This window comes from Eubalaena glacialis, chromosome 9 (genome assembly GCF_028564815.1).
Source record: "Eubalaena glacialis isolate mEubGla1 chromosome 9, mEubGla1.1.hap2.+ XY, whole genome shotgun sequence".
NCBI lineage: Eukaryota > Metazoa > Chordata > Mammalia > Artiodactyla > Balaenidae > Eubalaena > Eubalaena glacialis.
This window is the reverse complement of record NC_083724.1, coordinates 71,937,259-72,009,347: the sequence shown is the minus strand read 5'-3', so window position 1 is coordinate 72,009,347 and position 72,089 is coordinate 71,937,259. Positions and strand designations below refer to the sequence as shown.

At 41.0% G+C, this 72,089-nt stretch overlaps 1 protein-coding gene across 2 annotated transcripts; it reads right to left on the bottom strand.

Moving 5' to 3' along the window:
- Nucleotides 1-20,455: 20,455 nt before the first annotated feature.
- Nucleotides 20,456-58,940, bottom strand: MTAP (methylthioadenosine phosphorylase). 2 transcript variants are annotated; one of them, XM_061199121.1, is made up of 9 exons: nucleotides 58,790-58,940; nucleotides 50,703-50,789; nucleotides 49,124-49,182; nucleotides 44,898-45,065; nucleotides 32,157-32,259; nucleotides 27,647-27,886; nucleotides 23,846-23,968; nucleotides 21,603-21,667; nucleotides 20,456-21,515 (listed from the first exon to the last, which is right to left on the bottom strand). In XM_061199121.1, exons 1-8 carry the CDS (start codon nucleotides 58,820-58,822, stop codon nucleotides 21,629-21,631), a joined length of 852 nt encoding a protein of 283 aa, XP_061055104.1. In that variant the 5' UTR covers nucleotides 58,823-58,940; the 3' UTR covers nucleotides 20,456-21,515; nucleotides 21,603-21,628. The 2 variants fall into 2 exon arrangements, with proteins under 2 accessions (XP_061055104.1, XP_061055103.1); XM_061199120.1 differs by having other exon boundaries at nucleotides 20,456-21,667.
- Between the last annotated feature and the right edge of the window lie 13,149 nt (nucleotides 58,941-72,089).

The window sequence follows — 72,089 nt, the reverse complement described above, 5'->3', positions numbered from 1 at the left end:
GCAGTGCGTGGGCTCTGTAGTTGCGGCACACAGGCTCTCTAGTTGTGGCCCGTGTGCTCAGTAGTTGTGGCACACTGGTTTAGTTGCCCCGCAGCATTTGGGATCTTAGTTCCCCCATCAGGGATCGAGCCCACATCCCCTGCATTGGGAGGTGGATTTTTAACCCCTGGACCACCAGGGAAGTCCCAAACTATTATTATTGACTTACCTATTTCTCCCTTTATTTTTCAGTTTTGCTTCATATGTTTTTATGTTCTATTAGGTGCACATTTGCTTATAATTGTTATGTCTTTCTCATGGATTGACTCTTTAATCATTATAAAATGTCACTCTATGTCCAGCAACATTTTTTTAATGTGTATTTTTTCTGACATTAGTATAGCCACTCCAGGTTTCTTGTGGTTACTGTTTGCATAATATATCTTTTTCCATCCCTTTACTTAGAACCTATTTGTATTTTGAATCTAAAATGTCTCTTCTGTAGATAGCATGTAGTTGGATCTTGTTGTTTTTAATCCAGTCTGACAATGTCTGCCTTTGAATTGTTTAATGTAGTTACATTTAATGTGATTATTGATATAGGCATAATTGGTTTTATTGTGCTTCACTTTATTGCACTTTGCAGATATTGTGTTTTTTTTACAAAGGAAGGTTTGTGGCGTTGAGCAAATCTCTTGGCGCCATTTTTCCAACAGCATTTGCTCACTTCATGTCTCTGTGTCACATTTTGGTTATTTTTGTAATATTTCTAACTTTTTCATTATTATTATATTTCTTATGGTGAGCTATGGTGAGTGACCTTTGATGTTACTGCAACTTGCTGAAGGCTCAGATGATGGTTAGCATTTTTTAGCAACAAAGTATTTTTATTTTTATTTATTTATTTATTAAGAAAACACACATTCGCTTTATTATTTATTCATGTATTTACTTATTTGGTTGTGTGGGGTCTTAGTTGCGGCAGGCAGGCTCCTTAGTTGCAGCTTGCCAGCTCCTTAGTTGCAACTCACCAGCTCCTTAGTTGGCGGCATGTGAACTGTTAGTTGCAGCATGCATGTGGGATCTAGTTCCCTGACCAGGGATCGAACCCAGGCCCCTTGCATTGGGAGCACGGAGTCTTATCCACTGTGCCACCAGGGAAGTCCCTACTTATTTTTTAAAAATTTGTTGGAGTATAGTTGACTTACAATGTTGTATGCAATAAATTATTTTAAGATTAAGGTTGTGCATTGTTTTTTCAGACATAATGCTATTGCACACTTAATAGAGTACATTATAGTGTAAATATAACTTTTATATACAATGGGAAACCAAAAAATCCTTGTGACTTGCTTTGTTGTGATGTTTGTTTTATTATGGTGGTCTAGAACCAAACCTGCAATATCTTCTAGGTATGCCTGTACTTGGATTTATATTTGCCATTTTACTTTGTGTTTTCTATGTGTCTTGTGTCTTTTTTGTTCCTCTGTTCCTCCTTTACTGCTTTCTTTTACATTGAATTAATATTATCTAATCTAGCATTTTAATTTCAAAACCCATTGTTTTTGCACTATATGTTTTTAAAGTAACTTTATTAATGGTTGCTCTAGGGCTTACAATATACATCTTAACTTATCAGAATCCACTTCACATTTATATTAACTTAATTCCGGTGAGATTTAGAAAAATTACTCTTACCTAGCTCTATTCCCTTTCCTATGTTTTCTGTTAATATTGCTATACATATTACATCTATAAATGTTACAAACCCAATAATACATCATTATAATTACTTTCTATAATTTTATGTCTTTTAGACTAGCTGAGAGAAGGAGAGAGAGCAAGTATATATTTATAATTTTTGTTATATTAACCTTTTTATTTATCATTTCTGGTTCTTTTCATTTATTCTTGCAGATTCAAGGTATCATCTGGAGTTATTTCCTTATTTAGCCCAATACAGCTTTGCTACCATGTACTTCCTTTGTGCTGTTATCAGCAAATATATGACAATTTTATATGTTATAGACCCAAGAATACATTATATACATAATGTTTTATGCAATTGCTTTTTAAATTGGGTAGGAGAAGAAAGGAGTAAAATATGCATTTATGCTGTTTTTATAATTTCATAATTACCTTTACTGGTGCTCTTTGCTTTTTCATAAGAATTGAATTATGACCATTTGGGGTCACTTACTTTCAGTCTGATTAATTTCCTTTAAAATTTCTTGTAAGGAGGGTCTGCTGCTAGTAACAGGTTCTCTGTTTTTATTTATCTGGGAGTATCTTTAATTTGCTTTTATTTTTTAAAGATAGATTTGCTGAATACAGCATTCTTAGTTAATAGTTTCTTTGAACACTTTGAGTATATTATTCCACTGCCTTCTGGCCTCCATTGTTTCTGCTGAGAAGTCAGATTTTAATCCTATTGGGATTCCCTTGTAGTGATAAGTCATTTTTTTTTCTTCTGTAAAGATTTTCTGCTTATCTTTGGCTTTCACTATTTTTACTATGATGTTTCAGTTTGTGGATATCATTGTGTTTTCCTACCTGGAGTTTGTTGAGTTTCCTGGATGTGTAGATTATTGTTTTTCAATAGATTTGAGAAGTTGTCAGCCATTATTTCTTCAAATATTGAGGCACTTAATAGTGTCCCACATTTCTTTGAAGTTTTGTTCATTTTTCTTCATTCTTTTTTCTCTCTATTCTTCAGGTTGCATAATCTTTATTGCTCTTACTTTAGATCTGCTTATTATTACTTCTGCTAATTCAAATCTCCTATTGGCCCTTTTAGTGAATTTTTCACTTCAGTTATTGTAATTTTCAACTCTAGAATTTCCATTCTGTTCTTTTTTATAATTCCTGTCTCTTTATTGATGGTCTCTACTTGCTGCCACATTTCATAATGCCTTTTTTGCTCTTTAATCATGGTTTCCTTTAGTTCTTTGAACATATTTATAATGGCTGCTTTGAAGATTTTGTTAAATTTGACATCTAGTCGCTCTCACAGGCAGTTTCTGTTGCCTGATTTTTTCCCCAGTGTATGGGTTATACTCTCCTGTTTCCTTGCATGACTAATTTTTGTTGGAAATTAGATATTTTAGATAATATATTGTAGCAACTTTGGGTACTGGTGCCTCCCTCTGGTGCTTGTTATTGTTATTTGCTAGTTTATTGGTCAAGTAACTGGCTGTACTATTTTAGTAGAGTCTATTTCTCTCTTGCACTGGTAAGTTCTGATATTGCTCCTCAGGGAGCATATTCTTGGGTTATGTCTACAGTCACCCTGGGTTAACAGTGGTTCTTTTGGGGTTCTCTTTGGCTGACTCTGTCCCTGACCTTAACCAGATGTTGAACTCTACTAATTGCTAGGTGATTGTTTAATTACTTTCAACAATGCCCTGGTGCATAAATTGCTCACCAGCTGAACCAGTGAAATTCAGAATCCTTTGAAGGGATAGTTCTGGAAGTCTGTTGAGATTTTATTCTGACTTCAGGCAGTCTCCGCCCAGCTATGTCCTTCCCAGATTCTGTCACACAAACTAACCAGCTTACAGTTTAGCTTATATGTCCAATGATTCTACAAATACCCCAATTGCCCTTACCACAACCTCTACTAAATTTGAGAGCACCAGTAGGCTTGAACTTCTCCACACTCTGTTGCAAATGAAGTCAGTTCCTTTTGGAAGAGAAAAGCTCCCTGGTTTATGACCTGCTCTCCCTCAAGGCAAAATCTCTGAGTTACGGCTATGGAGCTGGAAGAGGGGACAATGGCAAGCTTCTCTGTCAGTGACACTCCCAATTTAGGAGCTGAGTGCTCAGTGGTGGTGGGGAGGGGACAATACCTTCAGCTCTTTTTGTTTGACTCTTGTAGCACAGAATCACTGCCTTACAAACCAGGAGAAAGATGACTGGGGCTCAATATTCTCATCAGCACCACACCCAGGGTACAGCCTTCTTGGGGGCTGGGCAGAAGAAGAGAGAGCCACCTCTCACCTACACTTGCCCGTAACTTAGCCTCAGTAACAGATAGGTGGGGGTAGGATAAGAAATACTAACATACTGCCTGTCCTGGGATTGTAGCCCTCAAACTGGGAGCTGGATCCCTGTGTTCTTGGCTGTACCCAGTCTGGAGTAAAGTTTCCATCTTGCTGAGTTAGGAGGGAGGAAGGAGGAAGCAGATCTCAGTTCAAATACCACAGACTCTCAATATTCTTAAATTGTAGAAAATTTTCTTGAATGTGTGTTTCTCTATTTGCTGTATATGTCCTTCAACCATGTCCAGAGCTTTAACTGGTTGTTTTAAAATAATTTTCACTAGTTTCACTGGTGAGTGAATCCACAGAGTTCCTCATGCTGTAAAGCTGGAGATCAGAGTCACACCACCCACTCTCTTTATTTCCTCTTTCTGGAAAACGCATTCTCTTTAATAAGATCTTTGTTAGAATTTCTGCTACACTTTATGTTTCACGCTGTCATATTTTCCATCTCTTTCTCCTTACATCCTGGGTTTCCCCTTTAGTTCATAATCCAGCTCACGAATTATCTCTAAAACTCTGTCTATATAACTCTCTTTTGAGTTTCTAATTTTATTGATTATATTTCAAATTTCCTTTAGTACTATTTAGTATTTTTTTTATTAAATCTGCCTAGTATGTTAAAGTAGAGTCATTTTTTTCTTGCTTTCTTTTCCTATGGCTTTGTTCTTAATCATTTATCCAATGCATATTTTATAGTGTATATCTGACCCATTCTTAAATTCTAAGGAATTTTGATTTCTTGCTTACTAAGCTTGTTTGGCATGAATGACTGTTTAATTTTATGAAATGCTCTTTCTGTGTAAATTAAGATGTTTTTAGTCTTAAAATAAGGAGGCTGTCATCTGACTTTTCATGTATCTAAATGGAGGTAACTTTGAATTAGAATATCATTTTTTTAGAAACTCATATTAAATTGATGGATAGAGGCATTAAAAGCTGAGGGTGCTAAATCCAAGACAGATGAGACATTATGTGGCCCTTGATGGAAGAGCACACCACCTCCTCTGAAATAGCTTTGAAAAAAAATCTGTCTAGATTCAACGTAGCAATTTAGAGGAAGTACAGAGGATTGAGAATTATATTAAATTATGCTATGGGGATGCAGTTACAAAAATCTGGATTATATAAATCTCTCAAGGACAAACAACTGGGTTTCTTCAAATAAACTGTAAGGAGAAAGAGTGCATATGAAAGATTGGGAGAGGGGAGAAAGGAAGAGTGAAAGGACCAGCAAGAGAGGGAGAGTGAACACAGAGATTAAAAGAAACATAAACTACATATCAACTGATTGCAATGTGTGGACTTTAACTGCCTCCTGATTCAAATAAACAATGTGTAAAAAAATGGCATTTATGAAACATTTGAACTTTTGAGTATTCTGTGCATAGTTGACATTAAGGAATTTTTATTCATTTTTATGTGTACTAGTGGTGTTGTGGCTATCTTCAAAATATTTATCCTTTAGAAGTAACAGTGAAATATTCAGGGATGAAATTATATATGTGAAATGCTTCAAAAGAACATGGGAGGAGAATAGTGGGTAGGAGTGTAGAAGAAACAAATTGTCTATGAGATGGTAATTCTTGAAGATGGGTGATAGATAAGGTTAATTACTGTTTTTTGTATTTTTGCATATATTTGGAATTGACTTTCCTATTACTTACTACTTTGGCTTTGTAATTTTGATTCTTACAAGGAGGGAATTTGTAAAGTGAGGCCAAAAAGAGTAGTTAACGAGTGCATCATCACTTTCTGATGTGTAGACTTTTTAAGTCTGGATCATCTGTGAAACTGAGGGCATGGTTTGAAAACACTGACAATTTCCTGTTCATTTTCCCTTAAATGAAAGCATTCAAATGCTTTTTTTTTATTGTGAAGAAATGTGCTCTGCAACAAAATACCTATGAAATCAAGCATATCTTTTTTTCAGTTATATGCTGAATTCTGAAACACTTATATGTTTCAGTGTTTGTTCTTTTTCAAAAACCATTTTTTCAGGATCTTATTGATATGATTAGTTGTTCAATTTCCATGTCTGTTCAGTTTAAACTACTGATTGAGGTAAAACCAATAACAATTTATCGGTTGCTCATTAAGTGTAAGGCATGTGCCAGGCTTTTGGGAGTGGCACCTAAATCACTCCACAATTTATAGAAACCTACAATATCCTTGGGAAGACAAATTACATGACAAGATGAACAACCCCTGAAAGATGTAAATAATTGTCAGGGCAACAGAATGTTATATAACTTTTTTGCCAACTCAAAATTCAATACCCAGAATTCCTAATTCCCTCCACCCTAATTGTTTTTCAACTATATTATACCCTGATTAATCCCCACCTCTGCTAAGATAACAAGGGGGCATTAGTTGGGAAAATAGGAGAGAATGGGAAAAAGGGCTCTATTAATACTAATTAAGGCACCAAAATAAGATACGCACATTCATTCATTCTCCTGGGAAATGTGGACTTTTGGCTTCTGTCATGCCAGAACACCATGATCGTTATCATGAATGGAACAATTACAGGGAGTGGGTCTCCAGGCTCATATCTACCCACAGGCAGGTCCCGCTTTGCCTGGGGGGTTCTTAATTAGGACTATGTTGATAAAACATGTGAGAGGCTGAGAAGCTCTGATTTATTTATGATAACTGAACCCACTCATCTTTCTTCTCTCCTCCAATCTGGTAGAGAAACAAGAGATTTTTAATGCTTGTAGTAAATCACATAGAACACATTTGGCAGCAGTTTTACAGTTTGGTTTGCTCTTTTCCCCTTTAGCCTGACGATTGAAGGATACCTTTTTGCAAAAGGGAGAAATAAGCTTTGTTCTTAATTATTTAGGATCTAGCTTATCACTGATAAATGAAATGAACAAGGTTGGTATATAACAACATTTTGATGAATGATTACTTTTATCTTCAGAGAGATGGACACATACCCTGTACTGATAGACTAGACAATGAGTCAGATCTGACCAATTCCAGATAAATGAAGAAGTTTGGGAGACAAGTGACATTTTCATGAATGATTTACTACATATACATGAAGATAGATGGAGTCATTCAGAAAGTAGTTTTGCTTTATGAAATATTGCTTTTAAAATCCAGTCAAAAGATTGAAAGAAAGTAGGTTTTTTTTTTTTAATTAATTAATTTATTTGGCTGCGTCAGGTCTTAGTTGTGGCTCTCGGGATCTGCGATCTTCATTGCGGCATGTGAGATCTTTTAGTTGCAGCATGCAAACTCTTAGTTGCAGCATGTGGGATCTAGTTACCTGACCAGAGGTTGAACCCAGGCCCCCTGCATTGGGAGCGCAGAGTCTTAGCCACTGGACCACCAGAGAAGTCACTGAAAGAAAGTAGGTTTTAACATCATAGTTAAAACAAGAAAAAAAAGTTACATTGGATTATCCAGGAAAATGCAATTACCAGACACAAGATTCAAACCAGGCAATACATTTAATAATTTTTTGAACACCTAATATGTAGGTAATTTTCTTTTCCAGGATTCCTGCTCTTCCAGTGTTCATTATCTAGTTGGGGGAGGAGAATTTGTACATAAGTAAAATCATTCTAATAACTGGTCTGTGAGTAATATGGACTTCAAGTAGTTTGGGAGTACAAAGGAGAGACTGTTTACTGTGGGCTGGTCTGCCTAGGGTTCCTAGGGAGAAGTGATTTGAACTAGAAATGAAAGGATGACTGAAATTTCAGTAGGCAGAAATGTCATGGGCTTATACATTTATTTAACAATTATACATAGTAACTCTCATGTGTAAGTCGCTATGCTAAATAGACAATGAATCAGACAGTTATATTGGGTTGGCCACAAAGTTCGTTTGGGCTTTTCCATCAGATGTTAAGGAAAAACCCGAATGAACTTTGTGGCCAATCCATAATAACAGTGTGACAACGTACTGTAATAGAACAGGGTGATTGTGGAACACAGAGGAGAGACAGCAAATGAGCCAAATGAAGAGGGGTGGTGATGGAGCAAAGAGGACCCTCTTCCAGGTGGAGAGACTGCAGTTAAAAAGGGCCAGAGGCAAGAGGGGGCCCAGACTGCTTGCAGCTGCAAGCCGAAGACTGCTCTGTCCACTATGGTAGCCCTTTGTCACATGCAGCTGTTGAACACTTGAAATATAGCAAATGCGACTGAGACACTGAATTTTAGTTTTATTTAATTTTAATTAACTTAAGCTTAAAAATTAACATCTGCTTCAGTATACTTGGAACAACTAACAACATGTGAACCTACTCTCTGAAAGTAAATTTTATTAAATTTAAATACAGATCAAATATTTCTGATGACAGTTTAGAATCCAAGTTGAGGTGTAAAATTGGTATAAAATACAACCAGATTCCAAGGTTTAGTATTTGTAAAAGAATGTGTAAAATATCATAACTTTTTAATATTAATTATATGTTGACAATATTTTGGATATATTAGGTTAAGTAAGTTAATTTCACCTGTTTCTTTTTACTTTTTTAAAAAAATTTTATTTTATACTGGAGTATAGTTGATTAACAATGTTGTGTTAGTTTGTGTACAGCAAAGTGATTGTTATACATATACGGGTATCTATTCTTTTTCAAATTCTCCCATTTAGGTTATTACAGAGTATTGAGCAGAGTTCCCTGTACTATACAGTAGGTCCTTGTTGGTTATCTATTTTAAATATAGCAGTGTGTACATGTCAATCCCAAACTCCCAATCTATCCCTCCCTCCACACCCTCCCCACCCCAGTAATCATAAGTTCTATCACGAAGCCTGTGAGTCTGTTTCAGTTTTGTAGTAAGTTCATTTGTGTCATTTTTATTTAGATTCTGCATATAAGCGATATCATATACTATTTGTCTTTCTCACTTAATATGATAGTCTCCAGGTGCATCCATGTTGCTGCAAATGGCATTATTTCCTTCTTTTTAATGGCCGAGTAATAATACATTGTATATATGTACCACTTCTTCTTTATCCATTCATCTGTCAATGGACATTTAGGTTGCTTCCATGTCTTGGCTGTTGTAAACAGTGCTGCAATGAACACTGGGGTGCATGTATCCTTTCAAACCGTATTTTTCTCTGGATATATGCCCAGGAGTGGGATTGCTCTATTGCTCTATTGTATCATATGGTAGCTCTATTTTTAGTTTCTTAAGGAGCCTCCATACTGTTCTTCATAGTGGCTGTACCAATTTACATTCCCACCAACAGTGTAGGAGGGGTTCCCTGTCTCCACACCCTCTCCAGCATTTGTTGTTTCTAGACTTTATGATGATGGCCATTCTGACTGGTGTGAGGTGACATCTCATTGTAGTTTTGATTTGCATTTCTCTAATAATTAGTGATGTTGAGCAGCTTTTCATGTGCCTCTTGGCCATCTGTATGTCTTCTTTGGAGAAATGTCTGTTTAGGTCTTCTGCCCATTTTTTGATTGCATGGTTTCTTTTTTTGATATTGGGCCCGATGAGCTGTTTGTAAATTTTGGAGATTAATCCCCTGTTGGTAGCACTGTTTGTAAATATTTTCTCCCATTCTGTGGGTTGTCTTTTCATTTTGTTTATGGTTTCCTTTGCTGTGCAAAAGCTTTTGAGTTTAATTAGGTCCCATTTGTTTATTTTTGTTTTTATTTCTATTACTCCAGTAGACGGATCAAAAAAGATCTTGCTGTGATTTATGTCAAAGAGTGTTCTGCCTACGTTTTCCTTGAAGGGTTTTAGAGTATCAGGTCTAACACTTAGGTCTTTAATCCATTTTGAGTTTATTTTTGGGTATGGTGTTAAAGAATGTTCAAATTTCATTTTTGTACATGTAGCTGTCCAGTTTTCCCAGCACCATTTATTGAAGAAACTGTCTTTTCTCCATTGTATAGACTTGCCTCCTTTGTTGTACATTAATTGACCATAGGTGCGTGGGTTTATTTCTGGGCTTTCTATCTGTTACATTGATCTATATTTCTGTTTTTGTGCCAGGACCATACTGTTTTGATGACTGTAGCTTTGTAGTATAGTTTGCAGTCAGCAAGCCTGATTCCTCCAGCTCAGTTTTTCTTTCTCAAGATTGCTTTGGCTCTTTGGGGTCTTGAGTGTCTCCGTACAAATTAAAAATTTTTTTGTTCTAGTTCTATGAAAAATGCCATTGCTAATTTGATAGGGATTGCATTGAATCTGTAGATTGCTTTGGGTAGTATAGTCATTTAGACAATATTGATTCTCCCAATCCAAGAACAAGGTATATTTTTCTATCTGTTTGTGTCATCTTTGATTTCTTTCATCAGAATCGTAATAGTTTTTGGAGTATAGGTCTTTTACCTCCTCAGGTAGGTTTATTCCTAGGTGTTTTATTCTTTTTGATGCAGTGGTAAATGGGATTGTTTCTTTAATTTCCCTTTCTGATATTTTGTTGTTAGTGTATAGAAATGCAACATTTCTGTGTATTAATTTTGAATCCTGCAGCTTTACCAAATTCATTGATGAGCTCTAGTAGTTTTCTGGTAGCATCTTTAGGATTTTCTATGTATAGTATCATGTCATCTGCAAACGGTGACAGTTTTACGTCTTCTTTTCCAATGTGGATTCCCTTTATTTCTTTTTCTTCTCTGATTGCCGTGGCTAGGACTTCCAAAACTATGTTGAATAAAAGTGGCAAGAGTGGACATCCTTGTCTTGTTCCTGATTTTAATCCTACTTGATCATGGTGTGTGATCCTTTTAATGTATTGTTGGATTCAGTTTGCTAGCGTTTTGTTGAGGATTTTTGTGTCTGTGTTTCATCAGTGATATTGGCCTGTAATTTTCTCTTTTTTTGTGATATCTTTGTCTGGTTTTGTTATCAGGGTGATGGTTTCCTCATAGAATGAGTTTGGGAGTGTTCCTTCCTCTGCAAATTTTTGGAAGAGTTTCAGAAAGATAGGTGTTAACTCTTCTCTAAATGTTTGATAGAATTTGCCTATGAAGCCATCTGGTCCTGGACTTCTGTTTATTGAGAATTTTAAAATCACAGTTTCAATGTCAGTACTTGTGATTGGTCTGTTCATATTTTCTATTTATTCCTGGTTCAGTCTTAGGAGATTGTACCTGTCTAAGAATTTGTCCATTTCTTCTAGGTTCATTTTATTGGTATTTAGTTGCTTGTAGTAGTCTCTTATGGTCCTTTGTATTCTGTGGTGACAGTTGTAACTTCTTTTTCAGTTCTAATTTTATTGATTTGAGCCCTCTCCCTCTTTTTCTTGATGAGTCTGGCTAAAGGTTTATCAATTTTGTTTATCTTTTCAAAGAACCAGCTTTTCGTTTTGTTCATCTTTTGTATTGTTTTCTTTGCCTCTATTTCATTTATTTCTGCTCTGATTTTTATGATTTTTTTCCCTCTGCTAACTTTGGGTTTTGTTTGTTCTTCTTTCTCTAGTTGATTTAGGTGTAAGTTTCGGTTGTTTTAGGTTTTTCTTGTTTCCTGAGGTAAGATTATATTGCTGTAAACTTTCCTCTTAGAACTGCTTTTGCTGCATCCCATAGGTTTTGGATCGTTGTGCTTTCATTTTCATTTGTCTCTAGGTATTTTTTGATTTCCTCTTTGATTTCTTCAGTGATCCATTGGTTGTTTAGTAGCGTATTGTTTAGCCTCCACGTGTTTTGTGTTTTTTACAGTTTTTTTCTTGTAGTTGATTTCTAATCTCATATCATTGTGGTTGGAAAAGATGCTTGATATGATTTCAGTTTTCTTAAATTGACCAAGGCTCACTTCGTGGCCCAGCATGTGATCAATCCTGGAGAATATTCCATGTGCACTTGAGAAGAATGTGTATTCTGCTGCTTTTGGATGGAAAGCTCTATAAATATCAATTAAGTCCATCTGGTCTAATATGTAATTTAAGGCCTGTGTTTCCTTATTGATTTTCTGTCTGGATATTTGTCCACTGATAATAGTGGTGTGTTAAAAGTCCCCCACTATTACTGTGTTACTGTCGATTTCTTCTTTTTTAGCTGTTAGTATTTGCCTTATATATTGAGGTGCTCCTATGTTGGGTACATATATGTTTACAATTGTTGTATCTTCTTCTTGGATTAATCCCTTGATCATTGTGTAGTGTCCTTCTTTGTCTCTTATAACAGTATTTTAAAGTCTATTTGTCTCATATGAGTATTGCTATTCCAGCTTTCTTTTGATTTCCATTTGCATGGAATAACTTTTTCCATCCCCTCACTTTCAGTCTGTATGTGTCCCTAGATCTGAAGCGGGTCTCTTTTAGACAGACTATATATGGGTCTTGTTTTTGTATCCATTCAGCAAACCTGTGTCCTTTGGTTGGAGCATTTAATTCATTTACATTTAATGTAATTATTGATATGTGTGTTCTTACTGTCATGTTGTTAATTGTTTTGGATTTGTTTTTATAGGTCTTTTTTCTTCCCATCCTCTTTTGTTCTCTTGTGATTTGACTATCTTTAGTGTTGTGTTTGGATTCCTTTTTCTTTTCTGTGTGTGTATCTACTGTAGATTTTCGGTTTGCAGTTACCATGAGGTTTTGATACAGCAGTCTGTATATGAACAAGATTGTCTTAAGTTGCTGGTGTTTTAATTTCAAATGCATTTCCAGTTTATTGCATTTGTGCTCCCCTCACAATTGCTGATTTTGATTTCATATTTGTCTGCAGATGATTTCCTGTCTGTACTGTAAGTTTGCCATTACTGGTGAGCTTTTCCATTCATAATTTTGTTTCTAGTTTTGGCCTTTTCTTTTCTGCCTAGAGAAGCCCCTTTAGCATTTATTGCAAAGCTGGTCTGGTATGCTGAATTCTCTTAGGTTTTGCTTGTCTGTAAAGCTTTTGATTTTTCTGTGGAATCTGAATGAGAGCCTTGCTGGGTATTCTTGGTTGTAGTTTCTTCGCTTTCTTCACTTTAAATATATTGTGCCATTCCCTTCTGGCCTGCAGCTTCTGCTGAGAAATCAGCCAATAACCTTACGGGAGTTCCCTTGTACGTTATTTGTTGATTTGAATATTTTTTTCGTCTTTAATCTTGGTCAATTTGATTACCACGTGTTTCGACATGTTCCTTCCTGGTTTCTCCTGCCTGGGACTCTCTGCACTTCCTAAACTGGGTGAGTGTTTCCTTTCCTGTGTTGGGGAAGTTTTCAGCTACTGTTTCTTCAAATATTTTCTCAGGTCCTTTCTCTCTCTGTTCTCCTTCTGGGACGCCTATAATGCAAACGTTGGTGCATTTATTGTTGTCCCAGAGGCCTCTTAGACTGTTTTCATTTCTTTTCATTCTTTTTTCTTTACTCTGTTCCGCAGCAGAATAAAGACACCATTTTGTCTCCCAGATCACTTATCCGTTCTTCTGTCTCAGTTATTCTATTGATTCCTTCTAGTGTAGTTTTCATTTCAGTTATTGTATTATTCATCTCTATTTGTTTCTTCTTTAGTTCTTCTGGGTCTTTGTTAAACATTTCTTGTATCTTCTCGATCTGTGCCTCCATTCTATTTCCGAGATCCTGGATCATCTTTACTATCATTACTCGGAATTCTTTTTCAGGTAGATTGCCTATCTCCATTTCACTTAGTTGTCCTTTTGGGGTTTTATCTTGTTCCTTTATCTGGGACATATTCCTCTGCCATCTCATTTTGTCTAACTTTCTGTGATTGCAGATTCTGTTCCACAGGCTGCAGGGTTGTAGTTCTTCTTTCTTTTGCTGGCTGTCCCCTTGTGGATGAGGCTGTCTGAGAGGCTTGTGCAGGCTTCCTAATGGGAGGCACAGGTTCCTGCTCACTGGTGGGTGGAGCAGGGTCTTGTCCCTCTGGTGGGCAGGGCTGTGTCAGGGAGTGTGTTTAGCAGGAAGCTGTGTGCTCAGGAAGACTTTAGCAGCCTGTCTGCTGATGGGTTGGGCTGTATTCCCATCCTGTTGGTTCTTTGGCCTGAGGCATCCCAGCACTAGAGCCTAGAGGCTGTTGGGTGGGGCCCAGTCTTGGTGAGAAAATGGCGGCCTCCAAGAGGGCTCACGCCAATGAGTACTCCCCAGAACTACTGCTGCCAGTGTCCTCGTCCCTGCAGCGAGCCACAGCTGCCCTCCACCTACACAGGAGACCCCCTAATACTAGCAGGTAAGTCTGGCCCATTCTCTTATGAGGTTACCGCTTTTTTCCCTTGGTCCTGGTGTGCACGTGACTGTGTGTGCACCCTACAAGAGTGGAGTTTCTGTTTCCCCCAGTCCTGTGGAATCCTGTGATTAAACCTCACTGGCCTTCAAAGCCAGATTCTCTGGGGGCTCCTCCTCCCATTGCTAGAGCCCCAGGCTGGGGAGGCTGATGTGGGGGCTCAGAACTCTCACTCCTGTGGAAGAACTTCTGTGGTATAATTATTTTCCAGTTTGTGGGTCACCCACCCAGTGTGTAGGGATTTGATTTTATCGCAGTTGCACCCTGTCTGCCATCTTGTTGTGGCTTCTTCTTTGTCTTTGGATGTAGAGTATTTTTTTGGGTGGGTTCCAGCATTTTTTTTGTCAGTGGTTGTTCAGCAGTTAGTTGTGATTTTGGTGTTTCCATAAGAAGAGGTGAGCTCACTTCCTTCTACTCCACCTTCTTGTCTCCTCTCAAAAGGGATTTTTCTTTCCAGTGAGGCATGGTTTTCAGAATCGTTGGGCTGGATGCAGTGAACTAGCTGCCGGGGCTGATGGCTGGCTGTCCACACTTACAGTGCCAGGGTCTGTCTCTTCCGCTATGATGTGGGGTGGCGGTGGCAAAGGAAGGCAGGAGGCAGCAGCTGCTGCCGAACAGCTCCTCAGTTATCTCTTTTTACTTTTTATATGTGACTCCTAGAAGATTTACAATTATATATCAGTGCACATTACATTTCTATAGGATAGCTCTGATCTAGAGTGCCATGAGATACGGGAAGTGAGAGAAGAGGCTGGAGTAAGCCATAACATGTTAGAACATGCCGGGCTTGTGATAAGGAAGGGGAAACTGTACATTCAAAAAGTATTGGCTGAAAGGCTACTAAGTGCCAGACACTGTTCCGGCCATGTGGGATGTGTATCAGTGAATGACAAAATTCCTGCAGAGTTTACATTTTAGAGAAAGCAGGAGGGTCAACAAAGAAGCAAACACAAATGACATACTAGAGTATGTTAGGAACGTTAAGAGCTATGGGGAAAAAAAAAAAAAGTTGAGCCAGGTAATTGTCCTCAGGAGTGCTGGGGGTGTAGAGTGAGGATTCTTGCTTTCCTTTAAAATAGGATGGTTGGGGTTGACCCACTGAGGCTTATTTTGAACAGAGATTTGAAGAAGGTGCTAGTGTGAGCCATGTGGTTATCTGGGGCAAGAGTTTTCCAGGAAGAAGGGACACCAAGCAAGTACTCAAGGAGGAGGCCTGGTGTGTTGTAGGAAAAGCAAGGTTGGTGGTATGGAGCAGAGTGAGTTAGAGGGTGTTAGTAAGAGAGGAAGTCAGAGAGAGAAAGGACAGGTGCTGCTCCCATGGAAAAGAGTAGAAGCTGGAAGACCAGTTAGAAGGTTATTTCAGTATTAAGGTGAGAAATGAGAGCAGCTCAGACCAGGGTAAAAGTAGTAGATATCGTGAGGAATAGTCAGTTTCTGGATATGTTTTGATGGTAGAGTGAATAAAGTTTTCCTGGTGTGAATGTGGGTTTTGAAGAGGCCAGGATGACTCCATGTTTTTGGTCTGAGGAACTGGATGAATGGAACTGCCAACAACTGTGCTGGGAGAGCAGATGTGGGGGGAAGATGAGAAATGGTCACCAAGGAATGAGTGAAGATAGAAAATCCAAAGATTGAGATCAGGGAGAAGAGGAGGAACCAGCAAAGGAGACTGAATAGCAGCTGTTGAGGTAGAAGAAAAATGGAGTGTGGTGTCTTTGGAAGCCACATGAAGAAAGTTTATTAAAGAGCAGGAAGGGATAAACTATCAAATGCTGCTGATAGGAAAAGGGTGAAGTCTGAGAATTGACCAATAGCTTTAATACAAGTGACCTTGAGAATAATTTTTGTGGTATTGGACGTGAGATGCTGGCAAAATTTGATTTGGAGTGGGCTGAACAAACAATGAAGATGGGACTTCCCTGGTGGCGCAGTGGTTAAAATCCACCTGCCAATGCAGGGGACATGGGTTCGATCCCTGGTCTGGGAAGATCCCACATGCCACGGATCAACTAAGCCCGTGCACCTAGAGCCCATGCTCCGCAACAAGAGAAGCCGCCGCAATGAGAAGCCCTGCACCACAACGAAGACTAGCCCCTGCTCGCCGCAACTAGAGAAAGCCTGTGCGCAGCAACGAAGACATAATGCGGCCAAAAATAAATAATAAATTTATGAAAAAAAAAGAATGAAGATGAATTGGAGGCAGTGAAAATAGATAGCTCTTCAAGAGGTTATATTTCAATGAAAGTCAAAGCATTAAGACAAACAGTAAAGAGAATTGTGGTCAAGAAGTATTTTTTTAATAGGAGAAATAACAGCATATTTGTGCATTGAGATGCAGTGATCCAGTAATGAGGGACAGTTTGATTATGGAGAAAGGGGCAAGTGCCAGAGTGATGTCTTTGACTAGGTGAGAGTTACAAGATCCAGTAAGTGGATGAGCAGGGAAAAACATCTATGATAGCAGTTTTCAAAGTGTGGTCACCTGGAACTTATTAGAAATGTAAATTATTAGGCCCTATCCCAGACCTCTTGAATCAGAAACTCTGAAGCCCTATTTTATACCTACACCACTCACAAAAATTAAATTGAAATGAATTAAAGACCTAAATGTAAGACTTGAAACCATAAAACTCCTAGAAGAAAACATAGGAAAGACACTTGTTGACATGGGTCTTGGCAATGATTTTTTCAATATGACAGTTAAAACACAAGCAACAAAATGAACAATAAACAAGTGGGACCACATCCAAGTTAAAAGCTTCTGAAAGTCAAAAGAGACGATCAACAAAATAAAACGGTAGCTTACAGAATGGCAGAAAATATTTGCAAATCATGTATCTGATGAGGGGTTAACATTTCAAAATATATAAAAACCCGTACAACTGAATAGCAAATAATAATAATCATCTAACTGAAAAATTGGCAACGGACCTGAATAGACATTTTCCCAAGATATTCAGATGACCAAAAGGTACATGAAAAGGTCCTCAACATTAGGGCAGTGCAAAACCACAATGAGATAACACATCAGGCTTGTCAGAATGGCTATCAGAAAGAAAAAAAAAAAAAGAGATAAGAAATGCTGGCAAGGATGTGGAGAGAAGAGAACCTTTGTGCAAGGTTGGTGGGAATGTAATTTGGTATAGCCACTATGGAAAACAGTATGGAGGTTCTCAAAAAAATTAAAATCACTATGTTGAAGAGATATCTGCACCCCCATGTTCATTGCAGTATTATTCATAACAGCCAAGACATGGAAACAAACTATGTACCCATTGATGGATGAATAAAGAAAATGTGGTATGTATATAAACAGTGGAATATGGTACAGCCATAAAAAGAAGGAAATCCTGCCATTTGTAACAACATGATGGACCTTGAGGGCATTATGGTAAGTGAAGTAAGTCAGATAGAGAAAGACGAATACTATTCATCTCATTTATATGTGGAATCTAAAATAAAACAGAACACTAAACTCACAGAAACAGATATCGGATTTGTGGTTGCCAGAGGCAGGTGGTGGAGGGTAGGGGAATTAGGTGGAGATGGTTAAATGTACAAACTTCCAGTTATAAGTTAGTACCGGGGATGTAATGTACAACATGATGACTATAGTTAATAATGCTTTATGGTATATTTGAAAGATGCTAAGGGAGCAGATCCTAAAAGTTCCTGTCACAAGGAAAAACACTTTTTTTCTGTAATTGTATGAAGTGATGGATGTTAACTAATCAGTTTGCAATATATACATATGTCATTATGCTATCTTAAACTTACAGTATTGAATGTCAATTATATCTCAATAACACTGGAAAAGAAAAAGGACTAAAGATGTTCAGGCAAAAGGTCTCTTGGAAGGACAGGCTGCCATCCAATATTAGAATTGTGTTGTGTGGAAGAGATTAGATGGCTCCCTAGTAGTTGCAGAGAGGGACAAATGAAAGTTACAGGTAGATTAACTTCAATTCAAAATTTAAGAAAAAGAATTCTTTCTAACCATCCCCTGTCCACCAGTGGAATGGGTTATGTTGGGAGCAGCAATCAACAAGCTCAGCAGAGGCTGGAAGATGCAAAGACACAGAAAGGGGGATTGAGACACCAGTACTGAAATGTGTGCACAATTTCAAGATGGCTGCAAACCCCAGATTACGATGTCCCAGACTGATGACTTCTAAAAAAGAAACTCTAGGGTGGGATCATGCAGTCTGGTTTAAGAAGCCCTCCAGGTGCTGCTAATATGTGTATTGTCAGAAAAGACAGAGGGGAAAAGAGCTTGGGGGAGGGTAATGGGGGTATGCCTGGAAGTTGTCTGCTGATGCTTCAGTTTTGTCAGTGAAGAGGGAACTGAAGTCACTTGCTGAAAGTGAAGACGGAGGAGGAGGTGTATGAAGAGCTGATGAAGGTTTTAGGTAGGAAAAATAGGATCAGATTTTCACTTACGCAGATATTCATTGATCTTGTGCTAAGTACAAGGAACAAAGGATCCCATAATAAGTAAAAAAAAAAGATGTTTCTTGCTTTTATGGAGGCTTATCAGTAGTGAGAGAGGTTAGTCCACAACTGAACAGCCCTTTAAATATTCGAAATGCTCACATAAGATTTTCTCTTAAACGGTTAGACACATTCAGTCCCTTTAACCATTACGTACGTGGCATGGTCTTCCCAGTTCCCATACGCTTCTTTCGGTGCTTTTCAGGTGGTCAGAGTTCCCCTGAAAGTGTTGTGCCCAGAAGTAGACACACTGTCCTGGACATGACCTCACAGAATTCAATGTCAGGTTAAAGAGGTTATTTTATATAAACTGCTATAGAGCAAGGCCTCCCCTATTCTCCATTCCTCAAAATGAATAAACCAAGAGTAGATGCTTATGGTAAAAAGTCAAAAGAGTACAGAAAGGTACGAGGTAGACAGCAGGTCTCTTGGCTTGTACCTCAGAGGTTATCACTCAGCTTCTTTCCAGAAACTCTGTGGACATAAAGCATAAATATGCTATCCACACACCCACACAAACTGCATTATTTTACTTTACGTATTTCTCTGGTTTCCACTTTTATCACCGACATTGTTTTATACTGGCACATAAAGACGTTATTTATTTGAATCAATGCACCTTATTTAGACCCCCCCCCCCCCGCTCCCCCGCACCACTGAGAATTTTAGCCATTCTTAAGCTTTGGCCTATTATGAACAAGTCCAGGATGCACTGAAGCTAATTTGCGAAGTATTTTCAGGTCTCAAATGTAAGCCTGCTGTTGCAGCCTTCTCCACTCTTTTTGGTTAACACTGAATATGAACTATTCTGGTTATCTAATTGTCAAAATCATGAACAACAATGCATAACAAAAATAAGCAGCTCACAATGCCAATACACATTTCTAAGTAGATGCAGATGTACTAATTAGTAACTCAGCACTCTTCCAAAGGGCTGTCACTAAGCTAGAACTTTTCCATTATGCCCATAATCCACTGGGGAAACTTCAAAATGCTCAAAACTGATCACAGTGTTCACTTATTTTTGTAGCTAAGAAAAGGAGTGAAGTATCATAGAAGTGGGAAGTGTTCTGGGAAGAAATGGTCAGCAAAGTCCTCAAGAATGAGGTAGAAGGAAAATTATATTATTGGCTTTGTTTAAGGAGTAAATGATGGGTAACAAAACAAGAGTACCATGTACTCCACTTGAGAAGTCTAAAAATGAGGCTGCAAGAAAAGGCTACTGGATCAAGAAAAGAACTTCTTTAACTTGGGAAGCACTGTACTTTGGGAAGGCAACAAGAAAAATGCCTGCATTTTGGCCTTGACATCTTCAGACACCTACCAAAAATGAAGGAAAGTAAGGCATAGCATATATTACAGGGTAGTAAAAACAATCATGGGGTATAGAGCCAGAGAACCTTAGGTTCAGACCCATCAGGTCCTCTGTGGCTCCCTCATATGCAGAGTTGAAACCACTGCATCAGAGAATACAAGAGCCATACACACATGTAACTCAAACAGCTTAGTATTAATGCTGAAGGGTAACTAGTTTATTGTTTACAATTAGCAGCTCATTATCTTGAAGACAGTTTCTTAGACACAAACACATTCATTCTACAATCTCTTTAAACAGACGAGATACATCACTAAAGGACCCAGTAACAGACCATAGTGAGAAGGAGTAATTCTGAGGGAAGAATGATCTCCCTGTGATAAGAAAACAAACCACATTCCTAAAAAATTGACAATAAAAAACAGTAAGAAGCAAGCTTCCATTTTCTTTATTAAAAAACAAAAATCACCAACTCATGTAAAATAATTCATCAGATCGTAAAAAGGAGTAGAAACAAAAAGTCAAATGTCAATTTAAAGAATATCTGACACACTATAATGTGTGTATACAGTCTCTTAAATAATTTAAGATTAGCTCCATATTAAACACCCAGCTTTTCTCACATTGTTGCAAACCCAAGTATTGTTCTGACTATAGTCATTAATTATCTTTTTTAACAAAAATAAAGATTGAACTCAAACAGAACTCCTCTTAGTATTGCCATTTTAACTTTTGCTGCATTACCAGAAACAGTGTGTTTTCAAGAACTGGATCTTTCTAAGCCCATTTTTATTTTTAAAACTTCACTATTTGATTATATTCATTGTAGAAAAATGTGAAGGAAAAATATAAAGAAAATTAAAAATTTATCCAGTGTCCCTCCCCCCAAATACAATAACAAAAGAGTATATATATTTCTTTCTATTCTTTGTACATATTTAAAACAAAATTAGTACTGTAAAATGCTTACATATCCCCATTTCATACTATACAGCAACAATTTCCTTAGTACATTAAATATTATGTGAAACCATGATGTTCAGTTGGCTGCTTCACAATCTAATTAGAGCTTAACCATGATTACCTCCAGTTGTTGGATATTCAGATTGTTTTGAACATTTGCTATTAAAACTATGTTCTACATCCTTCTTTATACATAATTATTTGTATGTATCTCTGATAATTTCTTAAAGATAAATTCCTAGGAGTAAAGTAACCAGCACAAAGGGTATTTTTTAAGCCTTTTGATACATTTTACCAAAATGCCCTCCAAAAAGATTGTACCAATTTACAGTCACATCAGTAAATAGTCTAAGAGCTATTTCTTCACATTCCTTGGCAACATAGGAGTGTTACTGCTTACCTTTACTGTTACAAATTTGGGGGAATGGTGAAAGGTGTCTTCTTTTTTTCTAATGTCTAAATATTTCCCCACATGTATACTGGTTATTTGCCTTCCTTCTGTTATTTGAAGCAGTCCAAGTCTTTTAGAAGGCATCTCTGATGTGAGCAATGTCTTATCACTTGTTCTTCCTTAGGGGGCAAGGACACAGAAGCTGCATGTCTATTCTGTGTTTTCTCAAGCAGGAATTCCCCAAATGATTGGAATTAGAAGGTTACCTTGTCTTCTGGGCAGCCATGCTATTTTAATGTCTTGGTAACAAAACAGAAAACTGGGCCATTTTCTGAAAGAAAGCAGGCACAGATTATGGGACTTTGAGTGTAACTCCTAACTTTTAGTTCTTCATTCTCCTTTCATGTAAGGTGAGGTTCAGAATGTTTATCTCAGAGGACTGTTCTGATTCTCACTTATCTCCACCCGCCTTTACATCCACTAGGACATATTTTATACACCATCCTCCAGCCTGGATTGTTGTTTATGCAACCTCCATCATTTGCCTTATTCCACTGAAAAACGTCATTGAAATTTCAACGTTAGTATCGCCAAATAGAATAGGAGCTTCTTCATTACAGCGTCTTACATATCTTGACATATAGTGGGTGCTCACTAAGTGTAGTGAATTAATGATGCACACTTCAGTGCTGAGAGAGCTGAAAATACTGCCCTGGAATAAGGGATTATTAGTATGGTGTTCCTTAATGCTATAGAATGGAGGCCATAATTCTCAATTTTGTCTAGAGCAGCAATTCTTCATTTTCTCTTTTCTACACATATTAACCCTCTTAAAAAATGCATACATACAGAAACACAGAATTTTACACACACTTTCAGAAGCTTCACAGAAAGGAGAATACCGATTTCTACTATCCAAACATCTTTACTTAAAAATGCAGCTGAAATAATAAATTTATTGCTTGACAAATTATCTTTAAGTTCAAGGGACTATGGTCAAAATGGGGTCAGAAACCTAAAAAATAACAAAAACAAAAAAAACAAACCCAAAACACACCATCCCATCTTGCAGGTTATACCCTCAGCAGCAGCAAAAGTATGAGTCACATTTCCTGCCAATCAACAGTGTGTTTATTTAGACAAGCCAAAGTCATGCTGCTCTATCACATTACACTCATTATGTTTAGCTAAATGTAACTGTTTCTAGTTTAAAGTGACATTCTCCAATTCTTAGAATTTGTTTTCTGTTCCCCTTTTCTTTATCCTTATAATAAGGACTGCCTGTATTTCAATTATGATGAAATACTTCATGGGGGGAAGGGCCTAACATTTACTCATTAAAGAACATTTATCTCCTGGGTATATAGGCTGAAACCAATGGATGTGTTTCCTGCTCCTTATGGATTTAAAGTCTAGTAGGGAAGATAGATTACAAATGCCAATATTCCTGACTTTGCCAGTCCTCAAGGCTGAGAGGCATATTATTACAGTGGTGTGCTGGAGCCTGCTTGTACCAGCTTGTAAAAACCTGATTATGTACATCACTTCCCAGCTTACCAGTGGCTTCATGTTAGTAGCTTGAAGTCGGCTGTGCAAGAGCATTTATACCACAGCAATCAGCAAACACTACAAATCATGGCACCTCCATGCCCAGCAATTGGCAATCATTTACTACCACATAGTATCCTTGTCACACTAAAACAGTGGCTCTCATTCCAGGGCTCCTCGGTGGTAATTCAGGTAGAGAGGGCTTTTATCAACTTTTCGAATCCTCTCTCAACTACTTTTCTTAAGACCTAAGAGTACAGATGTGTTCTAGGATATACTTAGGACCTTAGGATATACTGGCTACTAGGTGAATGTAACATCTGATCAATTTCAGGCAACTCCTTATCCAAGGTGGTTAATCAAGAGAGTCTCAAGATGTCCAGATAAAAACCACACATCTCTGAGCTCAGCAGTCAGTTCAAATTATATTCTGGGAATTAATACTAGAGTTGAAGAGCTACCGATCTGCAACCCATCACTTGTTTATCATTAATTACTATCTTAGTTTGACGCAGAATTAACTGTAAGTAGACATTCCCTGGCACCATTTCAGTATTGCTGTTGTCAGTGTTTTGGCTTTAAAGGCTGCCAACACTTTGCATGGATCTGCCAAAGAGAAAACAGCCTTGTCTGCAGCATAATCCATGTACAGAGCAAACATTACCAATCTTCTGAAGTAAAACTTAGGGATATACTGCAAAGCAGGACAATGTTAAGAACCTGGTAGACTAGATAATAAAACTCTCCCCACCTTAACTTCCAGTGCTCTTGCATTACCAGCCAAAATGTATATCTATTCCATTTATAGTTAGTAGTAGTAAATGGCATGAAAACTTGTAGAAAACATCTAGTCTAGTATAAAATACATAAGGAGATGGGCCAAGGGTGAAATGCAAGTTAGAGAAAAAGGCAGCTGAGGGTCTATGGAATTGTGTGCTTACAGATGGCTGAGGATACTTACCCTAATGTTATGGAGGGTTTCTGACCATTCCATGGATCCTATCTGAGGTATGGTAGTGAGAAGTAAACTTTTGGCTTTATTGGCATTTTCTTTCAGGGTCTTTAAGACCCGGTCCACAGAAACCTAGAGAAACAACAGCACGGGATGTTAACAGCAATTTAAAATTCCACTGCTTTTCACAGAACATTTTCTTGAGTTCCTACCTGATCTGTTAAAGTCAGTTTACCCCAGTTTCAATCCCCTGGACCCAAGCTCTGCATGTATCAGGGAGAGCTCTTGGAGAAACCCAGTGACATCTCTGAAAAGCACTGCTGGTGTTCAGTATGGCATCCGAGAAAGTTTCTCAGATGTATAATGTGTTAGCATGGCCTAGAAAGATTGTGGCTCTTCTCCTCATGTCCACAGAATGGATTCCAGTTTTAAAAACTGTTGCTATACTGGATAAATCAGAAGATAAGCACATTTCTCTTTAGAGAAGTCTTCCAGCTAATAAAGAAAAACGATGGGATCAAAGCATCAACCATTTTACAGTCCCAGTGAATTAATGGATGGGCTGTTAACATCACAGAACCAAAAAACTCAAACCAAACAAACAGTCCACTTTAATGAGCTTCCTTGTGGATTATGATGACCGAATATGATCAAATCTCTAGATCCTGCTGCCAATTTACAGAAAATAACAGAGCACTGAGAAATTGGATAAACCACCCTAAGGAGATGATTTCACCAATTCGGACTGTGGGAAACTACAGGACAAATGACCTGGTTTCTTTTAAAAACACCTGGAAGAAAAAAATCACTTACGCTATTTGAGATAACTAGAAAATTGAACTTTGCCTGGATATATTAAGCAATTATTGTTGGAATGCGATAACGGTAATGTGGTTATGTTAAATGTTTCCTAAAATGTTTATGGATAAAATTATGGATCAGAGTATAGATGAAATATGATTGGCCTTAAGTTGTTATGTTTATGATTGAAGCTGGATGTTGGATTCTTGGACATTCATTACCATTGTCTGCTTCTGTGTATGACTGAAGTTGCTTCATAAGGAAGCTGAAGAAAGTTGAGTATAAAACAGATGATCAGAAAGAGTAATTGTCATGTTTCAGTATGCTTAGAAGAAACCCAAGATTCAGGGGCACAATGATTACACCTTTCTATTTCCTGGAGTATCAAGTCCAGACCCCTCCCACAACATTGAGATGTGTTTAGAACAAAATGATGAGCACTGTAGCAGAGGGGAGTCCCATCACTGTGCGAGGGGATCACAGCACAAGGTGGTGACCAGCTTGCTGGGTGCCTGCCAGCTATGAATCTTCATATGCAGGGTCATGAAACATCCAAGAGATTTACCTTGTATTTTACTCTTTTCCTCACACTTTGTGACTAATACAGATTCTGATCTCCTTTTTCTCTTTGTTTCTGCTGTTGTGCTTCACCCAAAATGTCCTTTCTACTAACTTCCTCACAATAAATTCTAACCTTCTGTTCAACATCCAGCTTAAATCTCAGAAGTTTTCTTCAGAAACTATCCCTCTCCCCCATTCCATCACACCTACCATCTGATGACCACCCTCTTAGGAGCCAGCACTATACTAGAAGCTCTACATTTATCATATGGTTTAATTCTCCTAATAATCCTGCAAGGTTAGAAATGTAACTACACAACCCCCACCCATATGAACGGGTTAAATAACTCACCCAGTATTACAAGTAAAAAGAACAACAGGAATTTGAGGAAGTGTTTAGGCAACTCTAAAACCTTTTTGCCATGCCAGGCTACACATCTGGTTTAAAGCACAATGACACACATAGCTGACTGAGATGATGCCATCTTTGTCTATGTTTTCCTGGTGGCATTTAATATTATGTGCTTTCGTGCCTTACCACTTACACAGAGCTTAGGTTTGTTTTTTTTTTTTTTGCTTTTAACTGAAGTAGCTGCAACTGACTGTTTTCCAAACCTCATGTGGGCTACTAAATGAAAGTACCATTCGCTCTGCATGGGAGACAAATGTTACTAGACCGAGCAGAAAGCCACAGGCAGGAAGCAATCTGCTCTTGGGGAGTGGCAGAGGCTGGAGTCTCCTATTAATTGGAAGCAGCTTCTCAACATCATGAGGCTGAGCTGTCCCTTAGATGACCAAAGCTGCCAAGTCAGAGACTTTTTTGGGTCAGGATTTGCAAATCTCTTACATAACGAACATCCTAGTAGTCAGCAACAGTTTATTACACTGCGGAGTGAGGATAAGACATTCATGCAAAGAATCTGTGTTCATCTACGACCCAAACTCCATACCCACGGATGGACAGGCAGCTAGAATATCTTACTCCATTTTACATGAAATTGGATGGTGAAACAAGCAGCCTGAGATGGTGGTAAGGTCCCTTTGGAGAAGATGTCACCTCCCCTAAGTGTGTTCAGAACCGCCACCCCAGCACTTCTTCCTTCAAAATTTCTTGGCTGTAGTTTTATCACTTTCTCTTTTTAAAATGAGATAAATGACAAGACAAATGATCTGGTTTTTTCAAGTAAAATGCAAGGAATGAAAAGGGAGGAGAATATTAGAGTAAAAGATTTAAGAGGCATATTGTTCAAATGCAATGTGTGGATTATAAGGGATCCTGATTTGAACAGTTAAAAATTATGAAACGAGGGAAAATGTGACAAATCTGGACATTTGATTATATTAAGGAATTAATATCAATATTTTTTCATACAACAATGGTGTTGTGGTTTTAAAAAATTATTTTAAAAGAGAGGCCTTTTAGAAAAATTTACTTCAAAATAATTAGGGTAGGGGAGAGAAAAGTGGGTAGGGGCATATAAATAAAACAAGATTTGACATGGCTGGTAACTGTGGAAAGCTTGGTGATGGGTAACTGGGGGTTCATTATACTAGACTCTACTTTTGTAGATGTTCAAAGTTTTCCACAAAGAAAATATTTGTTTTGGAAGCCTGACCTCAGTGGCCCAGTGTCCTCAAATACCAGCTGGATCTTGCTGTCTTTCCTGCCAAAAACCCTCATTGACCTCCCATCTGAAATCCTTACACAGCCTACGTGGCCCTGCCTGCCTCTTCTCCCTCCTCTCCTCTCCACTCCACTCAGGCACGGCCATCTTTCCCATCACACTTAAACCAGGAAGGCTTCCTGGATTTCAAGGATTTGGTTGGGCCAATTTGATATGTACTTCTGTACCTTATCACACTATTTCTTTATAACCCTGCGCCTTCTTACATTGGTTTGCTTGGCCTCTACCCAGCCCCACAAAACCCAGAATGTTGGCTCCTAATGGACTTGTCTGTCTGCTATCATAGTATTATACCAAGCACAGTACCCAGCCATGGTAGGTGAGACAGACATGAATACAGACAGACATGAATACAGAGTCCTCTTACCAGGTAGAGGTACGTAATAGTAGGGTTTTCCCCCTACATAATAAACAGTAGCACAGCATAAAGAACTTATAACCAAGTCTTTATCCTTAAAGTAAGGGCCAAGTCTCAATATAATTCCCAACACACCTACATGTTTACAATGTACTGTTCCCCTGTTGATCCTTGGATAAAAGTGTCGTTTTATTCTCTATGAAGATTTCTGTTCTTCCAGTGGGAACTACAGAAAAAATTTGTTAATACCTAATGACAGTGTATAAAAAGCTGACTTTAAAACCTGGTAGAATGGCACTTTCTGGAACTAATGTAATATAAACAAAGAGTTAAGACACTCTCTTACTGGCTCACACGGCACGTGGAAACCCAGGCCATACATGTTCCAAAGAGAATTTCACCTACCACTTCCTCATGCTCCTTCCAGCAATCATAATCTGTTGCCATGGCGATACTTGCGTAGCAAATTCCAGCCTCCTTAGCAAGAATCACCTCTGGAACTGTGGTCATGTTGATAACATCCGCCCCCCAGGTTTGGAACATGACGCTTTCTGCCCGGGAGCTAAAACGAGGTCCCTCAATTGTGATCACTGTCCCTTTTGAGTGGCACCGGAGTCCTAGCTTCTTAGCGGTCTCTATGAGGACCTAGAATGCAAAGAACCAAACTCAAAACATACAAACAGAAGTTCAGCTTAATTTATTTTTCCTCTGATACTTTAAAAGATTGTTACTATAAATACCTAGTACCTGTAGGCCCTTGAAGAGAACCTAGGAGATCACAGAAGGGTGTTTCCTAGACCCTTACCCACTTACATAGTGCTCTGTCCTGCCCCAGCCCCTAGCTCACAGGTACAAGAGCAAACAGTGAGGTTTTTCTACACACCAGGCATTTGTTTACATGCTTTAATCTCACTTCTTAACAACTTTAAGAGACTATCATGGATTGTGAACGGGGGCTTGAGCCTGAGCTCTTAACCTCCAAGGCTACACTAAGGTGCCTTCCTCATTCACATCTCAGAGATGTGCAGAGTGAACTGTTTTCAAGCTCCTGAGAAACTCATTCTCACTGCTCTTTTATACAAAACCTGAGGGCTTTTGTGAAAGCTTTTTGGGGGTAGAAAGTGATTTCATAATCTCTTTTGCCTGTTGCCTCTCTAAAGACATACAGTAAAAAACAGAATGGGGCTGTGCTGATTTCTTCTATCCAGAGATAAACTTATCTTGGCATCCCTTTAGAGGCAAGGCGACACATGAGTTTAGAAACATTATTTAAAAGTTTGATCACTTTTTCTAGTGTCTAATAATGTACATCTAATCTAATTTCATTTTTTTCTTAGCCTGTGCTTAAACATTCCTTTTTAATTAAAAAAAAAATTAGTCTTTTAAACTTAACTGTTAAAACACTGCCAAGAATTCACTTACCCTTATGTACGTCCTAGTTTTTTCATCTGTAAAATGGGAATAATAATATTATATAACTCAGAGATACTGTGAAGTTGTGTTTTTTTTTTTGTTTTTTTTTTAGAATTTATTTATTTATTGGCTGTTTTGGGTCTTCGTTGCTGCATGTGGGCTTTCTCTAGTTGCAGCGAGCGGGGGCTAATCTTTGCTACGGTGCATGGGCTTCTCATTGCAGTGGCTTCTCTTGTTGCAGAGCATGGGCTCTAGGCACGGGGCTTCAGTAGTTGTGGCTCGCAGGCTCAGTAGTTGTGGCGCACGGGCTTAGTTGCTCTGCAGCATGTGGGATCTTCCCAGACCAGGGCTCGAACCTGTGTCCCCTGCACTGGCAGGTGGATTCTTAACCACTGTGCCACCAGGGAAGCCCCGATACTGTGAATATTAAATGAGCTAAGGAATATATATAGCAAGGAATCTAAATGCTTAACTGGTCTTCTAATTATTAACACTGGCAGCTTCTACACATTTCCCAAATAATTTGTCAAGTTTCCTATGATACCAATATATAAAATGGAGTGACTCAAAGTCAGTAGAAGGCTCCAATCTAGGCCAAGGTCTTGCCTGCACATGTCTGAACCACATAAGCAAATTAACCTATTTCCTTAAAAATAACACATTATGCTATGGTAAGAGGAGAAAGAATTTTAACAAGAGCCTCGGCAACTCCAAATTTAGAACCACGACAAGCCCTAGATGACTAGCTGATGCTACATCATGTTTATTTATCCTATACATGCTGAAAATAAGATTATGCTAAATCAAAACTTTTCCTTAAGGAGTATAGGTATAAATACAAGGGCTTATTAAATCACTCTTTCCCCTGCTGTCCCCCCTACTTTCAAAATTAAGATATATCCAGCCCAGTCCTGTCTTCATTAAATGTCTTTAAAAATCCCAAATAACTGAGCTGTATGTCTCGGCCAAACTTCAGAGTGCTTCTAGAGATGTGTGAAGGAAGATCACAACTATCGCAGGCCAGTGGCAATGTGGCTTGTAAGTCTTCACCATCACCCTGGGCGGTGGGTGCCACGTTGGGGAGGAGGAAGTAGAGGCTTATGGGCCTGGGTGGGCTAGCCAGTGACAGACCCTGGGCCCTTGCCACCTGGACCAGTACTCTGCACTCCCACACGAACAGATAACGCCACCGTAAGGTGCCAGAAATATAAACTACAGGCTGAGAGGTCTCTCTACTGTGTCAGGACTTTAGAAGAATTTGTTTCAGATTACCTTTCGACTAGAAGTACTATTTTTGGAATAGGTAATACTTGCACATGGTACAAAAATGTAAACAGTACGAAAGGATATTATTCTGTGACAAGTATTTCTTCTACCTGTGTACTAGCGACCCAGTTTCCCCATGGGAAACCACTGTTACCAGTTCTTTGGTCAACTTTCCAGAAACACTCTATTTGCTTATAAATATTTTCATATTTATCTCTTTTACATACACATATTTCAACACAAATGGTAAGATATAGTACAACCATAGTGTACCTTGCTTGCCACTTGACAATCTGTCGTCGGTACATGAAAGATCACAATGATGTTGAAAGTTAAAGTGATAATTACAAAGGGGCAACACCACCCACTCTTTACATTTTTTGGACAATATTTTAAAATCTCTTTCAGGGTATATAAGAATAAAGTAATATTCTGAAGGCCTTATTTTCCCATGTTCTTAAACTGCCCTTCCCAGCACTCTTTTAAAGTCTTTATGTGAGGGTCCTTAGCTTGACTAGACTAATAATAGTTGAATTAATTCGGTCTCAAGGGAGGCCAAACTGCATTACTGGAAACTATCACCCAGCCACCACATTTACATGTGCTCTGCATACATCATTAGCACTTCCCTTACCCACCTCTACTCCTAGTACCCAAATCACTGGGGCAGTTCCTCTGATTTCCTACTATCATGCATATTCTCTCCCTAGTCTATTTCTTCCCAAGCTGCCCCCATTTTGAAGTGGACAAAAATGTTATTGCACACATCTAACTTCCCCTGGAGAGCAAATTTATTCTGTGGACAGATCTGAGTTTCAGACTTACATTGTTCTGATATTCTGCTGATAACTACCCAGGAACATATACAGTTGATCCTTGAACAACACAGGTTTGAACTGTGCAGTCCACTCATACATGGATTTTTTCCAATAAATTCATACTACAATACTATACAATCTGTGGTTGGCTGAATCCTTGGATGCAGAACTGCAGATAAGGAGGGCCAACTATAAAGTTATACTCAGATTTTCAGCTGCATGGTAGGTCAGTGCCCCAACCCCTCACATTGTTCAAGGGTCAAATGTATTCTAAACTCATACTTAAAACTTAACCTGCCCTTTTTTTTGTTTTAAAGAAGTAAAAAAGGTGCTTTCACAGAAGTCACAGAGAATCAACATGCAGTGATATATCTGAAATGGCTCCCTCCAACTCCTGGCTTTGGATTCTAGATTTCTGAGACCAGAGTGAGGTTAAGGTGCCCTAGCTCTTAACTGTAAGGAAGCTAGTTTTACATGATTATACAAGGCTGAACATGTACTACTTTCCACATTCAGGTGTTAAAATCACCTGAATGATTAACATGTTTAGGTATATGTATTGTCTAAGTTATTTTATAAAGTAGATTTTACTAGGCACTTTGTCTCTGACAATAACTTCTGACCTACTGGGTTGCACCTGACTTTCAAATCTTGAGTTATAAGAAAAGTACCATGGATGGACTTTTGAATTGTGGTAGCCATTTTTATTCTCTGAAAGCTAAGGCTGTGATTCCTCACTTTATATCACCATTGGCTTTTGTAGGGCTGCCCCTTTAGTCCTGAGATCTTACTATAATCCTGGAGAGGCAGCTGGAGAGTAACAGCCAAACTCAGCTCAAAGGCAAATGATGCCAATCTGACAATTTACAGATTATTAATAACTTAATTCATAAAAGCAGTTAACGGTCACTGGATGTCTTATAACTAACAGGCATCACTCAAAGCACTTTATAAGTAAATAACTCTTTTATCCCTCACAGTCCTATGAGGTACATGTTATCATCACCTTATTTTACAAACGAGGAAACCAAACCCGAGGTTTTGGTCCAAAGACACACAACAATTAAGCTGAAGAGTAAAGACCTGATCATAAGAAATCTGGTTCCAGATTGTATACTCTGGACATATTATGCTACTCTAAATTATTTTAAAAGGTATCCTGACAGCAAAATCAAAACTTACTTAAGAAAAAAAAAAAAAAAAAAAGTAGGTTGCAACTTTGAGTGATTCAGCTTACCAATGACTGAGAGTAGTGGAGGCATTATTAGCAAAGGGAAACAACTCTTCATAAAACCTTGAGTAAGCAGCAAGCTAGAGAGGGGAAGAGAGACCACATGCTTGGCCAGTTAATCTATGTCTAGATGCCACCCCAAGCCCTCATGATTTATTCTGGTGCACCTTCCAGAAATATTACGAACCTCTCTTGTTTTAGGGCAGAACGGCTCAGCCATTGGAATATGACACACTCCTCTGGCACAGGAATGATTTCCGTCATAGAAGGTCTGAAGCCTTCTGGTAGTCCTACAAAATAAAATAAAAAAGGGTAGTTTTTAAAAAGCCACCTTTCCACCCTCTGGGGGCTGGTAATCAGTTGTATCTAGGTCGATATCTTGGTCCTCTCTCCAGAATCAATAGTTCTGGATAAGCTGAAGGAAACTGGTTTTTGTTTTTTTTGTTTTGTTTTTTTTAAAAAAACAACAACAAGAAAAAGAGCTTCTGGATGGTATTTGGCTTTTCCTGGCTCTGGGTTGGTGGCAACGTGCTTCCCAACAGGAATTAAAGTGTCTGTGGTCTGGTGGCTGTGATAGGATAACCACACTGAACTGTAGATGCAACTCAACTGTGGGCTCAGAAGGCCAGGTAAAACACTTAAGAAGTCAATATGAAAATTTTCCATCATCTTAGATGTAGAGGATTGTATAGTGAACCCCATATATATCTATCACTTAGATTCAACAATTTCCTAAATTTTGTCAAACTTGCTTCATCTGTTGCAAATCCCAGACTTTGTCACTTCACCCCTACTTCAGAAGGACCAAAATATGTGGATTATTTTCCACGGCAATGTCATTATCACAGCTGATAAAAATGACGTTAATTCCTCAGTATCACCTAATATATAGACCATGTGCAAATTTTCCTGGTGTCCTCAAAAAAAAAAAAAAGAAAAAATCTTTTTTTAAACCGTTGCTTGATTAGTTTCATGTTCCAAACACGGTCCAAACTTTGCATTTGATTGCCCTGTCACTAAATTGAGAGTAATTCCTGCCCTCCGCCCTCAACCTTATTTTTTCATGCCTTTGACCCACTGAAGAAAGCAGCCATTCATCCAGCTCCACATTTCAGAATCATCTGTCTCATAGCTCCCTTACTTAAGCTTATGCGTCTACCCGCCAGAATTAGTTCTAAAGTCTCATGAAAGTTCTAAAGTTAACTTTCTGATAAAACATTTTTGAATTTGTAGGAGAGAGGGTAAAATTAAGCCAGTGGCAAGTCACCCAGCAACTTCTCTCTCAAAGTTTTCAGAATAAAGCACTTCCTATATCCATTATATTGTTCTAAACTTGAACTCATGAGTAATATAGAAAAGAAAGTCCTCATTTTCCTAGAGAGGGGAGAGCAGGGGAGGGACGGGGCAAGGGAAAACCAACAGGTGAAGGCAAATCACTTCATTTCTGCTTCCGGGGGTGGGAGGGTAGGGAACGGCATGGAGAAATATTCTGGTTCAGTTTACACAGCTGGCGTGTCCACCTATCAAAGTTAACCTGTTACTTCCTCCCCATCACATATTAAACAGTGACACTAGCTGGCACCAAAGCCACCTTGCTCAGAGATTAGGCCTCAGAGATTGGGGGGAATGAAAACCCAGTCTGTGCTCCTCTCAACCCCTTATCGTACGTGTCTTAAGGGAAAGGCTAAGTTAAACCCAAAGCAATTTCAGATGGCGTTGAAGAACAGGTCAAACGACTCTTCCAGCCTGTATAAACAGAGGCTTTTCTCTTTTTGTAAAACTGACTAATAAAATGGTGCCACATATTCCAGCTTTGGCTTGGTTTCAGCCTTCAATGAGTCAAGTATTAGCAAAAATCCTATTTACAACCATGATTAAGTGTGAAAACAGGGTGACAAAACCCTTCAGTGGCTATACCCCAATAGACATCTATGCAGTAACACCCCCATCTTATCTATCTCCGTCCCTTCTTTGCCTAATTACTCCTCTCTCTGTTCTGAACATTTAAGACATAATATGTATTAGTTATTCCTTATGTTATGCTATATACATGTGATACTAACTGCCTACAGTTTTAATTCCCTCTCAACTGGAACGTTTTACATTTTTCTCTTTAAACAAAGCTCCCTAACTCCCACCTCTAAGGCTTATAGCAAACCACCATATCTTCTTTTTTTTTTTTAATTTTTTAAAATTAATTAATTAATTAATTAATTTATTTTGGCTGTGTTGGGTCTTCGTTTCTGTGCAAGGGCTTTCTCTAGTTGTGGCAAGCGGGGGCCACTCTTCATCGCGGTGCGCGGGCCTCTCACTGTTGCAGCCTCTCCTGTTGCGGAGCACAGGCTCCAGACGCGCAGGCTCAGTAGTTGTGGCGCACAGGCCTAGTTGCTCTGCGGCATGTGGGATCTTCCCAGACCAGGGCTCGAACCCGTGTCCCCTGCATTGGCAGGCAGATTCTCAACCACTGCGCCACCAGGGAAGCCCCCACCATATCTTCTTGATTCTTCATTTTCCAATTACAAAATGTAGTGTTCATCCACCCATTTATAAGAGTGTTATGAGGATTAAGTCAGCCCTGATGCCCAGATATCCCACGGCAGCTCAGAACTGAGGTCTGGGCTAGAGACTGAATTGGGAGTCAGCACCAAGGAGAAGCTGTAGCTGAGAATGGGGCCTCAGAGCACCCAACCTTGCAGGAGGGGTAGCCCCGAGGAAGAAATGGGGACTTTAATACCAGTATTTCTAATAGGTTCAGGGTTATGCTGTTAAGATCCCAGGAGGGAAAGTGCCGATAAGAAACATCTCTTCATGCAGACTGCCCACCTACTTGTGGTGTTCTGCATAACTCAAACAGTGACATATTCAAGGAAAAGTAATGATCTAATTTAAATCACTATAAATACTCCTATGCTGCATAAAATAATGAGGCATGATTATGCTGAATGAAATTCAGACCAAGAGCAATGGGGTTTGCAATGACAAGTGAAGTGACTGAAGGACACCACCCAAGTGAAATTCTAAAATGAAAATATATGTGATTTTAAGATCTCCTGTCCTCCCCCTGAGAGTTTTTAAGTAGAAGTGAGAGCTTCCGTAACGCAGCAAGAAGCAAGGGACGTCCCACACGGTGGGGACTGTTACCTCATTGAGCCTGTGTTGAAGGGGGTTCCTGCCTGTTCACTCCCAATTTCCAGTCAAAAGAGCTCTTCTATAAACAAAATAGTAGTTCACCCTCAGGTGGAGTTTTCTGACGGATATGGAGGAAATATAGGAAATGTAGTTTTGTACCTGGATTTCAATCTTGTTACTGATTTTTCATGTGGCCTTGAGCAAATTACTTAACCTCCCTGAGTTCTTTCTTCATAAGGTATTAGCAACATCCACTTATACCCTTGTTTAAAACAGGGCCGCAAAAAACCTCCGGTAGCTACATCCCAATAGGCTGATGCAATAACTCCTCCATTTATATGTCAAATGTGTGTTTGGGGATAAATAGTAATTGTTGCAAAGTGCTACTACTATTGCCCTGAGGATCAGAGAGGGAACAGACGCAGCATCCGGCCCACAGTATTCACCCAAGTCACATTACCGATGGACACAGGTGCAGCAGAAGCAAGCACATGGAGGAGCTCATCAATGGAAAACACTTGCAGATTTTTCTTGAGGGCAGAAACTAGGTGTGCAGCCGTGCCTAGGTGAGCACCTCTCCCTGATAAAGGGGGCCCTTAATGAGATCTCTTCTTCCTCCCATCAAGAGATAGAATTGGAATCTGTTCCTGGGCCACAGGAAAAAATTAGCCTTAGACAACGTCAGACTGGCTGGATCCATTGGGAAGCTGTGTTTTAGGCTGTGGGTGAGAAGAACAGGAAGGATCACACACCTTCCAGAAGCAACGTAGACCAAAGATGAGAGTTTAGGGGTGGCGGCTCTGTCCTACCAAGCTGGGAAAGTGGCATGCGGTAGCAAACAAAATAATGCCCCCCCTGCACCCCTGAATATCCACACCCTAATGCCCAGAACATATGAATATGTTACCTTACATGGCAGAGGGGAACAGAGGTTGCAGGTGGAATTAAGACTGCTAACCAGCTGGACTTAGAAAGATTATCCTGGATTAACCAGGTAGGCCCAGTACAATCACAGGAGTCCTGACATGTGGAAGAAGGCAGAAGAGTCAGTACTAGTGATGAAAAGGACTTGACCCGCCATTGCTGGCTTTGAAGATGGAAGGGGGCCAGGAGCCAAGGAATGAAGGTGGCAAAGAGCAAGGAAAGGGATTCTCCCAAGCCTCCAGAAAGGAATGCAGCCCTTGATTTTAGCCTACTGAGACCCATGTTAGACTCCTAACCTGCAGAATTAGATAATAAATTTGTGTTGTTTAAGCCACTAAGTTTGTGGTAATTTGTTACAGCAGCAGTAGGAAGCTAATACATGTGCTCATATGGTTTAACATAGTTAACGCAATGCAACTCTGCCCCTAACTCTTGCTTCAATTGGTGAAGCCTCCTAGTGAGGCAAAGGGACTGCTAATTTCACCCCCCTCTCCACCATCAGCCTGGGATATCCACTGGAAGTAGACTTCAGGGACTGCCCAACTGACTGGCTTTACTGCTCCCTGGCTGGCTGTGTGCCTCCAGGAGAGAGTCACTCTGACCTGTGTTCACCTTATCAGTCTTATATTTTAAATGGGGAAGTATGAAGGGTAAATACAGTCAGTGTGAAGACTGAATGAGAACACATGAAGCAAGTGCTCAGCCCGAGTAACTACTGCTGGTAGAAAATCTGCTTCTGTACTTCTCGCCTGCCAACTTCAGAGCAGACGTACTCGGGTCTCAAGTCAAGGGTACCCCCAAAACGGGGATATGTGATGAGAAAAGTTAGCAAAACAAACAACAAACTGCGTATGGAAGAGTGAAGAAGACAAAATGATGTTGTGTACTGGCAAGAGAAATGAGTTCAAGGCCATCAGGGAGAGAATACCGGGCACTTTCAGACACAGTGGGGGAACCAAGCCCAGAGAAAGACTGACCAGTAGGTTCTTTCTGGATCAAGATCCTTGAATTGGCACAAAGACAGCCATCTGTTAATAGTTTTCCTTTGAGGAAATGCTGAGTTGCAAACAAGATGAGGGAAAACACTTTTCCCACAGCAGAAGCAAACACACCCGCACATTTCCAAGGTGGTTCTGGAGCACAGCACATGTCCACGAGCCTCAGCACACAGGAACACGAGGCGGTTAATTTACTGGCAAAGCGGGGCCAAGGGCTGCTCACATGCAGCTTGGTTTTGGGGAAATGATTCTACCCACATCACTTAAAGTCTATCCAAACAGTCTATCTCATGAGTGCCCCTAAGTGAAAAATGCATCGTTTGGTGCATTTACTCTTAGTACTGCAAGCTGCAAAAGGGGAAGGCTGGTTGGGAAGGCATGCATATTGAAAACTTCAGTAATGTGTCAGATTGCCTTCTATTACGATTCTAACCATCTCTACCAGTAATAGGTATGTGCGTTAACTATCCAGGGCCTAACAGCATCTCACAAGTGGGAAGAACTTAATATTTTCTTTCCCTTCATAATTATCCAGAAATAACTTGACTTCATGTTCAAAAGACCAGAGATGACCAGATAATAAACAGTAATACTTCATTGGGGAAAGGGAAATGAGCAGGGATGCAAAGTACAAAAGCAGTGAAGAAACCACCACAAAGGGGACAAGATAGTTTTAAGTACACATCAAAGATCATTACCATCAATGACAAAAGGAACTAGGAAAAAATTACATCAAATTACAGGAAGAGCTGAGTAGCTGAGGTCTTCTACACAGGGACAGCCCTTCTCTAGACTGTGCTGCTTATTCAGAAGTCTGCATACAAGCTGATGCTCAGTAACAGATTCCGGGGCAAGGCCTCCCAGAGGGTAGCAGTTGTTTGAGCTTGGTTTCCAGCACTCTTGTGACTGTGTCTTCCTTCCTGTTTTATCTTCCGGGAGTAGTATGGCAACCAGCTTTGAGGGGAGTCAAGCTGGAAGAAGTAAAAATGTTAAGAACTAACCCAGATGAGGGCAGTGGTGACAGACGACAGGGTGGATTCAAGGCACACATGGGCACGACTTAGAGACTGACTGGATGTAGGGGTGACAGATCCACAGCAGTGGTCACCTGGTAGATGGCAGTGCGATGGTATTACCAACTTAGCAACTTACCAAGTGGAGAAGAGGGAGCTCGAGACGGGGGAAGGTGTGGGGTTAGAAGACAACCAAGGGGGAAAATTAATGAAGTGTGAATTACAAAGTGTGAGGTGTCTTTGGGACCTTGTCCTGTATCTAGGAGCCAGTGTGGATCTCGAGGGGGGAGGGCAGAGCTGGAAGTCCATGTGTCAGGAGTGGTTGAGGTCATAGGGTTTGCAGATGAACCTAATTCAAACCCCATAGGTCCCACTTATTAGCAAATGACCAATATTTCTGAGCTTAAGTTCCCTCAATTTAAACTGAGGAAACGACCCGTGTATGTGGTAAATAGGGTTAACTGATTTGTGGCACTTGGTAGGAACTCAAACATTGGGAGCTTACAGCATTTTTTAAATAACAGTAAGGATATAAGGTAAGAAGGTAGTTTGCAGAACAGAGAGTTAACCTCACACAGGGAACAGTTGCCCCCACTTCAAGGACAGCAGCAAGATGACAAAGAAGAACAGGGATGCAAGTAACTGGTGAAAGGGAGGGTGAAGGAAGATGGCGAGTTTGTGCCTAATAGCATCTGTTTTCTTGTAAAGAGGCAATGTTCTCAACCAAGAGCGAAGGATATGGGCAGGAAGCTGTGAGAGAACAGAAAGGGTTCAAAATAGCTGTTGACAGGAATGGGAGAAAGAGCTGAGCAAAGGCTTCCTGTATAATTCTTTATCATAAACCTCCATTTCTATTGTTCTATTGGTAAGAAAAAACCCCGTGCCCAAGAGGCTGAAAGACTGAGAAACTGACATCATTACACACCTCAACCCCTAGGCCGACCTTCCAAGGGTGGGTAAGAAGAACTTTGCACTGTTAAACCCTGGGGGAAGCCCAAGGCAGGGCTATGTCTTTGGGAGAGGGAAATAAACTGACATCATCCCTTACCCCTGTGGTTACAGCGGGACTTTCCTGATGAGTAAGTGTGCATCACCAGCCAAAGCTCATCCCAACCCCCAACCTCTCCTGATTCTAGCGAGAAAATAATTCTCTTAAGAGGGTGGACATCAGAACTCTTAGGAATCAATCCAACACCCTCATTTAGCAGATGAGGACACTAAGTGACACAGGAATTTGGGGGCAGAGCCAGGATACAATTTTGGATGTCCTCACTTCCAAGCTGGGGCTTCTTCTACCACATTCTTTTAGTAGAACCTAACCAGGGGCCTCAGGCCAGTGTGTTAACAGCATTTTGCAGAAAACACCTGGCATTAGGAATTACATCCTGCCTTTTTTTAATCTTAATTTTTTGGTCATACTTCTCTCATTGTTAAAAAAACAAAAAACAAAAAACACCTTAAACATTCCTAATAGAGGCCGCTATTAAAAAGAAAGAATCTTATTCTCATCCTTACAGATGTTACGCAGCCTTACCTTGAGATATTTCTGGTAGTGACAGAAGCAGTTTAAGTGACCCTACTAGTATGCATCTTTTTTTTTTTTAAACTTAATATAATGTGGGCATCTTTCCAAACACTCTGCATATCTAATTGTTCCTTTCATAAATATGGTGAGGGACTTCCCTGTTGGCACAGTGGTTAAGAATCTGCCTGCCAATGCAGGGGACACAAGTTCAATCCCTGGTCTGGGAAGATCCCACACGCTGCGGAGCAGCTAAGCCCGTGCGCCACAACTACTGAAGCCTGTGCGCCTAGAGCCTGTGCTCCACAACGAGAGAAGCCACCACGATGAGAAGCCCGCGCGCTGCAACGGAGAGTAGCCCCTGCTTGACGCAACTAGAGAAAGCCTGTGCGCAGCAACGAAGACCCAACGCAACCAAAAATAAATATATAAATAAAACTAATTCTTTAAAAATAAACAAATGATTCTTTAAAAATAAACAAATGATTTGTTTGATAAACAAGTTCTTTAAAAATAAACAAACAAATGATAAATAAGGTGAGTTGAATTCCCTTCAATGATGATAATCAGGATTGATGGTGAAAGGAGAAAGGTCATATGTGGAAGTTGCTAGAATCCCCTGCCCATGTGTACCTTCCATGGCATGGAAAGTTACTAGTCTGGGGTGGAAGAGAGGCCGTATAATCAGTCCCCACCCCCCACAGACAAATGAATTTCTAGGAGTATCTAACAATAACTGGGTCGACAATGGACGGTATGTGCAACAGAAGGAAAACAGGAAGAGACAACAAAATGCCTCATGCTTTGAAAAAAGCATCTAGGGGAAACAATGTTGCTTGCTCTATAATAGCAAAAATCTCATTAGAAATCACTTCTATACTCCACTTTATAATGTATCATCAAAGTCAGGCTTTAAAAGTGGGGTGGGATGCGAGGGATGGTTATGTCTTTACCTGCAAGGCTGAAAAGCAAAAACAAAACAAAACAAAAACCAAGTAAATGCATAGTTATGTCTCTAAATTTCTAAGTCTTGTCTCAGCATTTGGTTAGTCTTATATGGAGCCCTCACCAAACCACAGGCAGGGAGGATCCAGCTTCATAAAATACCTACCACTGATCCTGCTGGGCTCAAAGAAGGGAGGTGCTTCTACCAGCAGGAAGGGAGGTAACAGCAGAACCACTGAGCAAGTAAAGCCGCTGGCTGTCCCAGCTGCTTCCTGGACAGTGGCAAATAGATACAGGAGATCAGAAGACACAAGGATGCAGGCAGGTATAAAGCACAGTAGAGAAACAATTTGAAAAGCCTTAGTGGAACGCTGAGAGTAGCTAAGCTTTCATATTTCTGTCTCAGTTTCATGTGCAAAGCCAGATTCTGGGGAGGGGAATCAACTTGGATTCCCTATGAGGTCTTTTCTCTCCGTCACTCAGACAGTCTTGCTTCCCCACCAGAGACACTGTGAGAGCCAGATGTACCCTGCACGGGCAGAGGTTTGTACCACAGGAGAACTACCCCAAATTATGAATCTTGGGAGTGTCTCCCTTATAAGATCCTTTTAAAGTAGAAATAGCCTCACAATCCTAAAACAGATGAAAGGTCAGACACATTCTCTCCCCAGTTCACATGGACTGTTTAATAATGGTCAAGAAGCAGAACAAGCCCCATTCTTAACCATGTTTTATCATGAATTGCCAAATGACTTATGGCTCTGATGGTGGGGACCTCCACCAAGTAGAAGAAAGGGATTAATCAAACCCAGTACATCAGGAGGCCCAAGGCAGGCACTGAGGACACTTACTGTGGGCGAGCCTCTTACAAGTTCTTGGTATGAATTACTATTTTAAATTTTTGGTTTGTGAAGAATATTGCATATGGGGTCCAGGATAAGGGAAGAGTCAGGAAACCTGTCACTGTGCAATACACATGGGAAAATGACCAGAGAACACATTCTTTCAGCATTTAAGTTCTAGATCCACATACATTTTCCTTTCTATAGCAGCCCTAATCACAAATGAAAGATTACTTTCACTTTAAATATTAGCAAAGGTTATTTCCTTGCATGTTTGAGAAACAGATGCAAGGACTGAGTACACACACCCAAAAATACTGGAACCAACTCCTCTCCCCACCTGTCTGCTGTCCTGATTTCTCCAGGTCAGCCACACCCAGGATTCCCCTTTTCTCACGCCGAGGCTTTCAAGTTTTCACAGGCTGGAATGTAGCATGAGCAAACCCAATGATTTTCAGAAGAGAATGATCTTATTTTCCTAAAAGAGCTTTCAGCCTGTCAGACACCTTCAAGGGTATTTTTCATTTTTAGCTTATAGAAATCTAATGATTTTTAAAACAACCATAAAAATCAAAGCTACCTGTCACTCTTAAATCTTAATGACTTCTAAGGTATGCACGGCATGGCTGACAAGCCAGGTTGGTGTTTTTTTCCCCTATGCTGAGACTGAGGGCAGAGAAAGCAAGATGCTCTAGTTCTGCCATCTATTAAAAAAGAATAGCCATACTATTCCATTTTGATTCTTTATCACAAATGTATGTCAGGGAGATTAAAACAGTCCCTCTAGTCTTTGAAGACACTTTAGGATAGGATATTTTTTCTAAGATGATGTGCTGGCAAAGTTATAGCAGTAGTAAGCAAATACGTGTTTCCAGATCAATCCCTGGAGAAGAACCCATGGACAGTGCAAGGAAAAGGAGCTTAAGTGATGGAGTTCAACCTGTAATTTTGAAGAGAGGACCAAGGCCCACATAGGTAAAGTGATCTGCCTGAGGCCAAACAGAGCCAAGATGACCCTTCTAGAGTTCAGTGCTCCTGCTCCCACAGCTCTAATCCTCTGTGCACCTCTGCAGGATGCTGCAGTCCTATCAAACATTCTGGGGCTGTGGTTACAGCTATGGGCACTGAGGCTGCAAACAGCATAGCCTGCAGCTCACCATTCATGCCTGATGACAGCACTAAGTGGAGGTTCAGATGCCTGCCTCAACACACCAGGATTTACTCTGTTAAAATAAAAAAGTGCTGTCAGTACAACACATGTAGGGCATTTCTCACAAGGCAAAAAGTTCTGATTCTCCTCTCCTGTAAGACATTCTCAAGCCTGGTTAACAGAAACCACACAGCTCAACACAGCAGCAGTAACACTGAGAATATGCTCTCCAATAGCAAAATAATGCAAGGCACATATGTAATTTAAAATGTTCTAGCAGCCACATCAAAACAGTATAAGAAAAACAGGTAAAATGAGCTTTAGTACCTTATGTAACTTAATATGTCAAAAATGTTATTGTTGCAATATGTAACTGATACAAAATTTGAGATTTCATTCTAAATGTTATTTACTTAGGGGATCCTCCTTTTAACAGACCTTTTTTTCTGTTTTTACCAAGTGATGTTAACTAGCAGACATACTCCAGCCCAGACTCACAGTAAAGGCATTTATTGGACAGGTACCACATGCTAGATCCATAAAAGGCACTCGCTAGGGACTCAGAACTCCCAAGGCGAGACTAAGGAGGCAGGTTATAGACATGGCACATAGAAGAAAACAGATACCAGAAGATTTTAAGGTCACACAGCTAATAAGTGCCAAGGCAGAAAGAAACCAGATCTGATGGCAACGCCTGTTCTCTTTCTATTCTCTTTGTGCCCCACCTGCTTTCTTGAGAGCCAGTATGTGAAACATCTACATTTACTACATGTGAGAAAAAGATCTGGGAAATGCAACAGTGTACAGTTACACCACGTAAGTAACAAATTAATCCCAGGCTTAGTATCCAAGCCAAACTTTTCTTTCCAGTACCATCTATCATACTTTATAAATCCACATCATTCTAGAGTTTTGTGCACTGCATTATTAAAAAAACCACATTGCACCCATTTTCTTAGGTCATTACCTCCAAACGCATGTCTTTGACGGCCATAGAGATTTTGATCAAGATGTCCCCTAAACACAAACTCCAGCCTCCCTCTCCCTTCGAACAATCATGTTCATTCAGTCACTCAAAAAATACTGACTGAGCAACCACGGGCCAGGTAGTATTGTGGGTGTTGGGGATAAAGTGGCAAACAGGACATATGGGGTCCGTGCCCTCACATGGTTTACATTCTAGAGGGGAAGATGAAAAACATATAGTATCAGGTGCAGAAAAATGATAGGAAGAATGAAAGGGGAGGGGCATGTAATGATTTTAGTCTACCCTCATTATTTATTAGGTTGAACCACATGAAATTACTGATATTCAACCATTTCTAACTTACAGAACAGGCAATTTCATTTGGTTCAAGCTAATAGCTTCATTTCATCAGGAAACATTCAATGCTTCTGATGGACTAGGGAATATTTAAATACCTGAAAAGCAGAAGACACACAGACGAGGTAGGAGAGGCGTTGGGTACAGCGAGCCCAGAGTTAACAGACTGGAAGAGCAGGATGGACTGAGGTGATGGTCTGGGTGAATGGATGGGGAATGCTGATAGGAGCTACCAAGTGGTTTACTCTCTGTGGTACTTCTCCCCACTGCTCTGGCTCAAGTAGCAGACTGCAGTTACCTGTCTCCATCCAGAGCATTCTGGGAAGTGGTTACTTCCCCCAGGAATGGGAGGTGGGGGCAGCATGAGGATGGGGTCCCTAGGAGACCACCCATTTTCTTGTGACTTCTTCAGCTACTTCTAAATGCAGAGAAAGCCCAGGATCTTGGCAGTCCATTATTGTTGGCAGTCCAATATTTTGGTAAAGGAACATTATAGATTCCTTGTGCAGTTAAGTAACAGAAAATCCCTAGCTCAGGAACCAACTATTGATCTGAACATCACGAAAAGACAACCAGACATTACGTGCCTCCTGATATGATGCAGAAAGATTCTCACCAAGAATTCAAACCTGGTTCCGATCAGGCCTCTGGAGTTAAGCACTGGTTTACAGTAAACACAGGGGACAGGGGAAGACACTAAATGAGACTTAAGGATGCAATCAGTAAAATCCAGCATGTGGGGACACTATAGGAAAAAAAGAAAAAAAGGCTTCTCTGGACCCTCATTTCAACAAACCAATTACAAAAAAAAAAAGTCTGTGAGACAATAGGGAAAAAGAGAACACTGCCTAGACATCTAATACTAAGGAAATATTAAGTAATTTGTTTTTTAAAGAGTTCTTTTAAAGTTACAAACTGATAAATGTTGAAGCTGGGAATTAGGAACTTGAGCGTTCATGATGATTCTTCTATTTTGTATCTGTGGGCCTGTGTCCCCTTTCCCCCAAGTCCCCACACACTGTCCACTTGAGCTGGGAACGATCGTACAGGAGGAGCCTGAGCATTTTAGATGACTGCTCACCTGTCAATGAACTGATCAATAATGACGATATCGCCAGGCTGAATCTCTTCCTTCAAGGAACCGCAAGCTGTGGTCACTATGACATGTGTACAGCCCTCCTCCTTCAGAGCCCAGATGTTCGCCTGATAGTTGACTTTCGAAGGCATGATGGTATGCTGCCTCCCATGCCTAAGGAAAGAGAGTAAATATATTAAATATGGTAGAGGAGTGAGCAGGGCATTTTTAATACTCTTGGAAAAGAAAACTCACTTACAGCAGTGCCTTCCAGCCCTTCCCACCAAAATGCTTTCCTTGGCAGAGGAAGAGTGAGAACAGGCCAGGCAATAACCAGCCTACTTTAAGTATAAACTATTTGGTTTTGAAGTGCAGACTCGGGACTTCCCTGGTGGTGCAGTGGTTAAGAATCTGCCTGCCAGTGCAGGGGACACGGGTTCGAGCCCTGGTCCGGGAAGACCCCACACGCCACGGAGCAACTAAGCCCGTGCGCCACAACTACTGAGCCTGCGCTCTAGAGCCCGAGAGCCAAAACTACCAAGCCCACGTGCCACAACTACTGAAGCCCACGCGCCTAGAGCCCGTGCTCCGCAACAAGAGAAGCCACCGCAATGAGAAGCCCGTGCACCGCAACGAAGAGTAGCCCCTGCTCGCCGCAACTAGAGAAAGCCCGCACGCAGCAACGGAGACCCAACACAGCTGAAAATAAAAATAAATAAAGTGCAGACTCAATTTACATTTCATATTTTACTTTCCTATCAAGAGTAGGTAACAGCTTACTTAGAATTCACTCTCCAGTAAAATGTGCCATGTCTATCCTGTGGGGCACCAACACCCCAGAATCTGAGGCATCTGGTCTCTCATAAGCCATGACATGGAAAACAAGAGGTGCCAAGGAAGAAACACCCAAAATAGAAACTCAAGTTTCCAGTCTAATCTCTCTATTCTTTTCTGCCCGATCACCCAAATAAATTAATGAAACATTTAAAATATTAGATTTCCCAGTTGTTTATGTTGACATCAGCAGGTATGGTCCAAGAATGGATCACCTCATGCATCATTACTGTTATGGGCTGAATTATGTCCCCTCCAAATTCTTAGGCTGAAATCCTAACCCCCAGTACATCAGAATGTGACCGTATTTGGAGACAGGGTCTTTAATGAGGTAATTAAGTTAAAATGAAGTCATTGGGGTGAGTCCTAATCCAACACGAATGACGTCCTTATAAAAGGACACAGACATACACAGAGAAGAACATGTGAAGACATAGGGAGAAGACAGTCAGGTACAAGCCAAAGAGAGGGGCCCGGAACAGATCCTTCCCTCCCAACCTCAGAAGGAACCAACCCTGCTGACCCCTTGATCTCCAACCTCTACCCTCCAGAACTGTGAGGAAACAAATTTCTGTTTCCACTCAGTCTGTGGCACCTTGTTATGGCAGCCCCAGCACACTTAACACAACCGCTAATAATTTCGTGTCACGCTTCAAACAAAATCCAAATACTCTGCCATGGCGCTCGTATCATCTGGGCCCAGCCTACAAACGGCAACGTCAGTCCTTACCTTTATCCCTACCCACCGGGGCTCAGCCTCACTGGCCTCGCTGCTTAGCTACACTCATTCCTGCTCAGCCTTGGCTCGCACATCACCTCCCCAGAGGAGTGCTTTCCACGACCACTGCATCTCCATCACATCACTACCCCCTGACCTTATTTTTCTTTCTGGCACCTGTTGGCCACTCAAACTATATATTTCCTTCTCAGTGTCCGTCTTTCCCACTAGCATCAGCCCTGAGATGGTGAGGCCCTTATCTGTCTTCCCTGCTGGTACCTAGAACTGGACTTGCTATATGAGTAGTTCAATCTGTTGGACGAAAAACTGAGTACTTACACACACACTCTTTCCCCCTATCTCTCTCACGCATACCCCCCCACACCCACCCACCCAGTGTGCCAGTAAACAGCCAGTAACGGGAACTTGATTTCTAAAATTCTTTTAAAAAATTCACACGTTAGAGGGTATATTTATAAGCAGTATTTCACAGAGAGTTAAAATTATCCTGAGCTGCTTGAAAAAGTACAAACATCACAGGTAATGTTCTGCCACAGGAAGGCTAAGTGTCAAGAGACCAGTGGTCTTCACATGTGATAATGCAGAAACAGGCTTTCAAGGAAGTAACAACACACAAAAATCTCACTTTGTACGATAATGATTAAAAGTTTGGGCTTTGAAGTAAAACTGCCTGGGTTCAAATCCTAGCTCTGCCACTTACCAGCTGTGTGACCTCATCAAAATCACTCAGCTCTCTCAGCCCCCAATGTTTTTTTTTTTGATCTGTAAAATGGATAATAAAAACCTGCACCACAGGGTTGCTATCCAATATCCCTTGTATCATTCCATACTGATATTTTGAAATAAACTTTAATGTCTCTTCTGATCACCAACAACAGAATTAAGAATATGGAAATAATTTGTACATAATTGCAGACAAGCATTAGCATATCAGGGTTTTTACCCCAAGGTCATAAACGACCTCTCAGAAGGTGGAAGTCCATGAATGCCCAGAAAGTATGGTAGTCCCCGCTTATCCACAGGAAATGCGTTACAAGACCCCTCTGTGGCTGCTTGAAACTGCGTATAGTACTGACCTCTATATACGCCATGTTTTTTTCCTATACTAACAGGTGGGTAGTGTACACAGTGTGGATACGCTGGACAAAGGGATGACTCCTGACCCGAGCAGAGGGGGTGGGACGGCACACGATTTAAAACTTATGAATTGTTTATTTCTAGACTTTTCCATTTAATACTTTTGGACCACAGTTGACTATGGGTAACTGAAACCGTGGATAAGAGGGGACTCCTGTACATGCATTTTTCTAAGGCTGGTCTCCAAATCTCTGATTAGATTTTCAAAAGAAATTCACATATCAAAAGGAGTTAAGAACCACTGCATAGAGTGGTTCACAGTCCGACACACTTCAGTTCAGCTGGCAAGAGTATAAAACCTTCACCATGGGGCTACAACACGAACCATTTTCTCTTACAGTCTGGAAAAAATTAAGCGTTTATCCAGCAATGACCACAGACCAACAAAGAAGGTTGCCTGAAATCAACCCTATGCGACCATCTAGAACTAAAATTTAGTTTTACTGGACTCAGCAAAGCCACTTCCGTTTCAAAAATGCAGTGTGGCAGACAGACCCTAGGGTGGTCTTCATTTTCATGCTCTGAATAATTCCTTCCTTCTCGACTGTGGGTGCACCTGAGATGCTTCCAACCAACAGAACACAGCGGAAGGTGCTGGGAGTCACTCCCATGATCAGGCCCCAGCCTGCCAGCATGCACTACCTGGCCCTCCTGCTGGCCTTGCAGCAGCAAGCTGCTGTCTTGTGAACTGCCCACGGGGAGGGCCACAAAGCAGGGAACATGGACAGCCTCTAGGAACTGACGGCCTCAGTCCTTCAACCCTGAGGAACTGAGTTCTGCCAACTCCTACGTGAGCTTGAACGAGGACCTGGAGCTCCAGATAAGAACAAGCACTTAAATATACCCATGTGACACAATATATACTTGTGTGACCCTGAAGAGGACCCAGATGAGCTGTGCCCACACTCCGGTTACCTGGAAACTGGGGGATAATGTATGCTGTTTCAGGCTGCTAAATTTGTGGTCATTTGTTATGCAGCAATAGAAAGCTAATACATGCAGTCTGACTAATTTCTAACTGTGTGATAAAATGACTTGCTCTTGTCTTTAGGGAACAGCACGAGCCTTGTCAAGGCAATAAGGGTGTAGACACCACAGAGAACCCACTTCAGCGACCTGAAACCCACTCCCCACAAATCTAGAACTATTACTACACAAGGGGTCATGAATGAAGCAGTTTTTCTTGATCTTGTTAACTAGAAGATAAAAGACAGAAAAGAACAAACGAAAACATTTCCTCTTGCAGCTAGAACTGAAAGCAGAGCTTCAAGTTTAGTCAAATCATTGCATCACTCATTGGATTGTTCTAAACATTTTCCCAACCTAAGGGGGGATGGGCAAGATCTTTAATCTCCAAAGTCAGTAAAACCTACCCCGAAACCGTAAGCGATAAAGATGACTCAGATGCTATGGCTCCACCAACACATTAAAAACTCATACCTGCATCATTACTCTTTTCAGAATTTAAGTTAAATTTAAAATGTCCTTTAGTAGTAACATTCAAAAGCTTGAAATACGTTACCTTGCAAGGAGGACGCAATCAACATTCTTTATCTTCCCCAAAATTAAGGCATCAGAAGGCTGCACATAGTGAAAAATGGTTACAAGTCAGTGATTTAAAAACACATATAGAAACAATCAAAAAGCTGCCATTTCAATTGTTCACTTGTAGTAGGATTCATAGAAACTTGGGGTCTGAGGGTATTTTTCAAAGAAGTAAAAGAGTCTAGATTTGATGGATCAACTTAGTCACTCAATATTTACTGAGCCCTCTCTACCAGTACAGAGATTCGTAAGACTTAGAAGCGTGCGTGGGTAGGTACCATTTAGTAAGATCTATTTGTAGCAAGCACCCCTGGGGACTCTGACACCACACTGATCATACACAGATGTGTCAAGGCTATTTGGCAGGTTCAAGAACAGGTGTGAGTGAAATGCGAAAGGAATAGGAGGCCACTATCAGGGAATTTAAGAACTCAGCACTGAAACCATTTGCTGTGTTAACCAGGTCTAAGATGGCCACAAGATGACCTCAGGTAATGGAGGAAAAGGTCTGAGAACCTAGGAGGTTAAGAAAACATGAGGCTAAGAAGTGAGCAAGCTGACGGCAGGACTTGGAGGATACGGGATCAAATCTAAGGACTTCGCTGAAAAGGAGGGTTTGGTTGGGATTGCCAAATACAGGGATCTTCGCAGGAGGATCAGAGGAACCACAGCATTTGGAAGTAGCCCTATGGAGTTAGGAGAAGGCAGACACCCTCACCCTGGCTGGATGACACAAGGGCTGGGAGAACTAAACAGCCTCCTTTTATTTTTATTTTTTTAAAATTTTATTTATTTATTTATTTATTTATGGCTGTGTTGGGTCTTCATTTCTGTGCGAGAGCTTTCTCTAGTTGCGGCAAGTGGGGGCCACTCTTCATCGCGGTGCGCGGGCCTCTCACTATCGCGGCCTCTCTTGTTGCGGAGCACAGGCTCCAGACGCGCAGGCTCAGCAATTGTGGCTCACGGGCCTAGTCGCTCCGCGGCATGTGGGATCTTCCCAGACCAGGGCTCGAACCCGTGTCCCCTGCATTGGCAGGCGGATTCTCAACCACTGCGCCACCAGGGAAGCCCCAGCCTCCTTTTAATAGAAAAGGAGTGTTTTATTTCCAATTCAGTTATGCAGTTGTGTTCTCAGTCCCCCCAAAATCCCCCTTTGGGCCAGGGTGTACTAAGAAAAGGCCATTAGATATTTCCTCCCATTTGTTAAAGACTGTGGTATGACCGATAGGCCCCAAATTAGAAGCTGATTTGAATGCAGTGATCTGGAGAGTACAGTTCCTGTGTTTGAAATGAGCATCTGGCTTCTAGGGGTATAATTAAGAAATTATTTGTACACATTTAAAAGCCATGTTCTCAGTAGTCAAGTCCAAGGCAATCTCAGGGATACTGTCTCAGTTGGCAGAACCCAATAACAGAACTCCTGGCCTCTCTCAGCCTGGGGCAGGCAGCCCTGTGCTGCCAAGACAAAAGCAATTTAAAAAAATTTTTTAACTTAAAAATCAAGCCAGCAGGGAGAAAGAAAAAAGCTAGTATGTCTCCACTAACTGGATATTAACCTTGCCAAATGGAGTGTCCACATATTTTTCGGTTCTTCCTTCTAAGATTTCTGGATCATCCAGGCCTGTCCCACCAATTATTCCAATCTGAAGGAGACAATAAAAAGATACCACATTTGATCAGTTTGCAGTAGAAACAAAATGATTATTTTAAGCAAATTCATTTATCCATACTCATATGCTCTTCTCCATTCCTGCTAAGCCCTAGTTGTTTTAAAAATCTGAACATTCCTGAAAAGCAGTCATTTATTCAGCAAACATTCGAAAGCCTTCTATATTCCAGAAATAACCAAAGCATGAGTCACCTTTTTGGACTAAATCACATTTTTGCTGACTATTTGAATAACAAATTAGCATGGAAACGTACTTCAACTAGTTTAAATCATAAAGCCAAACCTAAAAATAGGTAAATATGGTTGGAGAAAGTACTTTCTAACCAATTTTATTATCTCTACTAAGTGCGTGATGGAATAAATGTTCAAAAAACAACTAGGATAGAAAATATTCAGCATTTCCATTTGGTAAGGATTTCTCTTCAGTACCGTACTTGATAAAGAAACGAGAGATTTTCTTTCCTATGCCACTAAAATCAGAGCTGTAAGGGATCACAGATAGAGGAATCTGGAATAGCATGAAAAGTTAGCCTCATTTATATTTATGAAATCCAACTGTCATTCATATACACGTAAATGTAAGTAAGTAATTCAAAGGTCTGTAGTTCCAAATTATTTTTAAGTGTCATATTGCATTTTCCAGACATTAACTTAATTGTCCTCATCTTCAGGAAGTAATTTGAGTTTAAAAACCCTGATATTACCCTATAGAGTTAATCTAATTTGATGATTAAGACACCTGAACAAAAACAATTACAGAGATAACTAAATATATTAACTAAACTGTTAACTAAAAATGAAATAACTGAAATCATTAGGAAGGTTTCCCTGGGTTGATACTTCCTAAAGGAAAAATACTATTTAAATTGTCAGCAACAGGCTACAGAGATGACTCTTTACTAGAAACCTAATAAAAAGTCACGTGAGCATGTTTTTTTCAATGAACAGCTTTAAATCTATTGTCACTTGAGTAAAATTTCTACTCAAAGAAAGTAGCTCCTTGAGAACAAAACTCCAATGTTAAAAATTAACTGAACATCTGAATTAATTTTGAGATCAGGTTACACAGTTGATTTATACTAGTATGTGGGAAAATAGTTACCTCTCTGGCCCTATTTCCTAGAAAAATAAATCAACAAAATAAGAAAAAGGGCGACTGAGTAAGATTTTTACAAAGAACTGCAGGTTACATGATTTAGTACTTGGAAAGCATCCCACGACTTCCTCAAGTGGCTAAACCAGTTTTTGAAGTTGCTGCCACCTTGTGGTACATTGTTGAAACCACAGCAGGTTACATATTCTACAGCAAGTCAACATTTTTCTTTGTTACAACTTAACATCGTAGGTAAAGACTAACCAATACAGGACTGCAGTTTTCAAATCAACAGAAGTGTTCACTTAAGTCAGTGGGTTTAAATTCATTTCAGTTCAGTAGAAATTTTTAAAATCACACTATTTTATGAAATCCTAACCCTTCCTGTAGCTGGTGTCTTTATCATTTCATGTAAGGCCGAAGCACCACAGATCATAGTTGGGATGGGGTAGGGGGTGTAATGAACTGTCCAGCCCATGTCATCACCTCAGACCACCGAACTGAGTTGCTGACTTTGAAATTACTCTCAGCCTACCCTCTGGGGACTCTTCTACTCATGGAAATGTCTGGTGTTTTTTTGCTTCCTTTTTTTTTTAAATACTACCACTCTGACTTGGCTATTTCTGGCCGTTCCCCTGGGCCACGGCATCTTGCATTCTGGATTTAACACTGGATTCAGACTCGTATATACAAAACAAACCAGACTTGGTTTTAAAACCACCCTCTGTTTAGGCAAGCCAGCCCAGCCTCACAGCAGTGAATAAGAAATGCCAGTTGGGGTCTTGCTGAAGTTCAGTGCCCTGGAGCCCACCCTCAGCAGCCCCAAGCTTCAGCCCAAACCATGCTGGCTGCATGATGACCATGCACTGGGTAGCTGTTAACTCAGCCCTCAGTGAGGAATATTTAGTACTGGGTGTGAAAACAAGAGCCATTACAGCTCGTCAGAAAGGCCAGGATGTGTTCTCTGGCACTGGAATTATCTGCAGGAGAGCCCGTCCAGTCAAACTGGCTCAAGTTGTTTCTCAAAACCCATATCTTGGAAGGGACACAGGACAAGTGTAGCAACTGAGTACAGCCACACCAGGGAACTCAATCGCTAACCTTTTTCTTGCTGCAGACGGAGGCCAGCAGTGCCAAGATGTGGCAATGTCGCCACCTGCCGGCTCCATGGTAAAGTATAACTATGGGACGAAACTCCCAAGCACCAGTGGCCTAACTGTCATTCCCCTCCAGCCTCTAAATTCAAATGGTCAGCTCAGTACCTGCCTTGATAAAGTAACTGTGTCTTCGCATTTACATGTCACAGGCACTGTGGCCAAGTTCTCCAGGGGCCTTACCTCATTTAATTTTCACATCCACCCTGTAAGATGGGCCCTATAGTGTAACACCCATTTTATAAAAGAGGAAAGAGAAACACAAAACTTAAAAGAAATTTGTCCAAAGAGCAAATTATAAAGAGCAAAGCTGGGATTGGAACCCAGGTCTTTCATACTCAACCACTATGATGTACTACCTCCCAGTATCCCCTGGAATCCTTGATAAACACCACAGCCTATTAGAAATTTGTCTCCATGTTATGAAGAAACTGATCCTCAGAGTTCAAGTTCTGGACGAAGGTCACAGAGCAAGCATGGAAACAGCAACTCTGGGCACCTGAGTGAACCACCTTGGAAGGGAGGGGGCTGTCCATGCATGACCTCATGCATACTTACCAGGCTTCCTAGGCCAGAGGCATCGCCCTCAGTCCAAGCAGTCCTAGGAATGCTTAGGAAAAGTGTTCAAGGTCTGAGATGGAATTTCTGGGCCAATTCTGCCCAGCCAGGACTTCTTCACTACACAAGATAAAGTTCTGAAATAAGGACCCCCTGGTCCATCAAGGCCATTGCTAGATTTTAACAGCAAGTTGATTCATCCCACACTTTTCCACTTGCAGACCACCAAGCCAAACTCCTCAAAAAGAAGAGATGGTTTGACTTCCTCTCTGAGACTGTGTAAGCATTTAATCTAAATGTTGTCTTACCCGGCCAGAATGGTCACTTCCAACGATGCCAAAAGGGTTCACAGCAACCCCTACCCTGTGTCCACATCCCCTGGTACCAGCCACAGGAGATTTCACGTACCCCACTGGGTTTCAACAGCCGCTCACCATCACTTTATACTACATGGAGGAACCTAGCACTCCATGAAGTGGAGAATTTCATTCTTTTCTTATGGCTAATATTCCATTGTGTATATATATACCACTTCTTTATCCTTTCATCTGCTCATGGGCACTTAGGTTGCTTCCATCAACATTTGTTATTTGTAGACTTTTTGATGATAGCCATTTTGACAGGTGTGAGATGATCTCATTGTGGTTTTGATATGCCTTCCTTTGATGATTAGCGATCATCAAAGAGCAGGATTTGACTATGTTTGGAAATAGGGTCTTTGAAGAGGTAATTAAAGTTAAATGAGGTCTTGGTGGGGGGAGTGCTAATCCAAAATAACTTCAGGTTCAGAACATCCGTGGTTTTTATTTAACCAACCTCTCCTTGCAAAGTCAAGATATTATTCTAATGGGTAGACACCCTCTTTGAAGATACAATTCACCTCCTGAAGTGGTCAGTGACTTTTTGAGGAGGATTTTCCTCCAAGCTTACTGTACTCTGTAGCACTCTCCTTCACTTGTGGAAGGACATAGGATTCTTCCTGGTGCTCCTCCTGAGTCAGCTGCTGGATACTAGAATCCCCAGGGGAGCTTTCAGTACCAAAGCCCAGGTCCCAGATTCCAGATATTCTAATTGAGCAAGACAGAGTTGTTATTTTTCTTAAAGCTCCTCAGGTGGTTCTAATGTGTAGCCATAATTGAGCACCCTTGCTCTAGGGCCCAGATCATAATTTCTAAAATCTGGGCTAGCTGAGCATCATAGGCTGAATAATGGCTCCTGCAAGAGAGCCTCTCAGCATTCTAATTATGAGAACCTGTGCATGTTACCTGTGTGATTAATGATTTTGAGATGGGGAGATGATTCTGGATTATCTGGGTGGACCCTAAATGTAATCACAAGGGTCCTTTTAAGAAGGTCAAATGAGGAAGAAGGCGATGTGATGATGGAAGCAGGGAGAGAAAAGGCGATGTAATGTAGGGCCCAGAGCCAAGGAACGCTGGTGATCTCTAGAAGCCGGAAAAAGCAAGGAAACAGATACTCCCTTAGATCCTCCAAGAGGACCTGCCCTACTGACATCTTGATTTTAGCTCCATAGGACTCATTCTGGACTTCTGACTGTTGTAATTGTTAAGCAACTACACCTGTGTTGTTCTATGCCATCCAGTTTGTGAGAGCAGCCAAGGAAACTAGTTCACTAAGAAACACCTGAGGAGCTTGTTAAAAATGCAGATGCCCAGCCTTTTCAAAGCTCCACGGCCAATGGTTATCACATTTTAGTGGGCACCTGAATATACTGAGGCTCTTGAAAATCCAATTTGCTGCCCACCTCCCCATTACAGATTCAGCAGGATTGGGGAAGGGCCCAAGAATTTGCATTTCTAACAAATTCCCAGGAGGGTGCAGATGCAGCACAGGCTTTGAGAACTACTGCTTTAGATGCTTTTGAGGCACAGACTAGAATACCATGATTATAATCACAATCAAAAAACCTTCCTCAGAGATTTCCCTGGTGGTGCAGGGGATAGGAATCCGCCTGCCAGTGCAGGGGACACGGGTTCAAGCCCTGGTCTGGGAAGATCCCACATGCCGCGGGGCAATTAAGCCTGTGCGCCACAACTACTGAGCCTGAGCTCTAGAGCCCGTGAGCCACAACTACTGAGCCCGCGTGCTACAACTACTGAAACCTGTGTGCCTAGAGCCCGTGCTCCACAAGAGGAGCCACCTCAAGATGGAGCCCGCGCACTGCAATGAAGACCCAAAGCAGAGACACACACACACACACACACACACACACACACACACACACACACACACACACACACACACACACACACACACACACACACACACCCCTTTCTCAAAGCAACAACAGCAAAAAAGCCCCCAGCTCTGTTTTCCTCTGCTGCTCAGGACACCAACCTGGCTGCTTCATCTCCTTACCAGGCGGTCTCTGTCTCAGGGATTTATAGCCCAGGGGTCCTCAACCAAGTGCTGAGGCTCTCCTGGGAGGTGCCTGGAAATCCACGGGGAAATTTCTGGCTGCCACAATGACTGGAGGGAGTGCTACCAGCATTTTTTGGGGAGAGGGGACCCAGGATGTGTTCTATGTCCTACAATGCTCAGGACAGTTATACTAAGGGAAGAATTGTCGTGCCCCAAATGGCATTGTGTCTCTAGGCAAAAAATGAAGGCTCATTGGTCATTTGGTTTCTAACTGGGGCCTGTGGGTTGTCCACCAGTTTCTCAAGGTCACTCAAGGACTTTCAGTGTGAAGGCCTTTGCTGGCCGCACTCAGCCATCGAAAAAGAGAGCTTCAAAGGCCTGTTCTCCAGTCTAGACTTGACCGTCCCCCTTAATATTTTTGTTTATAGCCCACTACCCAACTGTGATGGGACCATATCCCCTCCTTGTCATAGCAACCATGTAAACAAGACTTATTTTTAATCCCTCAGAGTAAAAGCTGGGCAGCTGCCTAGGGGAGCCATGGCCCATTACAGGAGCCCTCCAGAATGCCAGAGATCGGTTCAGCCCTCTACATGGCCAAGCATGCCACTGCTCGTGGCTGTTGCCGGAGGACACTGTCTCCCTGAGGTCCTCCCAGACAGTGGCTGCTACTAATACTATGGGAGAGTGTCCACTGGGCACTCGGCAGGCAGCTTGCTTCATGCAAACACTCTACACTCCCTTTTCCTTAAGGCTGCATGACCTTTGTCAACAGAATAAAACAGGGCACAGGGACCACATGTCAGATTTCAGAAATGGCTCACAACATCTAGTTGGTGGAATGCCAGGCTCTAAGCCAATTCTATCACTATCTAGGTCCAACTATAATTCTGGACTCCTTAGGTGACCTTTCTGGGCCTCAGCTTTATGTCCACAAAAAGAGGTTTGTGTGGTTATATGGTAAGGAACACTCCAGCTCTATATTTTATGATCTGGGGATAGGATACGGTTTTCATTAGCTTATTTTGCTCTGGACACTAGCATTTCATGTTTTCTATATAGGATGTTGCCTCAGCAGTCTGGCAGAAATGGTGTAGGAATCATGGATTTGCAACAGCAAAATTTTCACCTGTTCTAACCCCAAAGAGAAAAATCAGCAGGCAGGCCTAGCACTATTTGTACCTATTAATTTTATATTCAGCAGCTGGCCAAGAACAAAACTATACATCATTCAATATTTACATCAGGGCTGTAATCACAGTGCCCATTCTGCACTTAAATGCACTGCACTAATTTTACAGGGAAACTGTGTGGTAGGGAGAATGCAAAACCAGGTTAAAGTGAGACTTTTAAATACCACTGCTCTCTATTTTTAATGTCACTCTAAGTGTATTCTTGTAAGGGAAAGGCAATAGTTTCCTGCTTGTCCACTGAAAGCTGTGGCCTATCATAATTTAATTTTTGGAGAAAAGATGTTCAAAATTAATCTCAGCTCCCTCACTTAGAAGCACTACCATTTAATAAGTTTCAGCCATGTGCTAGAAAGACAATACAATTCTAACGTCTCAGCAAACCCTGCAGTAATGTTCCCATTTTACTGAAATGAAAAAGAGCTTCATAAAAATTCTGCTTTGTTCTCCATGACTGATAAGGAAGAGGCATTCTACAATATTTGTTTAATGCAAGATTCTTTTCAAAATGGCAAAGGGAATATAGTACCTAAATGTGACTGCAACTCTCCCCTACCCACCCCCTGACATCAAGTGTCTGAAAGCTGCAAGGGCCTACTAAGCTAATCACTCTGGTTGATTACATACTGATCTCAGAGATTTGCCTTCTCCAGGGGGAACTGAACACAAAACGCGGAGTCAAGAGAGATACTTGAAGGCGACGGACCTTCCTATCTCACGGCCAAGAATTTCTAAAGCCAAACAAGTCAACTGAGTTTTTAGCTGATCATAAACAGCCTGGAAGAGATCTTAACTTTGATCCTGTTTATTTCTGTGTACTGCAATTCTACAGTCTCTCCCTGCGAGGCATCAACCAGGAAGAAGTGCGTCAAAGCCCCAGAGAAACTTGTTGCAATCCTCGGAACTCGTGCCCTCCTCCGGCCAAAGCTCCCACTGCACAATGATGCCTTGTACCGAGACCTCTGAGGACCAAGGGCACAAGGAAACTGATCCCTAACTTTCAAGGTTGCCAACAAAGCAGTTTAAAGCCAGAGGCCTCCAAACAGAGAGTGGCCCAGTATTCCTATACTCCATTTCGGTCTTCTAAAAAACTCTCAAGAGTTCCCAAAGCAGAGAAGGCCTAAGTTTAGAACACACAAAAAAGCCGGAAGCTTGCAAAAGATCAAGCATGCAGTTTAACCACGTGGGCCGCGGGCAGAGAGCCAAGTCAGAGAGGAAGCGTTGAAGTCGGTCGGGGCTCAAGGAGCCCGTCTCAGCGGTTGCAGGTGCCCACCCACCTGGCACACCCGCTAGCCCCGGCCAGACGCATCTGCCCAGAAAGGTGCTCGGGAAGGGTTGGGCGCGGGTGCAGCACCGGTCCGCTGTCCCTCTCTGAAGGGCTTGCCTACCCCCTGCGCGCTGCGGATGCAGCTGAGACCAAAGGCTGGGGGACGACGCTGCAATTGTTCTCTCTCCCCCGCTCGCTGCCCCTGGGCTAACCGGCCTCAGACCCTCCCCGCACTGGCTGGGCGCACGGCCCAGAGGCGCGGTCTCCCTGGGTGGGAGCGGGATCGTACAGGGCACGGAGGACCGCAGCAGCCGGGACGACTAATCTCACCTTCACGGCCGCGGGAGTGGCACCTGAGGCCATGGCTGCGCGAGGAAGAAGCGACGGCCTCGGGCGGGGTGGAGACGTGGAGCGGCGGAGCGGAGCGGTTTCAGGCGCTCGGCCCGGGGCTGAGCAGCGAGGTCCCGGGGGCGGCTGTGGCTCCTCCTCTTCCTCCCCGGGACAGCTGGATTGGCTGCTGGTGTGGGCTCTCCCCCGCCACCCCCCCCCCTCAATTCGAGGTTCCAGTGTCCCGCCCTGTTTGCAGACCTTTCCGGTTCTCCGTTGATTTTTTTTCGACCCCCAGTTATAACTAACGGGCTCATGATAGTAAGAATAATGGAGACCGATGATTGAGTACTTATGTTGTTCCAGACTCTGTGCTTTGCACTTTAATCAGCTCCGTTAACCATCACAAGAACGCTACAAAGAAGGAAGAGCAGCACTCCCGACTCTGCTTCGTCTCAGCTGCAAGCTCGGCCTTATCTGTAAAACCAGGCCCATTCTCGGTGCAGAAGTTCTCGTGGGAGGGAAAATCGTGGAGAGGAGAGAACAGGCTCTTCGCTGAGGTTACCTCCAGCTGCTAACGCGGGGCGGGGCGCGGTTGGCTCTTCTTATCACCGTGACCCAACCGGGGGTTTGCTCCTTTCTGTTAATTCGTGGGGGACAGAGCAGGGGTGGGGTTGACCCAGGACTCAGGGATGACAAAAAGAAAATAAACAGAGTAACGTGGTGGTGGATAACCTTTCTGACCTACAAACTCTGGCTGTTTGAGGGCAGGCTTTCAAGGGGATAAAACATTACCTAACTCCCAGCCTGGGTCCACAGGGCCGGGGCCATCTTTAACCTTACCCACACCAGGCAAAGTCCAAGCCAACTAGATTCAGAATCCGGACTCATGTCTTCATCACTCATCACTGGCTGGTCACCCCCCACCCCCACCCCGTTATACCAGCCCTTCACTGGGATAATCCCTTACTCTCAAAATCCCCATCCCTTCCCTACTGGGATAATCCAATTTAAACTCCCTGGATGGATTAAACTCTCTTCAACAAAATGCTGGGTGACAGTGATGTTCTGATATACAGAAACTTTGCAGATTACTCTGCGGGTGGGAGAATGGCTGTGGAAGGGTAGACTTTCCTCTTTCCCTATAGCAGTAAAACACTGAAACAAGACGCAAGCATAATTTCATTCAAAACATCACTGTCTGGATGCTTCCTGTATACTGTTCACTTAAACAGTAAAGACTTTCACTCTCATTATTTGCTCTAGGTTTAAATTTTCTTGCAATGTAATTTTTCTTCTATTTCTTTTAAGTCATAAAATGAAATAGCAAAGAATAAAAGTAGAAGATTGGGGTGCTCCTTTGAAAGAGCAGGAGGCTGGGAGTTCCTCCCGAATGTAGTTTCCTAGGAGCCTGTCTGCTGCTTGTCCTATTGTTGATAGCCCACTACTCAGAGGGGAACCATTGCAGGGACACAGATACTTGGGTTTTATGGCTGCTTCACAATTAGGGGATCTTGACCAACTTATGTGCTTTAATGTGACCAGCAAGTCCAGTTTCTACTCAGCACTGCCTCCCTGCGGAAAGTTAGACCCTGTTAACAGTTAAATCCTGTAAGCATTAGAAGACCCCTAGACAAAGAAGGAGTTGGAAACCTGGAAGGGTTAAAAACAAAATTCAACTGAGTAAATTGGAAGGTCTGACTGGCTTTATTAGGCAATTCATGAGGGCAGCATCCCACCTAGCTAGAACTGCAGGGCTCTCAGAAGTGTTGTACGCAATGGAAGGTTTTTATAGGAAGAAGGATGGGGCAGGGAGCTATTAGCAAAAGAAAAGAAATGATTATTTTTAGGCCAGGACATCTTTTTGGATGGAAAGGACCAGCAAGGGTTTTATCATGCATATTGCCTCTTCTTCCTCTGTAGTGGGGGAGGGGAGAAGGGAGAGGTGGATGGAGAGGACCTTTGTGACAGATTATCTCATTGGTGCCGATCAGAAAATTTCAAACTATTTCTGAGGAAGGTCGAAACTGCGGTTAGTTTAGGTATTGAGTCTAAGTTTGGTTTCATGGGCTTTTAGCACAAGCAAGTGATGCCATTTTGGGCTTGTGGTTTTCTTTTTAACAGGGCTAAACTGGACTTCTGGACTTTTCTACTTTAAATTTCAGGACAGGGCTCAAGCATTTGCACTTGAACTTGTGATGTCTGTGAAGGGAACATTGTCCCAAGTCTGGTCTGGTTTTTTGAGTGATGTAATTTATAAGCCATTTCTGGGAAGAAATTAGCATTTCTAGACAAAATTTAAACAATTTTTTAACTTCTCAGAAACCAGGCACCCACCCACCAGCTGACTGTAAGGCACTATTTTGTTCTTTGTGTATGGGGCATGGAGTTCAAGACAAATTGATACCCCTTCCAAGGGGACTCTAGCAGTTGTCATCATTATGCATTATGAGAAAAGAGCATACAAATATTAGAAGCATGGGACTGGCCTGCTATAGGTAATTTGAACTGACAACAACCACTGTAGAGTTTTCTTAATAAAAGAATCGATTTTAGAAGAACATGTCGAAATAAGTTTTCAGAAAGTTAAAAACATTCAAACAAATAAATAGTTGGCACATGTCAGAGATGTATTTAACTCATTAATAAAGGAACCAGCAGGATGACAAAGCTGATTCAAAGGAGGATGTAAGATGCAGCAACAGCAGAAAAGAGAATGTTAGAATAAGATGGAAAAATTAGATACAAAACTGGTATATATTTTACAAGGCAATAAAACTCTAGCCTTCGGGGTTATCTTGCCTGTGAACAGATACCACTTGCATCTTCAACTTCGAAAAAAGATTGTAACTTATCTATCTTAACAAGCAAGATATCTACCACCAGAGTCTGAACACTTATCAATAAGAAACAATAAAACAAAGTTACAGCCCTTAGGTAAAGGGTCTGCAAACCTTTCCTACAAAGAGGCAAAAACTGAGGAGTGTGTGAAGCTCAAAAACATAGACAATATCTGACTGAATGAGCCTGGCTATATTCCAGTACAACCTTATGGACGCTTAAATTTGAATTTCATATACTTTTCACATGTGACAAAATATTAATCTTCTTTAGATATTTTCCCAATCACTTAAGGTTGTAAAAACCATTCTTCGTTTGAAGCTATGCAGAAACAGGTGGAGAGCTGGTTTGGCTGAGGAGGGCTCGGGCTATTGTTTGCCATTCCCCTCCCAGAAGCAGATGACCTTTGGGCAGACTTGTTGAACAATGCTTTAATATGTCTTTGAAAAGGCAGACAGTAATCTTTTTGGCTTACTTCCAAGTTTTAGATAATTTTTTCTTAACAATCCCCAGAATCAAAGTAGGACAAAATTTCTAATAATCAGTGGTCTCCCTTTTTGATTGGTATAAAGAATCTTCAACAAGGCAATAGGAGTCTCAAGGGTCTGTCTATGAAAATAGCATCTTGCCCTACTCTTCTTGCCTATAATACTGTTTACCTGTACCCTTGTCTTTCTGAAGACAATTCTAAAAAAGTACCCATGCCACCTTAACAACAATTCTGATTATGGCACTACATGGATATTTCAATAGCTTTCTCTTTTTTCATGTAATCCCTCATACATACCTTGCCAGCTTCTATCACCTAGCCAACAAGGTACTGAGATGGTGTTGCCAATAGCTGTCCACACCAGGTCTTGAGCAATGGTCCTTCCATGTCCCACTTTCCCTTGTCGGGGAAAAACCTACGATGATTTATGTCTTTAAATATGACTAAATTACATGCTAATTTAAAAGACTTCTCTAAATCATTCCAGGAGCATCAAATATTCAAGAAGAAATGTTCACACAAATGCATGAAATATATCATCTCAGCCGACCATATCAGCTTTCCCACTGAAGGTCACATCTCTGCTACTGACCAGTGTGTCAGTGCTGGATGGGTACTACAAAATAGACCCAGGCTGGTGGTAACCCTTCCTCAACTGGGCATGTTAAAGCTGTCAAGTTGTCATGGCTGAAGCAACTCACATAACTCCCCACCACCTTGTAGAAATTTGCTGAAATAAAAATTCTGAACAACCTGAGTGTGTCCTTGCAGATCCCCAATTCTGTGTGACTCAGATCTTTTTACAGTGTTCCTGTGTCACAGATATTATGGGTAGGGACATTTTGGCCACCACTTTTGTCAGTGGATTAGAGTTTGGCATTGGAAGCTTAGGGAAAAAGGTGAAATTGTATTAGCAAGCAGCCACTTTGGATGTAGCAGAACATTGATAACAAAATATCTTAAGAGGACAATAAGAAAATCAATAGTAATAATAATAAATTTTTAAAATTGTTGCCCCTTCAAATCCCAGTCAGGCAAGCCCATGCAGACATAAAGACCCCAGAGATGTCTCAACTGGTATAAATTCAGATTCAAAGACCGCAATGTCATCATTGCATACAGTATAGTCATTGGAAAAAAAAAAAAATCTCAAATAGACACAACAAACCTTAACAAAATTGTGTTCAGAGAAATTTTTCCATAGGCAGTTCTCCAAATACTTAAATTCTTTTTCCCCTGCCACGAGAAGAAAAAAACAGTTCTTAAAAGGAAACAGTGCCTGGTATTTATTAGGATAAGAAGTAAAAGATATGCAAATATGTACTAGGCCAGCCTTAAGGTAACATTCTATTTTTAAAAAATTAGTATTGCTTGGTAAATATATAAAAGATTATCTGCACCCCAAGTTCTTTAACACTCCTGGTTGTGGTAAATAACTGAATGAATTAAACTATTTTATTAGTTTTTAAAAACTAAAGCTATGTATCTTCTCTCTGACACCATACAGTATAGTCCATAATATATAACATTAACGTTTTAGTAACTAGAGACTTGAATTTATTTTATCACAGAAAGCCTGATTAATCTGACCTTTCTAAATTTCTTATACTTGTCTTATAGGCCAGTAAGTAATCATTACTTAAACTAAAACTTTAAGAAAACAAGAAGAAAAATGGGACTTCCCTGGTGGTCCAGTGGTTAAGACTCTGTGCTCCCAATGCAGGGGCCCTGGGTTCGATCCCTGGTCAGGGAACTAGATCCCACATGCATGCCACAACTAAGAGTTTACATGCCACAACTATGAGCCCGCGTGCCATAACGAAGATCCTGCACAAGGCAATGAAGATCCCATGTGCCACAACTAAGACTCAGTGCAGCCAAATAAATAAATAAATAAATAAATAAGTAAATAAATAAACAAATAAAATAAGTCTCTAATGGGACTTCCCTGGGGAAAAAAGAGAAAAGTAAACAAGAAGAAAAAAAAAAGCTCCATTCTCCTGTTATCAGAGTGAAGAAGTGGCACATGAAAAGAAAATATTATTTGTCTGATTTTTATAGTACATTTATTGCAGGGCACTTTGTAAAGGGAGTTAGAAGTTAACTTCCTCAAAAAATATTTACAGCAAATTTTAGGTGGCAATCCTTTATACTGGCCTTTAATAAAAATGGAGTGTCCGGGCTTCCCTGGTGGCACAGTGGTTGAGAATCTGCCTGCCAATGCAGGGGACATGGGTTCGAGCCCTGGTCTGGGAAGATCCCACATGCCACGGAGCAAATGGGCCCGTGAGCCACAATTACTGAGCCTGCGCGTCTGGAGCCTGTGCTCCGCAACAAGAGAGGCCGCGATAGTGAGAGGCCCGCGCACCGCAATGAAGAGTGGCCTCCACTTGCCGCAACTAGAGAAAGCCCTCGCACAGAAACGAAGACCCAACACAGCCAAAAATAAATAAATAAATAAATAAATAAAATAAAAAAAAAAAATTAAAAAAAAAAAATGGAGTGTCCAACAATAACATATAACTTGTATCTTTGGTTGAGGGAGGAACCACGTGCTTTGTGATGAGATAAGCAGGGTCAATTGTGACCATCTGTTTTGAACTTGGTGTGCTCCAGATAGTTGGAGATTCACCTATTTTAATTGTCTTATTTCATCCAATCAAGTTCTACTTCTTTAGTTTTCTCCATTTCTTTCTTCTATCCTAAGTCCATTTGAACCTAAAATACCTATAAATAGCCTCCATTCCAAGTCATCTTGTCTCTTCTTCAGTTTTCACTTCAAATTGTATCTATCCTTTCATTTCTGGAGACTCCACTGAAGATGAAACAAGTCACTTACATATGGATCTATTAAAGGAAAATCTCGACCAGTCTTCCACTCTACCTAGAATAATGCTGCACACTAAAAACATATTCTGGTCGACAGAATGACCATCTATCCTGGAATTCCAGAATCCCAGAATCCTCACATCCTCTGAGGTAGATATTATTATTTCTATTGTAAGAAAATAAATAGCAAGATGAAACCCTAAACCCTATATACTTCCCTTGGTGAAGAAAAGAATGTTCAATCTTGTTATAAGCAGAGGTGGAACAGACTTAGAGAATGAACTTATGGTTATGCGGTGGGGGAAGGGTGGGAGGGAGGGATAGACTGGGAGTTTGGGATTGACGTGTACACACTGCTATATTTAAAAAGATAAGCAACAAGGACCTACTGTAAAAATCAATAACTTTAAAAAATAAAATAAAAGATTAAAAAATGACATTACTTGAAAGTGCTTTAAAAAAAAATACGTGAGGAGCAGTCAAGATGGTGGAATAGGAGGATGCGGAATTCATCACTCCTCACAAGTACATCAAGAAGACATCTACAAATGGAACAGTTCTCATAGAGCACCTGCTGAACATTAGCGGAAGACTTTTGGACACCTAATAGGGCAAGAAAAATCCCCTCACAACCGAGTAGGACGAAAGAAAGAAGAAAAAATGAGTATCAAAAAAGGGACCAGCAACCTGGCAGGAAGCTGAAGGTGAAGGGAGGTCCCCACACTCAGAAAAACTCCCTCATGGTGGGGAAATCAACTGGGACAGAAAAGGACCTTCAGGGGATCAAAGGAGAATGCAGGGGATGGTCTGTGGAAGGCAGGACAAAGTAAGAATGGCAGGCAGGGTCTACATGTCAGCTCTGTGCATTCCAGCCTGAGTTGTGAGTCACCTGTTGTGAAGGGCGGCTGGGTGCTGGAAAGTGGGGTTTGGAGTGCAGACCCAGGGAGGGGACAGCTATTGGCTGTGAAAAGACAGCCTGAAGGGACAAGAGTAAGGAGCTCCACAAAGGGGAAAGTCTGCAGAAAAAGCCAGGGACACCACAGAAGCAAGGCATCATTGTTGAGTGGCGTGCAAGGGGCGCAACTGCCATTACAACCCCTTCCCCCACCGGCCGGCTTCTTTGGCATCCACTGGCACTGGGAGGGGCTCCCTTCTGAGCCTTCCCGCCCGCCTGCGACGGCTCCGGGGGTCTGAGCGCTGCCCACCCCAAAGCCTCCTTGGGAATGAGCCCTAGGCGCCCCTGCCTGGGATGAGAGTCCACCGATGCTGGAGGGGGCTGAATGCTAAAGTGTGGGGTTGGGAGAACTGATTCAGGGAGAGGAATGCTGTTGGCTTTGTGGATACAGCAGAGGTGACGGGAGAGAGGGGATGCGAGGCTGGGAGTGCCCCTAGAGGAAGCGTGGTCTGCCTGAAAACAGAGGCACCACTGTTGAGAGGCACGCGGGGAGGCAGGGCCGCCACCCCCCCCACACCACCCCTACACTCCAGCTCCTGCCTCCATGGCCACTGGGAGGGACTCCCACCAGAGCAAACCGCCACAGTTGGTTACAACTGCCTGCCGGCCCCCGCCACTGCAGGCAACTCGTGCACACCCAGGTCTGAGTGAGCAAGTGTGCCCCAAGCAGCTGCTGCTTTCGCTTCCTCTCACCTGGGCAGGGAACAAATGCCTGAGGGTGGCGCACATGCAGAGGTGGGGTCAAAACCAAAGCTGAGCCCCAGGGGTGGTGCGACTAAGGAACAGGAACGGAACTCTTTCTGTGCAGCTGCACAAGCCTTGGATTAAATCCCCGAGATTGGCTTGGTAAATCCTGCATCTGTGGAATACCTGCATAGACAGCAAGTGTTCCCACAACTGAGTTCAGTGTAGCCTTCCCAGCAGTGAACTTAGGGGACAAATACAAGTGAGAACTGGGCCAGGTCAGGGTCTGAGCTGGCCCCACAGTGCTCACAGCAGGTCCAGAGACCCACCTAGAGGTATTGGAAGGCCTCCCGGGGAGGCGGGATTGGCTCTGGCTCACTGTGGGAGCAAGGACACTGACAGCGGAGGCCCCAGGAAAATATTCGTACTACTATTATTATTTTTTTTGTTTGTCTCGTTTTGTTCAATTGTTGGTGGTGTTGCTTTTATTATTTTTTATCTTTTATTTTTTATCTTAATTTTCTTAGTTTTCTTAATATATATATTTTTTATTTTTTATTTTTCTATTTTTACTTTATTTTTTGTTGTTTTGGAAGTTTTTTTCTTGTTTTTGTTCTTTGTTTTTTATTTTATTTTTGTATTTTTTTGATTGGTTTGTATGTGTATATTTTATGTTTTCTTTGCTTCTTTTGTTGTTTGTTTACTTTCTGTTTTTGTTTTAGTTTTCATTTTCTGTTTTTGTTAGTTTAGTGCTTATTGACTGTTCTCATTTTTGAATTCTTTGCTTGTTCTTGTTGCTGTTTTGTTTTTTGGTTTTTTTCCCTCTCTTTGTCTGTGTGTTGTGTTGTTGTTGCTGCTGTTTGTTTGCTGTTGTTTTTGCTATTTACCCCGGGTGTTGTTTATCTGTCTCTTTTTCTTTTCTCTTTCTCTGGCCACACGGTGTGGTTTGCAGGCTCTTGGTTCCCCAGTAAGGGGTGAGGCCTGGGCCTCTCGGGTGGGAGCGCAGAGTCCAGGACACTGGAGCGCCAGAGAATTCCTGGGCCTAGGGAATATTAATCAGCGTATGTGCTCCCGGAGGTATCCATATCAACACCAAGACCTGGCCCCACACAACTGACTGCAGGCTCCAGTGCTGGACACCTCATGCCAAACAACCAGCAAGACAGGAACACAGCCCCACCCATCAGCAGATAGGCTGCCTAAAGTCGTATTAAGCTCACAGATACCCCAAAACACACCACCTGATGCAGCCCCGCCCTGCAGAGAGGAAAGACTCAGCTCCACCCACCAGAGCACAGGCACCAGTCCCTCCCACCAGGAAACCATCACAAGCCCCAGGACCAACCTCACTCACCAGGAGGCAGACAATAGAAGTAAGAGGAATGACTACCCTACAGCCTGCAGAAAGGAGACCATAAACAAAGCAGGTTAGACAAAATGAGAAGACAGAAAAATATGTTGCAGATGAAGGGGCAAGGTAAAATCCCACAAGACCAAATAAATGAAGAGGACATAGGCAATCTACCTGAAAAAGAATTCAGAGTAACGATAATAAAGATGATCCAAGATCTCGGGAATAGAATGGAGACATGGATCGAGAAGATAAAAGAAATATTTAACAAAGACCTAGAAGAACTAAAGAACAAACAATCAGTGATGAACAACACAATAACTGAAATGAAGAATACGCTAGAAGGAATCAATAGCAGAATAACTGAGGCAGAAGAATGGATATGTGAGCTGGAAGATAGAATGGTGGAAATAACTGCTGAGGAGCAGAATAAAGAAAAAAGAATGAAAAGAAATGAGGACAGTCTCAGAGACCTCTGGGACAATCTTAAACACACCAACATTCGAATTATAGGGGTCCCAGAAGAAGAAGAGAAAGGGAAAGGGCCTGAGAAAACATTTGAAGAGATTATAGTAGAAAACTTCCCTAACATGGGAAAGGAAATAGTCAATCAAGTCCAGGAAGCACAGAGAGTCCCATAGAGGATAAACCCAAGGAGAAACATGCTGAGACACATATTAATCAAATTAACAAAAATTAAATACAAAGAAAAAATATTAAAAGCAGCAAGGGAAAATCAACAAATAACCTACAAGGGAACCCCCATAAGGTTAACAGCTGATTTTTCAGCAGAAACTCTGCAAACCAGAAGGGAGTGGCAGGACATATTTAAAGTGATGAAAGGGAAAAACCTACAACCAGATTACCTTACCCAGCAAGGATCTCATTCGGATTTGACGGAGAAATCAAAAGCTTTACAGACAAGCAAAAGCTAAGAGAATTCATCACCACCAAACCAGCAAGGATCTCATTCGGATTCGACGGAGAAATCAAAAGCTTTACAGACAAGCAAAAGCTAAGAGAATTCAGCACCACCAAACCAGCTTTTCAACAAATGCTAAAGGAACTTCTCTAGGCAGGAAACACAAGAGAAGAGAAAGACCTACAGGAACAAATCCAAAACAATTAAGAAAATGGTAATAGGAACATACATATTGATAATTACCTTAAATGTAAATAGATTAAATGCTCCAACCAAAAGACACATATGAAGACAAGACCCGTATATATGCTGTCTACAAGAGACCCACTTCGGCCATAGGGACACATACAGACTGAAAGTGAGGGGATGGAAAAAGATATTCCATGCAAATGAAAATCAAAAGAAAGCTGGAGTAGCAATACTCATATCAGACAAGATACACCTTAAAATAAGGTCTATTACAAGAGACAAGGAAGGACACTACGTAATGATCGAGGGGTCAATCCAAGAAGAAGATACAACAATGGTAAATATTTATGCACCCAAAAGAGGAGCACCTCAATACATAAGGCAAATGCTAACAGCCATAAAGTGGGAAATCAATGGTAACACAATCATAGTTGGGGACTTTAACACCCCACTTACACCAATGGACAGATCATGCAGTCAGAAAATAAATAAGGAAACACGAGCTTTAAATGACACAATAGACCAAATAGACTTAATTTGTAAGACATTCCACCCGAAAGCAGCAGAATACACTTTCTTCTCAAGTACTCATGGAACATTCTCCAGGATAGATCACATCTTGGGTCACAAATCATGCCTTGATAAGTTTAAGAAAATTGAAATTGTATCAAGCATCTTTTCTGACCACAATGCTATGAGATTAGAAATCAATTACAGGAAAAAAAACTAAAAAACACAAACACATGGAGGCTACACAATACGCTATTAACTAACCAAGAGATCACTGAAGAAATCAAAGAGGATATCAAAAAATACATAGAAACAAATGGCAATGAAAACACTATGACCCAAAACCTATGGGATGCAGCAAAAGCAGTTCTAAGAGGGAAGTTTATAGCAATACAATTCTACCTCAAGAAACAAGAAAAATCTCAAATAAAAATCTACCCTTACACCTAAAGCAGCTAGAGAAAGAACAAAGAAAACCCAACGTTAGTAGAAGGAAAGAAATCATAAAGATCAGATCAGAAATAAATGAAATAGAGGTGAAGAAAACAAGAGCAAAGATCAATAAAACTAAAAGCTGGTTCTTTGAGGAGATAAACAAAATTGATAAACCTTTAGCCAGACTCATCAAGAAAAAAAGGGAGAGGACTTAAATCAGTAAAATTAGAAATGAGAAAGGAGAAATTACAACGAACACCGCAGAAATACAAAGTATCATACAAGACTACTACAAGCAACTATATGCCAATAAAATGGACAACCTGGAAGAAATGGACAAATTCTTAGAAAAGTACAACCTTCCAAGACTGAACCAGGAAGAAACAGAAAATATGAACAGAGCAATCACAAGCACTGAAATTGAAACTGTGATTAAAATCTTCCAACAAACAAAAGCCCAGGACCAGATGGCTTCACAGGTGAATTCTATCAAACATTTAGAGAAGAGCTAACACCTATCTTTCTCAAACTCTTCCCAAAAATTGCAGAGGGTAGAACACTCCCAAACTCATTCTACGAGGCTACCATTACCCTGATACCAAACCCAGACAACGATATCATGCAAAAAAGAAAATTACAGGCCAATATCTCTGATCAACATAGATGCAAAAATCCTCAACAAAATACTAGCAAACCAAAACCAAGAGCACATTAAAAGGATCATACACCGTGATCAAGTGGGATTTATCCAGGGATGGAAAGATTCTTCAATAAACGCAAATCAATGTGATACACTGTATGAATAAATTGAAGAATAAAAACCATATGATTATCTCAGTAGATGCAGAAAAAGGTTTTGACAAAATTCAACACCCATTTATGATAAAAACCCTCCAGAAAGTGAGCATAGAGGGAACCTACCTCCACATAATAAAGGCCATATATGACAAACCCACAGCAAACATCACTCTCAATGGTGAAAAACTGAAAGCATTTCCTCTAAGATCAGGAACAAGACCAGGTTGTCCGCTCTTGCCACTGTTGTTCAACATAGTCTTGGAAGTCCTAGCCACGCAGTCAGAGAAGAAAAAGAAATAAAAGGAATCCAAATTGGAAAAGAAGTAAAACTGTCACTGTTTGCAGATGACATGATACTACACATAGAAAATCCTAAAGATGCCCTCAGAAAACTACTAGAGCTAATCAATGAATTTAGTAAAGTTGCAGGATAGAAAATTAATGCACAGAAATCTCTTGCATTCCTATGCACTAACAACGAAAGATCAGAAAGAGAAATTAAGGAAACAATCCCAGTTACCACTGCAACAAAAATAATAAAATACCTAGAAATAAACCTACCTAAGGAGCCAAAAGATCTGTACACAGAAAACTATAAAACACTGTTGAAAGAAATCAAAGACACACTAACAGATGGAGAGATATTCCATGTTCTTGGATTGGAAGAATCAATATTGTCAAAATGATTTTACTACCCAAAGTAATCTACAGATTCAATGCAATCCCTATCAAATTACCAACGGCATTTTTCACAGAGCTAGAACAAAATATTTTACAATTTCTATGAAAACACAAAAGACCCCGAATAGCCAAAGCAGTCTTGAGAAAGAAAAACAGAGCTGGAGGAGTTAGGCTCCCTGACTTCAGACTATACTCTACAAAGCTACAGTAATTAAGACAGTATGGCACTGGCACAAAAACAGAAATATAGACCAACGGAACAGGATAGAAAGCCCAGGGATAAACCCATGCACCTATGGTCACCTAATCTATGACAAAGGAGGCAAGAATATACGATGGAGAAAAGATAGTCTCTTCAATAAGTGGTGCTGAAAAAACTGGACAGCTACATGTGAAAGAATGAAGTTAGAACACTCCATAACACCATACACAAAAATAAACTCAAAATGGATTAAAGACCTAAATGTAAGACCAGACACTATCAAACTCTTAGAGGAAAACACAGGCAGAACACTCTTTGACATAAATCGCAGCAAGATCTTTTTTGACTCACCTCCTAGAGTAATGAAAATAAAAACAAAAATAAATAAATGGGACCTAATGAAACTTAAAAGCTTT

Excerpts from the sequence above, each read along its gene's own strand:
- MTAP (XM_061199120.1), bottom strand. The coding sequence starts at position 58,822 with ATGGCCTCAGGTGCCACTCCCGCGGCCGTGAAG. Across the intron at positions 32,260-44,897 it reads ATTGATCAGTTCATTGACAG|GACTACCAGAAGGCTTCAGA; the intron begins GTGAGCAGTCAT and ends TTTATTTTGTAG. Across the intron at positions 23,969-27,646 it reads GGAAGGAGCATGAGGAAGTG|GTTTCTGTGGACCGGGTCTT; the intron begins GTAGGTGAAATT and ends TTGTTTCTCTAG.